The sequence below is a fragment of the Lepisosteus platostomus genome, chromosome 3 (genome assembly GCF_059453375.1).
Source record: "Lepisosteus platostomus isolate fLepPlt1 chromosome 3, fLepPlt1.hap1, whole genome shotgun sequence".
Taxonomy (NCBI): Eukaryota; Metazoa; Chordata; class Actinopteri; order Semionotiformes; family Lepisosteidae; genus Lepisosteus; species Lepisosteus platostomus.
Window position 1 is genome coordinate 76,221,830 of NC_142613.1, and position 72,089 is coordinate 76,293,918.

A 72,089-nucleotide genomic window follows, 5' to 3' on the forward strand; every position below is an offset into this window, starting at 1 on the left:
CAGTCGTACGCAGCAAGGGTTGAGAATCTCCGATTCACCATCGTACTAATGGTTTCCCGGAGATTGCAAGGCAAGGCACTTTTGCCTCTGGACCCATCGAAATTTACAGACGTGGTCCACCCCCAGTAAATTTCAAAAGTCACAAGATTTCGAAACACGAGGGCGGCGTAGCGGTCGGCTCTTGCTTTCCCGTCTATGCCGATGCACTGCAAGTACAACCCCCCCTCCATCTCCTGGGTGATGGGAAGCAGTTGGACATCTGGGAGAATTATTCGTCCCACTGGCATCTGTGAATTCCGCTGTGCTTCCTGGGGGGAGATAGCCGGCGGGGACAGCATCAACAGATTCCTGCGCGGTGGTGAACTGAGATGCCGGGATGGAGTGTCCTGAGGCGGTGTGTGCTCTGCGGGGGGCAGAGCTTCCGCCAGGCATTGCAGCCTGCGCGGCGGGGAGAGGCACTTTTCGGGAGACAGCTGCTCAACTGTTTGACTGCTGGAACTCTAGCCTCCCAATCCTCCCCAGTAATGCATCGTAATGCTCCCGCTGCTGCCGAAATGTCTCCATACAGGTGCTGCTTCTACAGGTTGGCACCCTGGCCAGTGGCCGAGAGCAGAGACCCACGGCCTGTGGCAAAATAACATAATTCATGTAAGAAATAAAGTCACACAGTAGTATTCATCAGTCGCGGAACAGAAGTCAAAATAAACTTTTCTTTTTTTCCGTCTTACCGCTTTCTTTTTTACTGTCCTGGTGGTAGATCGTTTCGCCCGTGCGGTGTTTTCTTGAAGAACAGGCTACGAAGAAATAATTATAATTTAATTTAAAATTCAAAACGGCAATAATACCTTGTAATATGCGCTGTAATTGCGTATTTCAGATGAAGTCTGCTGTATTTGCTTACCCTTCGCTCTTTGGAAGCTGGGGCGGCAGAAGCACCCTGTCTCTTCCCGTAAAACGCCTTGGTCTCCATACTGTACTATGGTCGCTGTAGTGCAGGTTCGCAGTTTTTTTTTTGTGATGGGAGCTCACCCAATCCCTTGGTGTCTTTTATGCGTCACACATACTGTATTTCAGCGCCATATATTTCATGGATATTATGGAATATAATGGATGGATATCTTAGTTATCTTTCTAGTTCACAGGTTTGCATGCATAATTTAATTTTGAAAGCCACTGAGACATCAGGTACTACTGTTGTATTTATGAAAAAGAAACAAAACAAAAAACATACTAACAACTGTGCCATCCTACTCCTTAGTTAATACATTTTATTATTCATAAACAGTTAACATTGTTAGCAAAATATTTTGAATTATATTTAACGCTATTTTTTCTTTAGTTTTGTATTTAACTTATTATATGATAGTCAGACTTAATGTATATTTGAACAATTAAAATATATTCTTACAAGATTTTACATTAGGCACTTAAAATTAATATGGTTAATAATAGTAAACTGTAACATGCTGTAACAAGATCGGTTAAACTGCGAAGAAAATGCTTTTAGAGAAAATGTTTCAGGTGTGAAGAACATAGATCTCCAATGCAATTTCAATCAAACCTGTTCCCACACACCCCGCCCCCACTACCATTAGAATATACACAAACATTTTAGCGTTTCATTCTGAGCAGAAGACCCTCACACCTGAAGAGTGCTGGCTGTGACGAATTAAACCGGTTTTACAGGTTTCAATCACAGACCATGTGACATGGGACTCAGTAAACTACAGTAACACCGTATTTAATAACGCTATAAAATAATGTGACTTGGCACAGAACAAGTTTACAGCACAGTACAAAAATAAATGCTGACCATGACTTTAGAAGCATAAATTGCCTTACACTCAATTTAAACACAAGCTGTCTTTAGCCCTCTAAGCTGGTTCATACAGAAATGTAGAGATCCAGGCTCAGAACACACAGCTTCATTAGCGAATACATATGCAGGACAACTAGAGAAGACGTTTTACAGAGGATGGATTTTTAGAAACATCCCATCATATTCACAACGTGAAATCTAGAAAATAATATTACGTAACCAAAATCCGCAATATGGAAACAGAACCTGTGTAATTGTTGATAGATGATGTACTCGTAACATTTTTTCAAGACGAACTACAACATTTAAAAAATGACTTGTATGTACTTGATATCTCTAATCAATCCACGGGTCCCAGCACAAAACGAAAGTAAAACGCATACCGTTTCGCGCTTCTTATTAGTTGCTCAAAAGTAATTTGACCGTATGAAATGCATAATATAAACCTAGAAACATATACATGAGCAGTACTTAAGCACTGTAGTATCGGTGTTAAGACATACCTCTCAAATACTGTAAATCAAGTTAAAAATATCTCAAGACCGATTCTGGTCGTAATGAAACCATGCAAGGGAGTTTTTATGTCCGTTGCAGTTCTTTTGCAACATGAAGATAATTATATCGTTATTAATTTCTTGAGATACGCGATTCCATATTATATTCCCTTTTAATCAAATTCTAAAAGTATGCTTGTTGACTCCGGTATCACGTTAGTTAAAGACTTCGAAGCTTACAATGTTTAGGGAGAAATGGAATACCGGTGTGTATTTTTTTCTTTAAAGTACCGAGACCAGCCATATACTGTATGTTTATGTTAAGATTTCCCTTCAGTGGTAAAATTAGATATGAATATTCAATACTTAAACGGGCACAGTTAAGACATTAAATATACATATACATATTGTATACAGTACAGTTTGCATACGGTAATATGTTTGTTACGCGATTAAAAAATAAATAAATAAAACTGGAAGGTCCAGCACCACCATTATGTTTATATGGTTGTTTTTGTTGGTTGGTTGTTATTATGGTTATTAATAATACGATCTATAGTTGAAATCTGAGCCTAAATAAAAAGAAAAAGCAAGTGATTAGGTTTATGAGCAATCTAATTACTTATTCGTTTAAAACGCTATATAAAATAAAGTTTATTATTAATTTGCTGGACAGAGCGGTGAACATTATTATGCATGAGACAAAGATAACGATCCTGATCAGTTTAGAAATCTGTGTATGCTGTAAGGTTTTTACTTCTTAAACTTTTAAAATACACGTTTTGAATAGAAAGAAATCCTCTTCCTGGTACAGTATGTATAGCAAACCAGCACGTCTTTTTTCTCCAATCAGAGGGGTGTCAGATGGTGTCAGCCAATCACCATTCTGCGTTGGGTAGCAACGGGTGACTGTTCTCAGGCGGAAGATGTAAACAGCTTAATGTTCGTGTTAAATATTTTTTTTTAAATTCAATTAAACGGGCAAAGTTAAGACATTAAATATACATATACATACTGTATACAGTACAGTTTGCATACGGTAATATGTTTGTTACGCGATTAAAAAATAAATAAATAAAAATGAAAAGTCCAGCACCAGCTGGATTCGAACACACAACCTGCCAGCTGGTAGTCACGCACCTAGACCAGTAGGCTACAAGACAGCTCGCATGAGCAGGCAGGCGAAACAGCCCTACACAGCCCTGTCGCAGTACACGGATATAATCATACCGTTATTAAATTCTTTAGATACGCGATTCCATATTATATTCCCTTTTAATCAAATTCTAAAAGTATGCTTGTTGACTCCGGTATCACGTTAGTTAAAGACTTCGAAGCTTACAATGTTTAGGGAGAAATGGAATACTGGTGTGTATTTTTCCTTGTGAGATTTTAAGCTCTAGTTGAATGATAGGTGTCGCATTTTAAATCATTTTCGTAGCTAGAAATTATGAAACGCCCTGTTAAAAGCAAGGAAGTTTTTATGCCCGTTGAAGTAAAACAAAATGCCTGACAAAGTATGGCTTGGACAGATTCCAAGTGCTTGTACAAATGTGCTAAAGAAATTATACTTTGAGTATACAGCTTGTCCAAAGTCATCCATTATTAATACTATTAGTAATATCTTCAGTAAAGGCTTTGATGCATAAATATTTCTGATAAAGGTAGGTTGTGTACTTTTGTCCAACTGAGCAATCTTGCTTTCATAAAATATACCAACATTTTAATGACTGATGATTAACATGCTGTAATACACAGTTCAAAATTAAAGGCTCAAATGCTGTACATGAGAGGTTAAGCTCCCCCTGGCGGTTTTACAAGGCGACGCCGGATAGTTAGTCACGTGACACACGTGAAATGCGTGATACCGCGACAAGCCCACCGGGTTATGCCGCGAAATACCTCACCCATTTTGAATGGCTGCATCTGTATAGTGATAGATAAAATGTTAAATATAAGGAATGTGACTTTTTATTGTTTTATTTTGTGTTGTCAGTAGCCTGTCATTTACATTCTAAAAGCAAATTATAGTGAATGAATCATGTCCATGTTAACATTTAATGAAATGTAAGTGTAAAAACAACATGCTATTAGAAGGAAACATAATTCCACTTATGAAAGCATACAATATTTATAATAAAATGTTTCCACATCCTGTAAACTTTATTTCATTTTTAAATTTTGAACATTGATCATCTGAAAGTACATTCAGTTAAACCATGCTGAGGTTCATAATGTTCATAATGTAAACAATATTTAATGATTTTCAGGAAACAAATTATTTAGAACCGATGATGGATTACATATCCTGAATGTTAATATTGCTTTAACTGACTTCTGAAACCAGGGGTAAAACAAGGCATAAATAATTGGATTCACTGCAGAGTTTAAATTTGCAAGAAAAATTAGACCATTAATTACTGCAGCTGAAGAAGAGGCGTTAGGGCTTCCTTCAACTATACTGCCAATGTAATATGGCATCCAACATAGAAGGAATACAGCCACTACAGTTCCTAAAGTTTTGGCTGCTTTTCTTTCAGATCTTTTAGAAAGTTTACTGTTGCTTATATCCTTAAACTTCAGTTGCTCAGTAACAGAACCGATGACTTGTGCATGCCTTTTGGCAACAATAAATATTTTCATATATAGAACTATCATAACAGAGCAAGGCAAAATAAAAGTAGCTAACATGTCAACAATCGCCCAGGGTGCACTCATTTCAAAAACACATTCTCCTAGACAGGACTTTACACCTTCAGAGATGATAAAATTAATATTACCAATAATAATCATCAACAAATAAAGTACAGAGAATGACCATATAAATGTTATACAAAAGCACATGACATTAACTGTTATTTTGTTAGAATATCGCAGTGGGTCACACACAGCAACATACCGATCAATACTTATGAAAACAACATTAATAAGAGAAACAAATGTAAGAATGCCGAGAACTAAATAGAAAATCATACAAAATGTCTTCCCAAAATACCAACAGGTTTCTATATATCTAATCATCTCAAACGGCATCACAATCAGCCCAATTAGAAAGTCTGCCACAGCCAGAGAGAGCAGGAGGAGGTTGGTTGGTGTGTGGAGCTGCTTGAAGTGAGAGATAGAGATGATCACCATCAGGTTTCCACACACTGTCAGCATCACCACTGATATACAGAAAATATACAGGATTACATAAACAACTGTGGATTGAGTTTCTTTTGGGCATGATGTATTGTCAGAAGAAAAACAGTACTGCACTATTTGATGTCCTTCCATCTTAGTTAAGTCCATTGTCCCAGAAAGAAAATTATTAATCCAAAAACTGATTTTGAAATTGAGATGAAGAATTCAAAATTCCACTCTGTACCCTTAAAAATGCAATAGTCTTACTTAAAAAGGCCATTTAAAGATTCAAAGATTCAAGTATTGCAAATCTCCTCTTTGCTTCTCCTTGGTTTTATAACTTGTTTCTCTGAGCTCCTCCTGCTACTGTGCTTGTGTGTGTTTATGAATGTATTTGATTTGGTTAAATTGGGGATTTGTGAAGAGCCTAGGGATCTCATTAGACCTCATCACATCTGCTACTCTTCTTTACTATAATCCTGAGTTACAGGTATTGTTGTAAAGTCTTCATTAATAGTCCTGAAAAGTCAGTCCAAAAAAGATTTATAACAATAAGGTTAATAAGCATTGAAATCTTTAACTTTAAGTGTTTATTTTCCCTACAGTTATTCATTGTGGTGATGAATAACATTTCAGTTTGATCATGACAGGTTTTTTTAAACAAAATTACTTAAAATAACCTTCTACATTAATGTTTACAGTAATTTATAATTCAGAAAAATGTGGAATCACAGATGTATCCATTTAGGATGTGTGTTAAAGCATGTTACAGGGGCTGCTTCACTATACCGTGGCATACGGTACTTTGTTGTTGTGATTCACTGGCCAAAGACTGTTCCAGTTAGTGCATAATTACTCATCAATGAAACATCTGAGGTTTACAAAAAGAGAATTAGCTCACTGATAGTTTTATGTAGAGGCTGTGACAATTTTCACAAGTCGAGGTCTTTAAAATGCGTTTGGCTTTCTGTGTTTCCCTTGCGAAGATATGGACATAAGAATATTCGTTCATGGTAAAAAAAATGGCGTAAAAACGACATAGTGAAGGCTGTGAAAACATGCACAATGTACTTTGTACACACAGCAAATGTTTTCGTAACTCTAGGTTTCGTGAAAACGCTACAGACGTGCCAAAATCATTTTCAAACTTCAAGCTAACTTTACCCCGGTACAGTCCAAAATATCCCCTTCTGATATTTTAGCTCCTTAGTTACACGACTCCATATTAATATTACTATCAAGAGGTATTAAATCAGAACAACTTTTATGAAACCCAAGTATTTCAAACGTTTAATTAAAAAGTAAATATCTTACAGCGTACACAAAGATTCTAAACTGATAACGAGAAAGAAAAATCACCTGTTTGTCACGCATAAAAAGGAGTTTTTAACTATTTAAACCAGTTATTTACAGCTTTTACAGTCATGCAATGTTTGAGTTAGGCAGGAACAAGTCATTGTATCTTATTTTTTATTTCGATTTTTAAAAATAAAAAAATAGTTTCCCCGTCGTGTTGATCAACTATTCCCCGATTACTGGCAATTGTAAGAAATAATCCCTCCTCCTATTAATTTAAAGATTTCCGTGAAGAAATCCATAAACACAAAACTGTCACGTATAATAATTCTTTCAGCTGGTTCCCTGTTGAATGACGCTGATGGACAACGTTCAGTTCCAGGCGGTGTACTATATGTCCCTCAGTTTAAACTTTTTTTTTTTACATTCCAAGTTAAATTGTTGGCTGATTACTAGCTGTTGACATTTGGATTAAGACAAAATATAGATTTTCTCAATTCGGGTGTAAACCTGAAAGAGACGCATCATGTTCACAATAAGCTATAATAGTAATAGTAATAATAATAAGCTATTTTTATGCATTCGGCTCTATGAGAAACAAACCAAAGCACCAGCTTTGAACCGCCTGGGTGCAGCTTGCAACATTACAGTGCTCATTACCATTACAAAGGACAATAGAAGCTTTTTTTAAAAAAAGAAATGAATGCCAAAACGTCCACTTGTGATACTTTAGCTGCTTAGTTACATGATTCTATATTAATATAACTATCAAGTGATTCAGGTGGGTAGCTGCGTCAGCATGTGTAATCTGCAAATGAACAAGTAACAGGTTTACTCCCTGCCGAAAAGAGAAGAGAGAAAACATTTTGGCTGTGAAGCCTTCTTCAGGTGTGAGAAAGACCATCACTATCAAGTGATGTTAAATCACTATAACATTTAACTTTTTAAAATAACAGCAAGATGTGTTCTAACTACTGTTTTTATTCTAAGAAAAGGATAAAATGTCATACCTTTTTATGAAGTACAGAATATAAGCTTAATAATGTTAGAACAAGCATGTTAAAACCAAACCCAGCGTAAGTTACTTAAAGACTTTGATGCAAAAAATATTTATGCATAATTAATGTATGATAAAGGTTGTGTACTAATGTCCAACTGAGCAATCTTGCTTTTAAAAAATATACTGACTTTTTAATGTTTAACATGCTGTAATATGCAGTTTAAAATGATTAAAAGTCTAAAGAGTATACAACTTAAATTCTTAATTGGAAAAAGATTGTCCCTCAGCAGTGACTGGGATTTGAAACCAGGTGCTTTCTGGTGACAGCTCAAATGCTTATCATGGAAATATAACTATCAAGGAAGCCACAAGACAGAGCTCTCACCTGAGTAAGGTCTTTATTTCAATATTGCAATATTGGGAGCCCTGTTGCCACTCTGCAAAGTGCATCAGAGACTCAATTTGTTACAAGCAGTACAGGGTTTTTATAAGATGTTGCGCTGTAGAGAAAGCTCAGCACTTTGTCCCTTCTAAGACAAAACAGATTACATCATAAAAACGAAAGAAGAAGCACCACTAGATTTGTTTTTCAAAGCTTATCAGTTACTTTCGGCTAATCTAATGACCCAGACAGCATATATTGTTTTGGTACATTGTCTTCTAAAGTAACCTAAACAGTGTGTGCTTTGACGCACTGTTTTCTAAAAATCTGCCCGTAGCACAGCAGTTACATCCTTGAAATATATTTTCTAAAAGCACCAATATATTTTTTGCAAAGCTCTCTACATTTTAAGAATCAATTTACTTATTAGATTTCCATTTCAGCTGTACATGAGAGGTTAAGCTTTATTATCACCACCTGGCAGTTTTACAAGGTGCTTCCAGATACTATTATCATATTCAATTATGATATTATGGTATATTGCGCCACATCCACCGTGTTTTAACGCAGCTTATCTCGCTCTTTTTGAATGGCTGGATCTGTACCACCGAAGAATAAAACAGGGATACAGTTCAGTTAGAAAAGTGGGAAATATCTACAGTAAACCTCATTCCTTGAAAATACTTTGTACTTTTTTTGTAAAGTAAGTAGCTTCCTTATTATGGATATGCAGTTTAATGGACACCTTCTTAAAGATGATCAAAGAATGAATGATGAACAAAGAAGGATAGTGTTTTTTTCACAACAAAATCTGTGGGAAGAAGTCTTAACAAGTTCCTGAGACAAGCGACAACGCTCTGGGTGGAATGTGCATTGGTTGTGTTGCCTTTTTTATTCTCTTTTTTTGTTGTTTGAACCCAGAAAAGGAGAAAATTAAAGAAACAGCTGTAACTTGTATTTGTTTCATGGAACACTTGTTTTATTATGTTAATAAGTGTTTGAAATTGTTATACAGTAAATATCGTTTGGTTGTGGAGCAAAGTATTGAAATACATAATTTTATTTAAAACTAGAATTTGAAAAAATATCACTTTCCCAAAAAATTGTTTACATTTCTAAAAAAAACAGCAAACTCGTGAAAGTAATTCACAACCCAACTTGCCCTGAAATTCTTATTTGCTGTAAGCTGACTTGGAGAGAAGTTACCAGGGCAGCTTGTTTTACAATGGCAAATACTCAAACTTTGTTTTTATGGTTTACACGAACTTTCATATTTTTTTAATATCCTAGCTAGAAGCTAGATTAGATCAAACAATGATTTCCAAATAAAATTGTCTCTGTTACGCCACGCAGAGGAAGCAGAAGGAGAAGGTCAGGCAGCTGAGGTGCGCAGGGGAAGCAGTCGGATCTGGGCTCAGGGTTTAAATATCGAGGTTCTTAACGATGTTCATAAGCCGGGCCTGATCTCGTTAGAGATGGCCCTGATGAGCTCCTTGCATGTGTGGAATGCGCCATGGTGATTGAGGCTGCTGATGCAGGAGTACTGGAGCTCGTCAGGGCATCACAGTCTCCTTCTGAAATTAAAAAATAAAATAAATAATGAATACTCGACATGAATTAATTCATCTCAAATGATGTGTGTATTCCAACAAAACTCCCAACTGACGAAATTCTAGATACTGTAGGTTTATGCAATCTTTATTACATTTATTTAAAAAAAAATCGTCATCATTTGTATGCAGCATGTAAGCAGAAATAGTACAGTGCAGGGTGTCGGTGGGATGCTGTCTAGGTTGTAGGTTTGCAGTGGCAACAAGATGAGTGTTGATTCTGATGCTAATGTATGTGAAGTCAACAAGGTCTGCACATGAGGAAATTTCTCCAGAAGCTGTGATTTGTAAGAGAGAGGGTTGCAGTGGAGGCTGTGAGACAGCAGCGAAGTTCAGAGAGCAGGAAGGCAATAGAGGGGCTCTCGTTCTGTACAGCAGGTGCAGAATAATTGTGAGCCTCTGGCAAAGCATGAGTCTGGGCAGTCTGTGTTGAGTTGTGTGTTGGATTGGAGTTGTGAATAAAGGCAGTAGTCGTTGGGAATGAGAGAGAGATGTGACAACAGTTGCAAACGTACAACCTGGAATGCAAGGCCGAAGTTTGTAAGTAATGTGAGTCTTGGTATGAGGTTGAGACACTAAAGACGCTGAGTTGCGTGTTGAGAGTGTGAGACGCAGCAGAATGGCATAGAGTGGAGACGTCAGTGGCTAGAGACCATGGCTGAATACCAAGTGCTGACTGGCAGAGACTGATAGCGCCAGTAGTTGTGAGTGAGTTACGCGCACATGCGTACAGCAGGGAGCTAGAGTCTCCATGTAAGAGCAAGGGCAGGACAGTAGGCTCATTGTGAAAGTGAAGCCACTCAGACCGCTCATCAAATCTCATTGCTGCAGCAAAATGACTTTGCTATGCTGCGTTACACTGCCCAAAGAATTTTCAATGAATTGAACTGCACCGAAGACTTTGGTCTTGTGGTGCGTTAGATGTTAGTGAAAACATTAACTTAATTTAATCTACTGTCCTACTTCTTTACTAATAATTAATAATAATTGTTTACACTTATATAGCACTTTTCTGGACACTCCACTCAAAACGCTTAACAGGTAATGGGGACTCCCCTCCACTACCACCAGTGTGCAGCCCCACCTGGATGATGCGACAGCAGCCATAGTGCGCCAGAAAGCTCACCACACACCAGCTATCAGTGGGGAGGAGAGCAGAGTAATAAAGCAATTGCATTGTCCAATGTTCTGTTGTAATACAGGCTAGAATACAGTTACAGTAGCCTAAGCTTTATCAGCCTATTTAAAATAATTTTTTTGAATCCCCAGCGGAACACACTCCATAGGAATCAGCGCTTTTATACAGTATATCGCCTTTAAACACATATATTTGAACACGCGTTTACGATTTAAATCAAAACGCGATTCAAATCAATATAAATGTAGATTTTGTAACGCATAGGTGACTATTCATTGTCATTAAAAAGACTTAAATTCGATCATGTCGTGATATTTAGAAATATAAATTTGTTTGGTGCGAGTGAGGTTTTATTTAATCTCTGACCAAGGGAAACATTTCATTTTTTCAAAGAAATGTTTGTTAAAAAATAGTCATAGTTCCATGGGATTCAATCACAGACCATGTGACAGGGGAGTCAGGAAACTAACACACAGCGCCACCGGATTTAATAACGCAATAAAAACGCTATAAAATAATGTGACTAGGCACAGAAAAAGTTTACAGCACAGTACAATAATAAATGCTGACCATGACTTTAGAAGCATAAATTACCTTACACTCAATTTAAACGCAAGCTGTCTTTCTGTATGAACCTCTAAGCTGGTTCATACAGAAAATGTAGAAATGCATTAACCTGATTATGATTAAAAAACACATAATTAAACACGCGTTTGCGATTTAAATCAGAACACGATTTAAATCAATATAAATGTTTATATTGTAACGCATACTGTCCAGCCTCCATTTCTCTATAAAAATTTACTCTGTTGCACACACACACACAATAGAAGCAGGAACCGCTGCCAGAAGGGAAGAAGGTGACTATTCATTGTTATCAAAAATGACTTAGAATCGATCATGTTGCGATATTTTGAAATATAAAAGTCAATTGATTGTCCATAATATCGCTATTCTATTTTTTCGAAGAAATGTTTGTTAAAAGAAAAGTCCAGCACCAGCTGGATTCGAACACACGACCTGTGCGTTGTTAGTCACGCACCTAGACCAGTAGGCTACAAGACAACTCGCATTCACAGGGAGGCGAAACAGCCTTACACAGCCCTGTCGCAGTACACGAATATAATCATACCGTTATTAAATTCTTTAGATATGCGATTCCATATTATATTCCCTTTTAATCAAATTCTAAAAGTATGCTTGTTGACTCCGGTATCACGTTAGTTAAAGACTTCGAAGCTTAAAATGTTTAGGGAGAAATGGAATACTGGTGTGTATTTTTTTCTTTAAAGTACCAAGACCAGCTATATACTGTATGTTTATGTTCCAAAATTAATATCGTTCATGGCCTTCACACGCGTTACAGTATGCTGCTATTCTTTTTATGCTCAGCTACTAAGATTTCCCTTCAGTGGTAAAATTCAATATCTACAACGGGCACAGTAAAGACGTTTACAGTAAGTCTTTCTACGACAGACCAACGGACCACGAGTGCCCCTGTCGGTCAACCAATCACGAACCGCGTCATGATACGCGATACCGCAGCCAATTACCTTTTACCAAGTACCGCGCACTTTGAATGGCTGCATCTGTATGCAGCAGGAGATATAGGTGAAGCCCAAGAGCAGGACTTGAAGTACTTTCAAAGGTTATTTAACTGATCAGGGAATTTAAAGGTGATCAGTAGTAGGCTTCTAAATAAGGTTGGACTGATTTAAAAGGGCTAGTGGAAAGAAAGGGAAAACAAAATTAAAAGGTACACCTGGCTCCCAAACAAAATAAAGAAAAGAGAGGCTGGTGAGTCAGCACAAAGAAGGGAAAAATTAAAATGGAGAAATTTTTTCAGGAATGAAGAATAAGGAGAAAGTTAAGAGAATAACTAAGTAATGAACTTCACTATACAAGGAATGTGATCACTAGGTTTGCAAGGTTTACCTCTAATGACAGAGCAAATATCCAATTTTCTGAACAGACTTAAATCGTTAGCCAATTAGTGTGATTGGGAACGAGGTCAGGAGCCTGACTGAAAGATTGAAGGTTTAATTAAAAGACGTCCCAACCTAGTTTGAATGACAGGTTGAGTGCTCATGGGAATATTGCTGTTGGCAGGAGCAGCAGGATGCAAGTCGGTCCTAGCCCAACTTTATTAATTTAATTTTATTAATTTATTAATAATAATAAGTTGGTAGTGGAAGTGTATTCCACTCCAATGACTGAAGAAGAGAGACCCCCAGCTGGGACACCAAGTCAGATGTGAGAACAGTGTGGAGGCATAGAGGGTGATGGAACCACTGCTGTGCCTTCTGCAGAGGTTGTGGAGGTCATCAGTGATATACTGATGATGGAAGGTGCCCACCTGAAAACTGCCCGTCATGGAGCCTCCAAGCCCCCACCTCAAACTCAGCATTGTGACAATTACTAGCTCTGAGGGATTGTATTATCATTTGACATTTGCAGTGTTTATTGGAAATACATTTGGGGATTTACATTTTACCTTTAATTTCCTTAATACCATTTACCTTAATAATTATTGTCTTTTAAAATAGGAACAAAGAAATAAAACTTGGAAATTAAATATTTGGGAAAAATAGCAGAGTGTTTTCTTACAGAGAACTGGTTAATGAAACATTGATTTCAGATGCTGTAAGACCCCAGGTGTGGTATGATGATGGCAGAGTGTCTCATTTAGAGACTGCACCTTTAAAGGCCTGCAGCTGCCAGCAGTTCATGATTTGAGAAGCGTTAGCTCTTGATGGTCCTACAAGCAGCATTACAAGTAGGATTCACATGCCAGTATCCAGAGAGTGAGATAGACGTGATTATGACAGAAAGATTGAGTGCGCACCTACAGTACTATGCTGCAGGCCGTGATTTAGTTTTAGACAGCCAGTTATTCAGCAAGGCTTGCTGTTGCATGTGTTTAAGAGGTTGGCAGTAATCAACAAGGCTGGCTGCTGTGTGCAAGTGTTTTAAGTAGCCAGGTAATCACCTAGGCTAGGTGTGTGTGTGGTAACGGAAGCCAGCAGATGTAAAAGATTTTAATTACTCTGTAGGTTTCCCGCAAGGGACCGGAGTTAAAGCCACAATTCCATGGGGAACTAGGAGTTTAGAGTGCCGTGCTGAAGGAACAGTGGAGGAAAGACTGCTGTTGAGATGTGTACCTGCCTGTGGGATTACTACATCTAGTTGTAGATTGCAGATCAGTGGCACTGGGGGCCTTGTAATGAAGAAGGACACTAGCAGCTGTGTGCTGCCTCAGGTCAAAGGGTAGACTGACCAAGCACAGAGCACATCATGGAGTATGGTTTTAAGTGTTAAATGTGTAAAGACATAAAGACATTATGGAGCCAATAATCCAATAAATTTTTTTATGTGTTTATGTGTAATGGTGGGTTGGAGAGCCAACACAACACAACGTTGGAGGACAGTGTGGCAAAAAAACAGGCATGCATGTGGCTGCTAAGGCAGTCTAGTTACATCATGGAGCTATGGCACCAAATAGAATCAAATAACTACACCAGGTGGCCCAAATTAACCTTTCACAGAGCTAAGGACACTGATTAAAGGCACTGCTAAGATGCCAGAATATATCGCAGAGCTGAGGCTCCAAACAAAGGCACTGCTAAAACAGAAGCACACATCCAGTGCCATAACTCTAAAATCTCAGGCAGCTGAAAGCTTCCTATTCTTGTAGTAGACTCAGTCATTGCCTTGTCAGCCCACTGGTAAGGTAAAGAAGGAAGTACAGATAAGATAAGATCACTTTATTAGCCATATATTATTTCTTGCATTAGGAATTTGTCTTTTCACATACCCTAGCTTGCTCTCCATGAGACACACAGATGGGGAGAGAGAAGATTGGGGTTAGAGTGCAGGGTCAGCCATTTATGCAGCACTCCTAGAGAAGTTAGTGTTAAGGGGTTTTGCTCAGCCTCCCAACAGAGTAGGATTCCTCTACTAGCTGCAAGATTTGAGCCAGCAACCTTCCAGCCACAGGCGCAGATCCTTAACAACAGTGCCACCACTCCACCCCTCAGGGGTTTTGGTTTTCTAGTGCATTCCTAGGTTTATGACGGCCAAACCAGAACAACAGAGAAATGGAGTTCCACTGCTACAACCCATGTGAGACACAGCAGTCCATAACCCAATACCCTGAGTCTGTGAGTGAAGGACCAGATGTACAACAGCAAAAAGAGTTAATGTACCTCTGTGCTAACCTCAAACATAATCCCAGAGGTAGTAAAAAATAATGCAGAGGCCTTAAAACAAGTATGGCCTGCCACTGAGGGCTATGTAGCTGACAAGTGTCTGGGCTTGGATAAAAACAAGTGAAGGACTGGGAGATCTTCAATCCAGCTATCACTCATAAGGAGCCTGACAGAAAAAAGCAGAGGCAGTCAGGTTAAGAAGAGACCAGTTGCATCAAATCTAGTATATGGCCCTGGAAGGGGGCCATCTACAACACTACACTTGGAGGAGACTATGTGAAGGGGTTCAAATATCAGAGCAGAAAGTTTGCCCAGTGTTCTGGCGTGGTGACACCACTGATCCACCTGGATCAACACCCCTAAGTGTATGCCCCCCTTCGAGGCATCACAAGGCATCACTTGAAGGCAATTAAAGTAATAACTATTCTTCCGATGCAACTATAAATTTACCTGCTATACTGGTAGCAGAATATGTCATTACTATGTAAATATATGTCTTGATGACATGTTTTTTTACACTCTCAAAAATATATGGCCATTAATTATATTACTCTATTTACGCTCTGAACAAGGGTTCAGATAATTGGGATTGGGATTCCTTACTGATAAATTGACTGTGTGCATAGATTAGATGCATGGCAGAAAACACGGTTATAATCAGTGCATATTACTTTTTTCTTGTGTGCACATTAAATAGTAGATAATAATTATTTTTACATATTGTGGTTAATATGAGAAATAACATGCAGTACATTATGGACTACACTTAAGGTTTATGTATTTTATCAATTTAATGTCCTGAGTAAATGATCAACATAATGCATGCTTAAATGAAAACTTCGTGAAAGGTACTGACATTTTCAAGTCCCTTACTGCTCGAGAAACATCTGGTTCAGAAGATTTAAACAAATGTCCACAACTTTATGGGTCCTAGTAAATGTAATAGGTAATTTCAAACCTTAGGTATTAATAGGATGTTAAGGTGCTTAATTTAATATTTTATCCTATACAGTTACCGAAGTGTTAACAATGATCTCTTTCAAACCTTGTTGGAGATTTTGTCATTGCTATAGTAAAATCTCAAAACTTGTATTCTTATAGGTAGGAATTAAATAATATAGAAGAAAATGCCATCTGGAAAATGCCAAGAAATTGAAAGTATTAACTTGGAAACATTTATAAAAACTGCATGTTTCTATATGAAAACAGAAAGAGAAGAATATTACGAGACTGCAGTATACTGGGAAGCATACCATACATTAAATGTTAGGATAGGTTCAAACAGACTTTTATGACTAGAAACTGAAATATCTACAGGTTGGGGTGACACAGTGATGCAGTGGTTAGCGTTGCTGCCTCATTGCTGTCCTGGGGTCCCTGGGTTTAGTTTCAGATCTGTTGTGTTATTTCTGTTGAGTTTGTATGTTCTCCCAGTGTTTTTGTGGGTTTCCTCTTACAGTCCAAAGACATACTGGTACATTAAATGTCCTGGGAATGCACTGTGACAGGCTTTAGGTCCTGAATTGGACAAAGTAGTTAGGAAAGGGATGGATGACTAAGGGGTACATTTTATTAATCATTCACACAAATACACAGTGATTAAAGTTGTTTAAAGATTTTTTTAATGTTAATCTTCTCACAGTTATTAAGATAGAGATGATATAGACAATGAATTTACAATGCATTGACAGTTTTTATTTTCAAATATTTCAAAGATCTTGAACATGTTTATTTTTCCTTTAGAGCCTTACTAAAATAACGTAATAATGTGAAAACTGACAAAACCTGCAATGAAGTAATGTACATACTATAATTCTTTTTCTCTATCTTGTCAAATAAAATTCTCCCACTCATGACTTTTCTAAATGAAACACCACATGAAAATGAGCTGCTGTGGTTGATACAAATAATTTCGTTTTTATTTCCTATAATGCAGGCATGAAGATTTCATTAGAATAAAGACAAATCCACAGCATGTTTCCACCATGACCTGTACACTCAAACGAAATACATAAAATTTACATAGTCAGACTAATCAAAGAAGAATCTGGGTTACATATTCTTAAAGTAATGATCAATTTAACTGATTTTTTAAACCAGGGATAAAACAAAGCATAAATGATTGGATTCATGGCAGAGTTCAAATATACTATAAACCCTAGAAAGTAAAGTACCCCAGAAGATGTATGCATTTCTTCTTCTATGAGGACACATAGGTAATATGGTACCCAACAAAATAGAAAAACAAATACTACAATTCCTAATGTTTTTGCAGCCTTTCGTTCTGATTTTTTAGAGATTTTGTTTCTCCTTTTATCCATGGATAATATTTGTTGTGTAATAGAACTGATTACTCTTGCTTGTCTTGTGGCAACTATAAAGATGTTTACATACAGACCTATCATAATAGAGCAAGGCAAAATTAATGTAACTATCAGATCAATAATTCTCCAGTTTGCAGACATTACAAAAAAACACTGTCCAAGACAAATACTCAGAGTATCCGGGCCATCAAAATTTCCATTAAAGTACAGCAGAGCCAGTCTGTAGAGAGGAAACAGTAGCCAGCTGCACAGAATAAATAAGCGCATCATTTTAAAATTGATTTTAGTGGAGTAAAGCAATGGGTCACACACAGCAAAATAGCGGTCAATAGCTATAAATGCCAGATTACTCAGAGATACAGAAATTAAAACAGAATCAAGTAACTTCAGGACAGAACATAGTATGTCACCAAAATACCAACAGCTTTCTATGAAAAGATTAAAAACAAAAGGCATCACCATCGTACCTACTAAAAAGTCTGCAACAGCCAGGGAGAGTAAGAGGAGATTTGTTGGTGTGTGAAGCTGCTTGAAGTGAGAGATAGAAATGATTACCACCAGGTTTCCACAGACTGTTACACTAATTGCTGCAACCAGCACTGTGTAGAGAATAGCATAGACTGCTGTAGATCGAATTTCTTTAATACAAGATGCATTGTTCGATGGAAAGCAATACTCTATAGCTTGACAACAATGCAAATCACTTAATTCCATTTCAAAGGAATAGAAAACTGAAATGAAGGTCACAATTAAAATAATAGTATAGCAATCAGATATCTTAAAGAAAACCTACTTCATCACTTTTGCCATAAAGCAGTACGTATATCACACCAAATATCAAAGCGTACTCAGTCACCAGTTGTTTCTCCATTTGAGGTATAAGCTGTGATTTGTCACTCTTCATTATAGGATAGTTGTGCTTTGACGTCACAGATTATGTTTCTGATGAGATCATGTGAACTGCCTAGTGAGCAGCTCCCACCATCAGATTCGTTTGAGCAGGAAAAGCAGCATAAGAAGGTTAATCAGATTACCAACACTCTGTGCTGAAACTGATTAAACTGGAATGAACTATAGGATGACAAGGACAATCTAAATGAATTCTTGTTACAAAAGCAATAAAACTATACTCTATTGAGCATATCAAGATAGCATATTTACCTTCTTAAAAAATAAAATGGATATTCAGGGTGTCTGGTTTTTTATATACTGTACTACTCCTGATCCGAACTTCTCTATCAATTCTTGAAGCATTCTGGATCACATGGTTGAATCTCTTGATTAAATTAACTATAGGACATTAAAGAGACTATAGGACATTAAAGAGACAAGTGCATCAAGTAAAATATTATTAAGCACAAATTTAATCATTTCACTGGCCATTTAACTAATTGTGCAACTTGTGAAAGCAATTGTATGCAACTAATTTAGTTTTGCTATAGTGAAGTAAAAACAAATCAGCATATTTTACATTGTTTATGTTGACATTTAACTTTTTTAATCCATGAAAATGGTCACTTGGAGCATTTAAGTTTTGATCAAAATATTCACTTTAAAGATGTAGATATTTGAAAAGATGTGATACACTAATGATTTAAATTCAGAAATATCAAATATTATCCTGACACTACCTTCGTATACAAGCAAACAGTAAAATTAATAATTACACCCTTTATAGTCAGATAAAACTGAGTGCATTGCATGCATGCTCTTTGTTCAGCAAATCTTGGTAACACTGTAGGACTAATCTTACAATAAGTTAGACATATATAGTATAGTGAAATATTACACATTACATTTTTGATGATATAACTGTACGTACACATGAACAATTCTGTGAATATCGGAGTCCGTTCTTTTGCATCCCACAGTTGTAAAGATGCAGCGAGGTGAAAAAATAGCCACATCTGACTTAAAGCTCACAGACTGAGAGCAGGTCTGACTGAATGTATTCTTACTTGTGCTGTACTATATGAGTATGTGGGACTGATCACCCAAGCTCACTCAGACATGACAACGGTTCTATAGAAAATGCAAAATTATACTTGAAATGTAGACACAAAACACCTTAATTGGGCAATGGGGGAATCTGCAGCCTATTAAACAAGTATCTTACCCAGAATTAACTCCCTGTCTAAAATGGATGTGAAATGAATAGAAACCCTTTCCCTTTTTTGTACAGCAACAAACAGGGATTCAACATACTGTATAGGTATTTTCAACACTGTACAAACACAGGCACCATTTTTTAAAATAGCTAATTGTCTTTTTTGTGATGGGAATGGCTCTCCCTGTCCCTGCCTGGTTTCTCGTGGGCTCGCTATGGATGGTGACCCCACACAGGATACTTTAGACTTTTCAGCTGACTACGCCACCTGGTAATTTTAAAGTGGAATGATGCATTCTCCACCCACAATCCATTACATCATCCTGGAGGCTTGTGTCGACAAACTGTAGGAGCCTCGGGGAATGTCCTGGACCTCCAAAGAGCCCAGAATCTCGGCATCCCCCTGATTTTTTGTGAGCCATGTTTGACAGCCCTTAGGATCTCATTGTTAGTCAGGTATCTTGGCCAACCAGTCTCAGAAGAGGAGATAGTGAGAGACCCCGAAAAGATACAATGGATACAGACGTGGCCAACTCCCACTCACAGAAAGTCCCCTTTTCCTGTTCACAGGAGGGAAAGAGGAAACTGGGATACCCAAAGTTACCTCCATTCACATGGTCAGAAAAATGTGTTTCAGAGACCAAAGCAGAAGCTTACAGCAACTGAGCGATTGAGTTATGTGACCATGCGTCACTGGAGGGACTGAGAGCTGAACAAAGGGAAAAAGAAAGGTTGATTTGTCGTGCATCCCCAGGGGAGAAAAGTTTCCCTGGCCATAACCTTGAATTCTTTGCTCTGAAATGGGCAATGTGGAGAAGTTCTGGGACTACCTGACAGGTTGTCTGTTCAGAGTCTTGACAGACATAAATCCACTGCTATATGTGACCAGCACAGTAAACTCAGTGTATCAGAACAAAAATGGGTGGAGCAGCTGGATCTCAACTTTGAGATCCATTACAGGTCAGGGTGAAGCAATGCCAATTCTGATGGCTTATCCAGGATGCCCCACAGAGAAGAAGCATATACTATGCATGCTGAGGCTGGACTGGAAGGCAGACTGGAAGAGCCATGTGAAGAACAATACAGGATGAAATCCTGAGCTATGTGACCCAGCTCCAGGTTTCACACTGGGAGGCATGCTCCAAAAAGCTGCCTTAAATACCAAGGAAGCAGTACAGTCAGTACTTAGTAGATGTAGAAGTACAATCAGAGGGTCCAGGAGTTCCAGTTACAACTAGGCAACTGGGTTTAAGATAAGATCACTTTATTGACCATATAACATTTCTTGTATTAGGAATTTGTCTTTTTTTTTGCATACCCCAACTTGCTCTCCATGAGACACACAGACAGGGAGAGAAGTTAGGGGTCAGAGTGCAGGGTTAGCCACTTATATGGCGCCCCAGGAGCAGTTGGGGTTAAGGGCCTTGCTCAGGGGTCCAACAGAGTAGGATTCCTCTGCTGGCCGCAGGATTCAGCAGCCTTCCAGCCACAGGCACAGATCCTTAGACACAGAGGGTTTTCAGATTAAGTAAGAATCAGTGACTCAAACTGAATTTCACCAACTGCATGGAAGGGGAACCCTATAGGATGATCGAGCGATAAGAAGATCTACCTGTGTATGTGGTTTGCCCTTAAAAGAGGCGGAGAAAAACACAATGAACACATACACATGGATTTTCTGATGCAGTGCAACTTTGTCCCAGAGGTTCTGGAAGAAGACAGAGCCAGGACAAGATGGGCCTCTGATAAACATGATGATAAAGGATCGGATAATGAGGGATTGGATGGGGGGACCCAGAATGATCTGGTGGTTTCCATGGGAGGGAAGTTCATTCGACAACAGTGGACCTTAAACCAGAACGCCCTAGGAGACAACGACCAAATTTAACCTGACTCCTCTGATGTACAGAATCATGCCAACTGGCCAGATGGCAGGGATATCAGAGCCATCGTAGTAACTGATGACTGTATAACAGTATATATCATTTATAATTCAACAAAATGAGAACATCACTGGAACTGGTGAATACTTTTGCAAGGCACTATATGTAGGAAACTAGTGAAGCACATACCAAAACACGAGGAGTACCAAACACTATAAAAACTATAATTCTAATCTGGAACAGATCTGGTATCTGAAGACCTGGCTGATAAAAAATAATGTAGATAGTGTTCGAGTGCAGTCGTTGTCCCACTCTCCAAACAAGTCCACATTTTCATTCAACAACTCCTGCAGCTGCTGCTGTTATAGCTCATTCAGTCCCAGACAGCTGAGTTGAAAAAGCTCCTGCACTGCCTGTCTTGTGTCTGATGAAGGTCCCAGCCCTGCCCCCTCTTTTAGAGGCTCCACTGGGGGTTTCCCCAAGGGCTGGGGAAGAGCCTTCCTGGATGGGCTGCTCATGTCCCTAGGGAACCCTGCAGAAACCAGCAAGGGTTGGAGGGTGCTGTCTGCGCTGCCGGGATAGTAGGTGGTCATCTGCTTCTGAGGGGTGTGAGCACTGGGCCCCGTGATGGGCCAACCTGATGGCTGGGTATCCTCGGCTGGCGAGGAACATGACATCAGTGGCGACCGGGCCCAGTCGCTCTCCTGGTCGGCGCCGCAGCAGGGCCAGCCTCTCCCGCATCAGGTCCGGCACCTCCTCCATGCCGAAGCGCAGCCGGAGAGCTGCTGCCAGCGCCGCGTATTCGCCTCGGTCCTCCTCCAGGACGTCCAGGAGCACCTGGCAGGCCACTCCTTCCAGCGCTGCCGCCAGGTGGCTGGCCATCTCTGCCCGGCTCCAGCCATTCGTCCGGGCCGCGAGCTGGAACTGCGCCTCGTAGACTGGGTCGCACCCACGCCGGCGGGTGTAGGAATAGCTGGCCGGCTCCGGCAGGGAGGGCATCTTCTCTCTGAGGCATCCGCTGGGCAGGAGCAGCGGGCAGTAGCCCCAATTCTGCTGGCGGGACCACTACTGAGTAGCCCTGGTAAGGGCTGTGGCCAACTGTCACACCCAGGAGTTGCTCAGGCTCCGTATGTGCACTGCCGGTGGGTTCGGTCTCTTTTAGAGTCAGCTGGCGCTTGATAGAATCAGTTAATGTCTACCGTGGTTTGTCCATCCTGCCCGCTTCTGACACCAACGTAGCGTTTACAGGTTCTTCTCAGGACAAAGGACTAGTGGAGGCTAGTGGAGACTAGGGGCGCTTCCTCCTCACGACTGGGCAAGGGCGTTACACTCCTTTTATTATTGTGTAGCATTGGTCGAAAATATTGCCCCCTCTTGTCAGTACAGTGACATGCTGAGTGTATTTTTGCAGTACCTTCCTCAGATTGCAGTGGTTGAAGTCGCCGATTACAATTAAAACGGAGTGGGAGTTTTCGTGCTTGTTGATAATGTCGTGGAGTTCACTGTGTGTTGCTTCCACGCAGGCATGAGGTTGAATGTAAACGACTGTGATAATGGTGGCAGAAAACTCCCTCGGCAAATAAAAGGGTTGACATTTTATGGTCAGGTGTTCTACATTCGGTGAGCAGGATTTAGAGATTACCTCCATGTCGGTGCTCCATTTACTGTTGACCAGGAAGCAAATGCCTTCTCCTTTGTGTTTGCCGGTTGCTTGGTGGTTTCTGTCCATGTGGTGAACGGTGAAACCCTTTGGCTGGATGGCGGTGTCCGGAATGCATGCATTCAGCCAGGTTTCAGTGAAGATGCATACATAGCATTCCCTCAGGTCCCTTTCCGCGATGATCCGATAATGTAGCTCTTCTATCTTATTTTCCAGTAATTTTCCACCACATTTTCCTGGATGTCTTTGTACTGTGAAAATAAGTATTACATAAGTAATGTGGTGGCATCACCATTGGTCAGTAATGCCACAATAAATTGGCATTCATGTTTCATGGTAAAATGGGAATAATCAGTATAATGTAAATAATGAATAACAGTTGATGTAAATAAGATTCATATGCTTTAACTACATACACCCTCATTACCCTGCATAAAAATTATTTTAGACAGTTTGGTTTTAAAAAAAACACTATTTCTCTAAATTTCACTTAGCAACTCTTGCTTAAAAACCAGGAGGGATAGTTAAATACAACTAAAGGGTTAGAATTGAATTCAACAGTTATACCAAGTGGTACATTCTAGCTGATGTATTCTTATGCTGCAGATTAAGAGATAATAATCAACTTCATTGTAGCATCCCTTTTTTGGTCCTGGAATTGAAGTATTTAACCAAACATCGAAAGGAATGACAACAACCAAGCCACTTTCAGTCCAGCTGTTCTAAATTATATTCATTCCTGACATCATTTCTAAAAGTTATACAGATGTAGCCATTCAAAATGCATGGTAAAACCCCATACCCTGGCAAATAATCTGCAGACTACTGCAGTACATGATTGGGCGCCCAAAATGACCGATAGGTTGCACTTGTGGTGCATTAGTTGTTAGTGAAATGATTACTTCTTTTAATCTCTCTACTGTGCATGTTTAAATCCGCTTAATATGATATATTCACATGGAAATTTACAACTAATGGGAAAGTTTGGTAGCATAAAACTAACGGGAGCATAACGTCTCTGAACGTCATAAATGATGTAAATTTAGGAATATAAATATATTATACATACTGTATCTGGCTGGAAGTGGTAGTTTAAATAAAAAAATATTTTTTTTTTTAGAAACATTTTATGCATCAAAGTCTTTCACTCCATCACTCACTGTGGTTATTTTGGAAAAGTTTTGACGTGCACGCTCTTACAATATTAAGTTTATATACTTTATAAAAAACTATAATGATTTAACCTTTTCTATGAATACTTGCACTCGTTATCGCTGTAAAAAATGTATACTTTTGAGAATCCGTTTAACAGGGAATATAATATGGAATCACATATCTAAAGAAATTAATTACGATATTAATTTAAGGATCTAAATGTGATATATTTGTATACTGTAGTTTGAAGTATTACCGTAGTCTACTTTCTTTGTGAACGTTTTCTTTTTTCTTGGATTCGTTCACTCATGATTAGTTTCAAAACATTTTAAACTGTTTCAGTCATGTTTCTGAGTGGTCAGCTGGTGCAGAATAACAAAATGTAACATAATATTGTATGGCACAATGGGCAACTGATTCTTTTAATTTTTAAAGAAAATCTAAAATAAGAAACAATAGCATGTCTCTACCTTTAAAAGCCATAAAAAAGTTAGTTCAAAACACTTTTTATGCATGACAAATAGGTGATTTTTCTTACTCGTGATCAGTTTAGTATGGAAGCCCATTTCCGCCAGGGAGTAAAAAAAAAACGCACTATGGTATTGCGACTTAGTATCTCAGAATTTCCGACTTTATATCTCACAATTCTGACTTTTTATCTCACATTATAAAATAAATGAATTTATAATAATTAATTATAAGTAACAGTTTACAGAGAATATGACCCATTAAAAGCGTGAAAAATGTGGCAAATGAATTATTTTATGTATTCATCTGCCCTGCATTAACATTCTAAGGCCAAATGCAAATTAATTTATCATGTTAATGTAGATATTTAATTAAATGAAAATGAAAGAACTTACGATTAGAAAATGTATTCCACTAAAGACCACATGCACATTTGGAAAACACTTTTTTCACTTTGTATTTATTTTTACCTTCATTAGTATGTCTGTATAATGGCCATAAACAAATACATTTACATAAGACATGCTAACATTTATGCAAAATTCAGTGATTTTCAGGGAACAAATTAGTTAGACTTGATTCTCCATCACATATCCTGAATTGTAATATTTCTTTCACTGACCTTTGAAACCATGGATAAAACAAAGCATAAATAATAGGATTCATTGCAGAGCTTATATTTATAACAAAAACTAAAGAATTTGTTACTGAAGAAAAATCACTACGGTTTTCTTCAACTAGACTTCCAATGTAATATGGCAGGAAACACAGAAGGAATACAGCCACTACAGTTCCTAATGTTTTGGCTGCTTTTATTTCAGATCTTTTGGAAACTTTACTGTTGCTTCCATTTTGATAAGTCAGTTGTTCAGTTTTGATCACATGTGCGTGTCTTTTGGCAATGATAAATATTTTCATATAGAGAGCTATCATAATAGAGCAAGGCAAAATAAAAGTAGCTAACATATCAACTATCACCCAGGATGCACTAATTTCAAAATCACATTCTCCTAGACAGGCATCTACACCTTCAGAGTTTACAAAATTAAAATTACCAATAATAATCATCAACATGTAAAGTACAGAGAATGACCAAATAAAGATTATACATTGGCACATGACATTAACTGTTATTTTGTTAGAATATCTCAGTGGGTCACACACAGCAATATATCGATCAATACTTATGAATACAACATTAATAAGAGAAACAACTGTAAGAATGAAGAGGACAGAGCAGAAAATAATACAATATGTCCTCCCAAAATACCAACAGGTTTCTATATATCTGATCATTGCAAATGGCATCACAATCAGCCCAATTAGAAAGTCTGCCACAGCCAGAGAGAGCAGGAGGAGGTTAGTTGGTGTGTGGAGCTGCTTGAAGTGAGAGATAGAGATGATCACCATCAGGTTTCCACACACTGTCAGCATCAACACTGATATAAAGAAAACATATAAAATTACATAAACAGCTGTGGATCGAGTTTGTTTTTGGCAGGATGTATTGTCAGAAGAAAAACAGTACTGCACTATTTGATGTCCTTCCACTTCATTTAACTCCATTATATGAGAAAAAAAGAAAATGTTCACTCAAAAACTACACTAGAAATTGCAGCAAGGAATTCTGCCTTGCGGTATCCTTAAAAATGCTACTAGTTCTACTCAAAGGTAAAAAGCTATTGTATTGCTAGTATCTTCTTTGCTTCTCCTCGATTTATAAAGTATTTCTAGTAGCCCCCCCTGCTGTTACTGTGCTTGCCTGTGGGTATGAGTGTATTTGTTTTGATTAATTAAGATGTTGTGAAGAGTGAAGAGACCTCATCAGAGATCTCATTAATCTTCTGTCCTACCTTACTTGGGCAGTAACTATAGTTGTGATATTTTTTATCAAAAACAGCTATCCATAAAAGTTTAACATCAGTAAGGGTCAAACCTTTTCCAAAAAAAACACAGTAAGTGACCGAGTTAGAGACTTTGATGCATAAAATGTTTACAAAGAAAGTGGATTTTAATGCCACTGTGCATATTTTTAAATTATAAATTTTAAAATCACATTTTGCTGCCCTTTTTTCTTCCTAGTAGTTGATATGTAGCTCACATTTAAAACTACAGTACAGGAAAAAAGAGTGTTTTTATAAAACAGGCCATTTGATTGTTGATTGCCTTTTGTAAAACTTCACTTACTCCTTTACAGCCTATGCATGTAAAACAGCTCCCTACTCCTTTCAACAAACATTGTTTGTAACAAAGGGTGGGGTAATACTGTACCTCCTGCTGCGTTTGTTATTTTGAATAGGCAGTTTTTCTTGGGGGAATGGGTTGAATTTATAGTCTATTGCACACTTCTTCATTGCTTGTTGTGCAGTTCCATGCTAAAAGTTGTCTCATTATATTGTACTGTGCATTAATCAACTGTAGTATAATATAATTGGTACATACATATACCAATATTATACACTGTAAATACAAGATTTAACTGTATGGTTTTAAAGCCACTACACTACATTCCAATATGTGTGAAATATATTTTTATAAATCAAAATTTAAAGTTAAATTGTTTCCTGATTACTCATTACTGAAATTTGCATTTATACAAAATGTAGATATTCTCAACCCGGATATAAACCTGAAAGAGGCACATCACATTCACAACAAGCTATAATAATAAACTATTTTATATATCTGGCTGTGTAAAAGAAAATCAAAGCAATGTTCTCTTTGGGATTTGAATGAGCATGTCAAAATGTTTCCAAAGGATCCACAAATAATATTTTTTACTGTTTAGATACGTGATTCCATTTTATTATTCCCTATCAAGTGGTATTAAATCAGTACTTTTTTTACAATAACAACAAGTATGTGTTCTTATTACGTGCTCTAAGAAAAGACTAAAATGTTCTAGCTTTTAATGAAGAACAGTATATAAACTTTATATAGTTTGAAGAGGCAGATTAAAACTTTTCCAAAATACCCACCGTAAGTTACCGAGATAAAGATTTTGATGCATAAACTGTTCATAATTAAGGTGGAATCATGTTGTGTACTTTTTTTTATTTAGTTACCACTACCATCTATGAGAAGACATCAAGAAAGTTGTGCTCAAAGAAAATCGGCCAAAATGGATGACTGGGGAGACCTTGAAAATTGCCCAGAAATGTAGAGAAGCTAAAACCAGAGGAGAAAGAGAGGCAGCTGTAGAACTTAGTAGAAATTTCCAATGTGCTGTAAGACGTGACAAAGAGAAGTATTACAACGATGTGTGTAAGGAAATACAATCAGAAAATATTAGAGGAAGAACAAGATCGGCTTTCCTAAAATAATGAGAGCTAAAGAGAAAATTCCAGTCTCGAACTGGAATGTTAAAAGACATTCAAGGATTCATGCTTAATGATGCTGAGAAGATCAAGGAAAGGTGGAAAGAATATATCGAGTCATTATACCGTAAAGATTAAGTAGATCAACAGCCGTTTCAACCTGTACCTTATGATCACCTTTGGTGATGAAAGAAGAAGTAGAAGCAGCATTGAAAGCCTTATCAAAGAACAAAGCACCAGGCATTGATGGCATTTCCATTAAAGTATTACACCAATCAGAGGCAGTTGTTACAATACTTACAAGTTTTTGCCAGGAAAAAACATCATTGCCGACTGACTGGAAAAGATCTGTGTTAATCCCAATCCTGAAGAAAGGTTATCTGACTGACTGTGGAAATGATTGCACAATTGCTTTGATCTCACACGCCAGCAAGATACTACTCAAGATCATTCAATGGAGACTACAACGATACTTGGAACTAAAATTGCCCGAAGTGTAAGCGAGATTCAGGAAAGGGCTGAAAGATGCAGCCATTCAAAAGGAGCGAGGTACGCTGCGGTACAATGCGGTGGGCATGTCGCATCATAATGCATTTTATCATGTCATACCACATTTTACCGCATGCAAATATTAAGTTAATAGTATCCGGAATCACCTTGTAAAACCGCCAGGTGGAGCAAATAAAGCTTAACCTCTCATGTACAGCTTTTGAGCTATCGCCAGAAATACCTGCCTTCAAATCCTGGTCACTGCTGAAGGACAATCTTTATCCAATTAAGAATTTAAGTTGTATACTCTTTAGAGTTTTAATTTTAAACTGTGTATTACAGAATGTTAATCATTAAACATTAAAAAGTTGGTATATTTTATTAAAGCAAGATTGCTCAGTTGGACAAAAGTACACAACCTACCACCTTTATCATAAATATTTTAATCATGCACAAATATTTTATGCATCAAAGTCTTGACTGAAGATATTACTAATAGTATTAATAATGAATGACCTTCGAAAAGCTGTAAACTCAAAGTATTATCCTTGTCCACTTCTTTGTAACTGTCTTTGTCTTTGTTTTTTCATTGGCAAAAAGTAACACCACAGCATTTCGTTGATCCGATCACGCATTCGTTTCCAATCATACAAAGTAAGTTTTGAGAATCTCCGATTCACCATGCCTTTCACATACTCATAAACTATATTAATTTAGTAACAAACATATTATGTAAACTGTTTATGGCTGGTATTGGTATTTTAAAGACAAAATACACACCAGTATTCCACTTTCTCCCTAAACATTTTAAGCATCAAAGTCTTACATGTGGTTATTTTGGAAACATTTTTATGTGCTCCTTCTGACCATATTAAGTTTAAATACTTTGTGAAAAGTAATAGTGTTTTAACCTTTTCTGTGAATTCACTCGTTATCGGCGTAAACAAAAGCATACTTGATTAACTTGATTAACAGGGAATATAATATGGAATCGCGTATCTAAAGAAATTAATAACAATATAATTATATTCATGTACTGTCTGGCAGAATAAACTGAAGAATTAGTTAATGCGACACGGAAGATAGAATTAATAATGCTTTCGGGCTCAAGCCCTACCAGCTGGGGAATCAAACCTGGGCCTCCAGCGTCACTTAAGGAGCCAGTAGAGCTACAGTGAGATCTGCCTTCAACCCTGACGGACCAGGTCCCTCCTATTCATATGAAAGGCAATGACGTCACCGTGCTGGCAAGCCCTCATCAAAGTTTAACTCGTTCAGAGCGCCCTACATTACAAACTCCAAGCGTTTCATTTTGAGCTGAAGACCCTCACACCTGAAGAAGGCGTCACAGCCGAAATGTTGCGTTTTCTCTCTTCTCTTTTCAGCATGGAATAAACCTATTACTTGTTCCTTTGCAGACTACGCAGGCTGATGTGGCTACGCCACCTGAAGTAGTGTTGTACAGTGATAATAGATGTGGGTAATCTCCATTAAACAATGTGCTTATTGCACAAATCCTGCTAAACTAAATTAGACACAAGAAGAGTATTGTAGCACTCTCAGGTTCACGAGGGTATGCACCCTCGCCGCTGCAGCCTCAGGTCAGCACCCCACTGCTGGGGACTTGAACCCGGGCCTCCAGCATCACTCAACAGGGACCCAGCCAGTTGAGCTAAAGGGAAATCACCCATCAGCCCTGTGGCTGCGCTCCCTGCTATTCACAGGGAAGGGCGGTGACATCACTACGCTGGTAAGCCAGCTCGCGTAACCTGTAATGTCGGCCGTATGCATTATAATATTATTGGACAATGTTGTGAGGATCTGGTGGATTTCTCTGTAAACTGAAGAGACACATATACCTCTTTTTACACTTGTAAAAAAACATTTCACTCAGTGGGCGATGCATTGTTATCTCAATCACCTGCTAATTAGTTTTACACCAATGATCCCTAGATCCTTGTGGAAACTGCTGGTATCTTCCACAATCAATTAGAAGCTGTGATTGTTGTTTATTTATTTAAGACCTAAATGTCTCATCAATATTAGACTTGGTTCTGTACGTATTGCTGTATTGACCTCCTGCGAAGTTAATGCATTAAAAGGGGTGTCTCATTTGAAACCAGGTATTTGCAGGTTCTCTAACAAGCATAATCATGTGTTCCATTTTGCAGGGAGTGAAATATTGGGTCGATCATTACGGAGCAGAAAATATTACATGTAATTGAATTGAACACGTAATTCTAACTCAATATTATTGTTCACTAATGAAAATGAAATAATCTGAAGAATAATTATTCTACATAAAAAAATATTGATAACTTCTCTCCCTGAATTTTCAAACCCCCATAGAACATTACATGAAACGTCAAGTCAGTTTGATCTCTACAAAATACAAAAATCTTTACAAAATACTAATAGAAGGCTATAAATAAATTGGACCTTTGTGTTTTCTTGTGTTATTTATAACAAATGTGACTTGGCTCTGTGCAGTGCGATTCTAATTAGATTACGGTATAACATTTTTAAAATTGTTTAAGCAAGACACATTTGCAATATCCTGTGTCAACTTCCTGCATTTGTTTACTTCATTTTGCATTTCCGAATAATGATCATAAACAAAGAAACACATTTACATAAAATCTTCATGTTAAATTCAATGATTTTCAGGAAACAACTTAATTAGAGCAGATGCTGCATCACAGATCCTGAATTTTTAGGCAAATTATATTTCTTTCACTGACTTCTGAAACCAGGATAAAACAAAGCATAAATAATAGGATTTATTGCAGAGTTTACATTTGCAACAAAAATTAAGGAATTAGTTACTGCAGCTGAAGAAGAAACATTAAGCTTTCCTTCCTTTAGACAGCCAATATAATATGGTACGAAACAGAAGGAGTACAGCCACCACAATTCCTAATGTTTTGGCTGCTTTTCTTTCAGATCTTTTGGAAACTTTACTTCTGTTTCTGTGTTTACAGGTTTTGTGTTCAGTAACAGAACAGATCAATTGTGCATGCCTTTTAGCAACAATTAATATTTTTATATATAGCGCTATCATAACAGTGCAAGGCAAAATAAAAGAAACTAGAATGTCAACTATCACCCAGGGTGCACTCATTTCAAAAACACATTCTCCATGACAGGCATTCACCTCTTCAGTATTTCTAAGATTAATATTAAAAATAACTACCATCAACACATAAAGAATAGAAAATGACCAAATTAATATTATACATGAATACATTACATTACTTGTTATTTTATTAGAATATCAAAGTGGGTCACACACGGCAAAATATCGATCAATACTTATGAATACAACATTAAAAAGAGAAACGACCATAAGAATGGAGAGAATTGAGTAGAAAATAGTACAAAATGTCCACCCAAAATACCAGCAGGTTTCTATATATCTGATCATTGCCAAAGGCATCACAATCAGACCTATTAGAAAGTCTGCCACAGCCAGAGAGAGCAGGAGGAGGTTAGTTGGTGTGTGGAGCTGCTTGAAGTGAGAGATAGAGATGATCACCACCAGGTTTCCACACACTGTCAGCATCACCACTGATATAAAGAAAACATATAAAATGACATTAACAACTGCAGATCGAGTTTCTTTTCGGCAAGATGTATTATCAGATGGAAAACAGTATTGCAGTATTTGATGTCCTTCCATTTTATAATAATAATAATAAAAATCTTTATTTTATATAGCGCCTTTAAAGGTGGCTTCTCAAAGTGCTTTACAGGATGACAATAACAATAAATAAGAAGACTACAACAATAAATAAGATTTCACAAGATAAGACACAATTACAATTACACCAATACAACAATAACAATAGAGGAGACCGTGGAGATCTATTGAAATAGAAATTTTGAATGAAATTTTATTTCATTCCATTTTATAAGAAAAAAATGTTGAATCAAAAACACCTTTTGAAATTGCAGAAAGAAAGACATTCGTTGTTCCACTCTCTAACTTTAAAAAATGCTATTACCCCTATTTAAACGTAAAATGCAGTAAATTCAGAGATTGAAACATGACAACTCTCGTCTTTGTTTCTCCTCCATTTATAAGGAGTTTCTAGTAGCCCCTCCTGCTGCTATTGCGCTTCTGTGTTGGTGTGTGTAAATCTTTGTGTTGGTTAATTAGGGAAGCTCTTTTACTCAGATATTATCTTGATATTATCTTGAGGACTGGATAATTTGTGCTATCTCCATTAATGAAACCACCCTCTAAAGGATTTGAAATGTTATAACTTTTTAGAAGTGTGAAAGGAGACATGTTAGTTTACTACCAAGGACCCTATGAGCAATAAAAGCAATTAAATGTATAAAATAGGATGTCAAAGGTATTGAAATGTGTTACTTCAGTAAAAGTAATGTTACTTTGAAAAACATGTACAGTAACTCAGTAAAAGTTTCCTTCTCAAAATCTACTTTATTAAAAGTACAAAAGTATTTCATCTTAATGTTACTTGGGCATTTAAAGTAAAAAGTAGACATTCTACCAAAGGAAATATGTCAATACTCAGAATTTCACAACAGTTAAATTAATGAATAGCACACACACCTATAATTATATTTAAATATCATACCAGAGCTGTAGATTATAGTCACAAAATTCTATAAATAAATGTATAAAAAAATGTGGGATCAAATGTAAAAAATGTGAAATCCTGTTTTGAAATTAATTGTCAATTTACTTTACTCTTATAAACTATAAATGCATCCTCTAGATGCAAACAACTAGAGCAAACCACTGTAAACACAGATAAGGCAAATTGTTTACATCTTTATGGTTTATATTGCATAACATTTATGGAAGCAAGATTTACATCACTAAGACCTGAGACAGAATTCTCCAAGACTGAGCGAAGACGTCACATATGGACTGGACTATAATATTCTATACTTAATGAGGTACGTGATTCTTAAAGATGTACAGGTGGAACTGATTTCCCACCAGTTTGCATTGTCACTGTAATGGGTTGATGGGTGTGGTTAAGTTACACTGGTTACCATAGTTACCATAGGAATGTCTTCCTGCTAAGTCTTATGTTATCATTACTGTGGGTAAAAAGCTGATCAGCACATTTGTCTTCTCCCAAATCGACTAACTCTCTACTTGCTGGGGTTTCTAAATCCACATTGAACATACTCAAGTATGTCTAAAATTCAATAGCCAGAATCCTGACCAGGATCACATACTCCTATCCTGGACTCCTTACACGTGTGCGAATCACATGAAGTTATATCCACAGATATTCTCAACCAATAGTATGCAATCAACCGAGGGTATACTATATAAATCTACTATATATACAGTAAATACAGCATGATGATGATGGTTTTAAAGCCAATAAGAAATTTATTGGCAGTGAATACTTCAAACATCAAGAAGCTTCATATTTTGGCAAAGTAATGATTGTTACACAAGAGAGTGAAACTTGAATGATGTTTAATTAATATAATTTCTCTTGTGTCCTAATCTGGAGGGAAAAAAATTTTTTTATTTATCTGTGGCTGCTGTAGTTGCATGCTTTGCAATTGCTGGATCGTTAACCCCTCCAAAATGCTTTGTCAGTCTGTCCGAGGGGTGGTGGAGCCGTTAGAATACTTAAAAGATCATTAATTTCAACTGAATATTTAATATACTGTGATATTTAAAATAATAAAAAATTTATGGTGTCATTTTATTTACAATTTCATTTACCATTGCACTTCAAAGTTGCATCACAAAGAAAATAAAATTGTTGTAAACTGCTCCAAAGCCTTCTCAGACAAGAACAGAGAGTTCGAGTAGGTAGCTGCTTCAGCATGCGTAGGTTACAAAGGAACAAGTAAAGATTTATTCCATGCTGAAAAGAGAATAAACATAACGTTTCAGCAGTGGAGCCTTCTTCATGTGTGAAGAGAGTGCCAATTAATTGCATCCTAAACCTTTACCCACACACCCTGCCCCCACTGCGATTAGGCTACACAAAAAAAACACTGAACACTCCAAGGGGCAATTTTTAAAAAAGTATAACTTTTGTTTTAGCTGTGATTAAACATAGACTTTTTCGCACACTTCAGTGCTGTCACGATCGTAATCCCTCCTCTTAAGGGCGCTCCGACCCTTTCGTATTTTAGTTTCATTATGTGCACCTACCTCCTGTTTTGTCTCCTTATTTAAGCCAGGCGCTCCTGCTATTCCTGGCTCAGCACTGGGAGACAGACACCTGGAAGCCCGTCTGGTCCTGACCAGCGGAGTCCGGGGCTCGGAGCGCCTGGCCTCGTTACCCAGGTTTCATTCCCTGTCCCTGTTCCGAATCCCACTCTGGATTTTAACTGTGTTTGCCTCGTCTCGGATGGATCCCCGGCTTTGGACTTTGGAATGCGCCCCAGATTCCCCCTTTTGGACTGTCTGGATCTGTTTGCCCTCGCGATCCCTCCAAGCACCGGATCACCGTCGTCACTCCCCCCTGTCTGCCAACCAGTCCTGATCCTCATCGTGTTTTCCCTGATGTCCTTCTCCACTTACTTCCGGATTATACTGTCTGCATAGGGTCTGGAACTACACTTCACGGGAGCCTAGACCGGCTCCTGTTACAAGTGCATACCACTTTCTTATTTTAGATTATGATTGTTAAATATATATACAGTTTCATTTAAAAGCTTTTTACCCCTGCCATCGACAGTATCCAGATTTGTAAATTCATTCATATTTATTATTAATATTACTAGTGTACCTGTGGCTAATATTTTGTTAAAACTGCTTCAGAGAAGAAGTAAAGATTAATATTGAAGTAATTATATTAATATTTAATTGCCAGTATTGCCAGTAGCCATATCACCCTGCAACTCACAACTGGCAACCCACTGAAGCTAAGCAGGTGTGAGCCTGGTCAGTACCTGGATGGGAGACCTCCTGGGAAAAACTAAGGTTGCTGCTGGAAGAGGTGTTAGTGGGGCCAGCAGGGGGCGCTCACCCTGTGGTCCATGTGGGTCCTAATGCCCCAGTATAGTGACGGGGACACTGTACCGTAAACAGGTGCCGTCCTTCGGATGAGACGTAAAACCAAGGTCCTGACTCTCTGTGGTCATTAAAAATCCCAGGGTGTTTCTCGAAAAGAGTAGGGGTGTAACCCCGGCATCCTGGCCAAATTTCCCATTGGCCCTTACCAATCATGGCCTCCTAATAATCCCCCTCTATGAATTGGCTACATTACTCTGCTCTCCTCCCTACTGAGAGCTGATGTTAGTTATGGCGCACTATGGCTGCCGTTGCATCATCCAGGTGGATGCTGCACACTAGTGGTGGTGGAGGGGAGTCCCCATTACCTGTAAAGCGCTTTGAGTGGAGTGTCCAGAAAAGCGCTATATAAGTGTAAGCAATTATTAATTATTATTAATTACAAAAACCTCTTCCTCGTCTCCCTTTGCTGCTAGCTAAGGTGTCAGTGAGACAGACTTGGGTAATAAAACAATTAAAAAAATGACTAAAAGTGCAATTTGATCATTTTTTACATATAAGACTATATTGTCGTTTAAAAGATTACAATTATTGCAAAAAAAACAAAAATCATCGCAACAGATTTAAGTGCAAAATTTTTGGTAAAAGTTCGGTTGTCTTGTAGAGGTTTTCCCTGACTGTCTGCATTAGCTACTATATGGAGATTTTCAACTTGTTTTCATCTCTGTACCTGGAAACTACTACGTAAAGTCGTCCATGAGCAATAACTGGTTCGAGTACGAAACGCCAACTTTGTTGAAAAGTCTGACCCTGAGATTTGTAGATTGTGATGACAAAAGCTAAAATTATAGGAAATTGTCTTCTCTTCCGCCTAAACAGCAAGTTAGTTTCACTGGGAGCTAAATTAATTCTCGGGATGAAAACTCTTTCTCCTGTGTTGCTTCCAGTTAAAATCTCAGCATCAATGACATGTAGATGTAGTGTCTTCACAATCAATCTGGTACCATTGAGCAGTCCTTTTTTCAGGTGTAATGTACAGAGATTTGCTTGCTGGATCCGTTTCCTTTGGCGAACGTATACCTCCTTAGCGGCTATGTTATATGTAACGTGTAATTGGAAAGTAGTTCTGTTCAGTCCAGTCAATGAGAAGAGCAGCCTGCAACACAGGCCTGCAACACAGGCCTTGCCTCCCGTTATTTTTATTTATACCCAATGTGTCCAATGGTCTTTCTTTGGGTTTACGACACTGTCAGACTTTGGGTTTGGGGGTTACCGCTTTACAGTTAATGACATGGGACACATTGGGTATGCTATGTTTTTTTTAAATTGATAGAAAGAACTTGTTAATTTTAAAAAATTGTAAGCAGCTCAGCTGCCTTATTATTTATAGAGGGGATATTTTGGGTTATGTATCTAGGGTTTGGACAGAGTTAGGATTTTGTTTTGTTTTCCCTCATTGTAAATAAGAGAGCATATTTCCACATCATGGCTGTGTTTGTGAATTTCTTTTCCGAGACATGCCAATCAAAAGATCCCTGTTCTGGCTTTCTATCCCCACGTGTTCCACAGGCTATGAAAATATTATTTTAGCAGATGTACAGACAGTCCCCATTATAAGTCTAACTTATAACGGTTCGCACTTACATCATTGATGAATTTTTTTACTTGATGTAAAAAAGCTCTGCACTTATGTTGTTTTTTAAGGCACCCAAAGGTAGCACTGTAAATGGTCCATGGATTATTTTGTTCCAGAAATCCAAAAATATTGTGAAGACCAAAATTTAACATTAAAAAGTCTTGTTGTAGACAATGGTGTTGCACTTGACTTACATTATGAATCGTTATGCCCCAACAATAAAATTGAGTTTTTACCACCACACAGTACGTCACCGCTATTGGATCACGGAGTGATTTCTAACTTTAAATGCATGAATTAATACAGTTAATGACATGACTTGGCGAGTTTTTGCCATTCTGTCAGTTACAAGTTCTGCACAATTAAGAGCAGACGTCGCTGAAATCTGCTAACTTCATCTCGGGATCCACCGGGACATCGACCTCGCCTGGGTGTCCAGCAGGGGCAGCCTCGGCCTCCACATGAGGGTTTGTGGGAGCTGTCACTCTGCGGAGGCGGCTGGCGTGCCATAGTGACCCATCAGAGAGGCGCAAGGTGGCGGGACCCAGCTGCTCTGGGACCGGTGAAAGAAAAGACCAAAAAGACTGGAGCTTGAGCTCCCATCTGGGCCTTTGGATCCGGACCCAATCCTGGAATGCGATCCCAGGCAGCTTCACCCTGTGCGACTTGTCATATCGCCTTTTCATGTGACGCTGGCGTTTGGCCACCCTGCTGTGGGTGCCAGCCGGAGGGGTTGGAGCTGGGTATGCCTGGAGCCTGTACAGGGGCATTTGTAGCTCACGGCCGAGCATGAGGAAGGCTGGTGAGCTGCCAGTCGTGGCATGTTGTGTGGCCCTGTAGTGAAGGAGAGTGTGGAGGAGCGCGGCTGAGAAGCAACAGCCCTCTGACAGGTGGGCTCTGATGCCGTTTTTGAGAGTCTGGTTCAGGCGTTCCACATCCCGTTCGCTTTTGGGTTGTAGAAAGCAGTGCGAAGATGTCAAATGCCTCGGTCACGCAAACTGTGGCCCATTGTCAGTTGTGATGATGGTTGGCAGCCCCCAGTGGGCAAAGAGGGATTCCAGGAAATCTGTGACAGCTTGGGTAGTGACCGACCCTGTGGGGGCTACTTCTGGCCATTTTGAATGGAGGTCATAGGCCACTATGAGGAAGCGCTGATGGGGCAGGACACCGTGCAGCTCCCCACAGATGTCCAGCTGGAGGTGATACTAGGGCTTGGTCGGCCAGTCTTGGGGCTGAAGAGGAGGCAGAGGAGGCCCTCCTGTTTTCCCGCTAAGGAGGCAGGCCTCGCAGATTCTGACCAGTGCCTCTATGTCCCAGTTGATTCCTGGCCACCATACTAGATCCCAGCACCGTTGCTTGACCTTGCAATGCCCAAGTGGCCTGCATGTGCCATTTGGAGAACACGTGCTTGGAGACTGGGAGGAACAGCTGTGCAGGTCCCCCAGGCAACACAGGAGAGAGCTCATCTTTGACACAAAGGAAGGGGCCCAGGTCAGCAGGGACCTTGGAGGGCCAGCCTGAGCGTTTAAAGGAGCGGAGCTGGGAGAGCACTGGGTCCTGTTCTGAGGCCCTCTGTAGGTCCTGGAGAGAGAATGTGGCCTAACGTGGAGTGTAGAGAGTCAGGCAAGAGTGTGTCTGAATCAGGGCCTCCAGACAGGTTAGGAAAGGAGTGGGACAGTAGATCTGCAACTACTGTACATTCTCACGTCCTGGAGTGAACTGCTGTGCAAAATTGTATTGCTGGAGCCTCTCAGACCAGCGGTGAAGCCTGAGTGGTCGATGCCCTGTCCCTGAAGTGGCAAGCATCACGGTGAGGGCCTGGTGGTCCATATGTAGCGTGAATGCACGACCATACAACTACACGTGTCACCTCTCACACGCCCAAACGCAGACCAGGGCCTCCCACTCCCCCACAGAGTACTTCTGTCCCATAGGGCTGAGAGCCCGGGAGGTGATGGCGATAGGTTGCTCCACCCCATTGTGAAGCTGATAGAGTACCGCTCCCACAGCGGTGCTGGAGGCGTCGCAGGTGACAAGGGTGGGGCTGGGGAAGTCCAAGTCACAGATGGTGAGGTGAGCTGAACCTTCAGGAGACGGACGGCTTCAGAACAGGCAGGATTCCAAACCCAAGGGGCATCCTTCTGCAGCAGCTGATGCAGTGGGGCTGTTGTGGCTGAGTAGTGTGGCAGAAACTGGAGATAGTTGGCAGTCATCCCAAGGAAGGAGGCGACCTGAGCTGGTGTGGTAGGCTCTGGGATGTGCTGAATGGCCTCAATGTTGGACTGCAGCAGGGGTGAGGCCAGCAGCTCTAAGACGAAAACTCACAAACTCGATGGAGTCAGTGGCAAACACACATTTGTCTCTGGTGAGGGTGAGGTGGTTGTGGTTGAGCACCTTGAACACCCTGTGGAGGAGCTCATCATGACTGGCAAGGGTTGGGCCATGAACCACAATGTCATTGATGTAGATGACCATCCCAGGGGTTCCAGCAAAGATAGTGGACGTCACTTTTTGGAAACAGCTGGGGGCGGAGCTCAATCCGAAGGGCACCACTGTGTAGCAGAAGACACCAATGTGAGTGACAACAGCTGTCAAGTTCTGGCTGTCAGGGTGGAGAGGAATCTGGAGGTAGCCCTGACGAAGATCCAATTTCGTAAACACAGTGGAAACAGAGAACTGCAAGGTGAGCTACTCCACTGTTGAGAGGGGGTTCTTATCTGGAATGACAGCTTTGTTCACTGCCTTCAGGTCCAAGCAGACTTGCAAGCCCCCGGACTTCTTCTTCGCAACCACCAGATTGGACACCCATGGGGAGGCGTTGACGGGTTCAATGATGCCCCCCTCAAGAAGTCTCTAGCGTGCGGCAGTGACCTCATCGTGGAGGGCCAGCGGGATGTGGCGCAGTGGCTGGATGTCTGGGCGCACGGTGGTGTCAATCAGGGGCTTGTGGTTAAAAGCGGTGATGCAGACGAGGCCATGGGACACTGCAGGCCACTGGGTCTGCCCAATAGAGCTAGCCGGGAGCTAACCGTGAGAGCCGCTGTTGTCAAGTTGTCAAGCAGAGAGAACTTGAGGCGAGTAAAAAGGTCCAGTCCCAGGAGCTTGGCGCCTAGGCGAGACACGTGGAAAGTGAAGAGAGACCTGGAGCCATAGCGCACTGATAAGCTGATTGAGTTCACTATATCAATTTTAGAACTTCCATAACCACACAGGGTGGTGGATAGTGATGAGAGAGGCAGGTGAGAGAAAAACTGCTCCACTGTTGAGAGACTGAGGATAGAGACAGCAGGCCCAGTGTTCAGCAGCAGGGGAATACACACAGAGTTCAGCTCAGCAGTGCACGTTCTGAAAGCTCTGGGTGCTGCGTTCACTGTGTTTGAGCAGAGGATGGAGAAGCTGAAGCTGAGTGCCGCGGGCGGGCAAGCGCCGAACAGCAGACAATCGCAACATGATTATATTTGCCGCATCGTCGACAATGATGCCCTCGGGCAGGGCAGTTCTTAGTCCTGGTGTCGTGAGAGGGTGAACTGCAATTCCCGCACCACCTGGGAGGAGACTCACGCAGCTGCCGCGTGTGCAGCACGTCTGCGTCTTGTGTGAGCAACACATGGCCGGCAGTGAGTGCGGGAGAATGAGCAGGGTAGAACACTAGTGTAGAGGACAAGGCAGCGGCGGCCTCCGTTTGAAACGCTATTTGGATAGGCTTGTTCAGCGTGAGGTCATCTTGTGTTGCAAGCAATCTTTCTTTCGCATTGTTCATGTGCTCCGCTAGCTGATCCCTTATGAACTCGTCCTGCATTGCGCCGAATTGGCAAGGGAAGGCTAGGGCGCGCAAGCCTGCAACAAACTGAAGCACAGATTCACCTGGCTGCTGTTTGTGCTGTCTGAAGAGAATCCTGCGGAAGATGACACTCTGGGGGGCGGCGAAGTGCGCTTTCAGAAGCTCCACGGCTTCAGCGTACAGATGCAGCCATTCAAAACGAGCGGGGTACGCTTGCGGTACAATGCGGTGCGCGTGTCGCATCAAAACGCGTCAATCACGTCATTTCGTGTCTTACTGCGTTCTACCATATGCAAATTAGATGATGTTAATAGTATCTGGAATCACCTTGCAAAACCGGCAGTTGGATGAAATAAAGCTTAACCTCTTCTGTACAGCATTTGAGCTGTCACCAGAAAACACCCGGTTTTGAATCCTGATTACTACTGAGGGACAATCTTTATTCAATTAAGAATTTAAGTTATATACTCTTTAGACTTTTGAATTTAAACTGTATGTTAAAACACGTCATACCGTGTCATACCGCAATTATGATAAAAGTATCCAGAATCACCTTGTAAAACCACCAGGTAGAGCTAATAAAGCTTAACCTCTCATGTACAGCATTTGAGCTGTTGCCAGAAAACACCCAGTTTCGAATCCCAATCACTGCTGTGATTCAATTAAGAATTTAAGTTGTATACTCTTTAGACTTTTAATAATTTTAAACTGTGTATTACAGCATGTTAATCATTATACATTAAAATGTTGGTATATTTTATAAAAGCAAGATTGATCAGTTGGACAAAAGTACAAAACCTACCACCTTTATCGTAAATATTTTATTTATGCAGAAATAGTTTATGCATCAAAGTCTTTATCGAAGATATTACTAATAGAATTAATAATGAATGACCTTGGACAAGCTGCAAACTCAAAGTATAACCCTGGTCCACATTCTTTGTAATCGTCTTTGTTAACGAAAATACTTTATTTTTTAATTGACAAAAAATAACATCACAGCTTTTCATTGATCCGATCACACATTCGTTTCCAATCATACAAAGTAAGTCTTGAGAATCTCCAATTCACCATGCCTTTTACATGCTCATAAAACACTATCAACAGTTAGGTGCTTTATCAATACAGAATATTGAAATAATTTTGAAATATTCAGTTTTAAAATCAATGCAATGCAAAGCTAAATATTATTTCAGAGAACATTTGATTAGTATTTTTAAACTCACATCATTCTGTGAGCTTTTTCAATTCTCTAGGCTCCTCACCAAATCCCAGTGCAACATGTCATATAAACCAATCCAGTAGTCACTCACCCATATGCACATAATATAAGGAGCAAACTCCCTATACACAGTTTCATATGAAGAGAAACATCCAGAAATGCTATGATTGTTGTAGCATGGTTTCATCATATGCATTGCATACAGTACATGTGTTATGGATCAAAAGGGAGGAAAGCATTTATTTCCTTTCAGCACATACGAGTTGTAGGAATCTCTTCCTCCAGTCTGTCGTGGATTTAATTTAAGGCAATGGAACCCAGTGATTCAGAAGTACTTCAGTCTGTTCAATATTGTTTTCCATCTAACAATGCATCTTGTCGTAAAGAACAGAGATCTGCGTCAGCCTATGCTGCTCTGTACACAGGAATGGGAGCGACTGTTGTGCTCACAGTGTGTGGGAACCTTTTGGTGATCATTTCCATCTCTCACTTCAAGCAGCTCCACACACCTACAAACCTGATCCTGCTGTCCCTGGCTGTAGCAGATTTTCTAGTAGGAGTGACTGTGCTACCTTTAACCATGACAGCACTGATAGAAACCTGTTGGTACTTCGGGGACATGCTCTGCTCTCTTTACTTGTTACTTGACTCCGTTCTCATTTCAGTTTCTCTCAGTAATCTGGTCTTAATAGCAATTGATCGTTATTTTGCTATTTGTGACCCATTATTTTACTCTACTAAAATATCAGTGAATTTAATGCATTTATTAATACTATTTAGCTGGTTGTTATCGCCATGTTACATGTTGGCCTTCCTTTACCTAAATGGAAATTCACATGATGCTGAAACATTAAATTCATGTTTTGGACAGTGTTCATTTGTAATCAGTGAATCTAGGAAAATAACAGATGTAATATTCTTTTTAGTTTTACCTTGCTGTTCTATGATAACTCTATACATGAAAATATTTATTGTTGCAAAAAGGCATGTAAGATTAATCAGTTCATTTAAAGACAAAAATAAAGAAACCACATATAAAATATCAAAAATATCAGAAAGGAAAGCTGCAAAAACATTAGGAATTGTAGTGTTTGTTTTTTTCTTTTGTTGGTTACCTTATTATGTCTGGACATTTACTTCAACAAATGTTAACATGTCTCTGATAACATTCTATTTTTCCCCAGTTGTAATAGTTTATCTTAATTCTTGCATCAATCCGATTATTTATGCCTTGTTTTACCCTTGGTTTCAAAAGTCTGTGAAACTCATATTAACATTCAAGATATGTTACAGAGAATCCTCTTTCGTTAATCTATTTCCAGACCATAACTGAATCGTTTATGTTATGAATTAAAAACGTGTTTTTCAAGTTTATAAGTCACATACTGTAAAATCATTCATTCATATAGTGCTTTTTCATTCAGTTTTCAAAATATTTTTAGAACAGTTGTGACAATTCTGCGTTTATTTTATTACACAGGTTTACTTTTCAATGTAAATGTGATATGAATGATAATTTTAAAATTTCCTAAAGAAAGTACTTGCAGTTGTAAGTTATAATTACTTTAAACTAATTTCAAGTTATAAAGTACCATCATATATCTGCTGTAAACAGATATAATAATACTTCTCATTGACTTCAGACCATTCCAGTATGTATGATAATACATTTACTAATCCGCTGTCTACTAAAATAATTATCTAATGCTTACAGACTCTCTCTAGTTGTCATAGATTCCTGAAGCAAAGCATTTATTTCCTTTCAGCACATTTGAGTTGTAGGAATCTCTTCCTCCAGTCTGTCGTGGATTTAATTTAAGGCAATGGAACCCAGTGATTCAGAAGTACTTCAGTCTGTTCAATATTGTTTTCCATCTAACAATGCATCTTGTCGTAAAGAACAGAGATCTGCGTCAGCCTATGCTGCTCTGTACACAGGAATGGGAGCGACTGTTGTGCTCACAGTGTGTGGGAACCTTTTGGTGATCATTTCCATCTCTCACTTCAAGCAGCTCCACACACCTACAAACCTGATCCTGCTGTCCCTGGCTGTGGCTGACTTTCTAGTAGGAATGACTGTGCTGCTTTTAACCATGACCGGACTGATAGAAACCTGTTGGTACTGTTTACTCTACTAAAATATCAGTGAATTTAATGCATTTATTAATACTTTTTAGCTGTTTTTTATCGCCATGTTACATGTTGGCCTTCCTTTACCTAAATGGAAATTCACATGATGCTGAAACATTAAATTCATGTTTTGGCTAGTGTTCATTTGTAATCAGTGAATCTAGGAAAATAACAGATGTAATATTCTTTTTTGTTTTACCTTGCTGTTCTATGACAACTCTGTACATGAAAATATTTATTGTTGCAAAAAGGCATGTAAGATTAATAACCTGTGAAAACATCGTTTAAATGAGTAATTCTGCTTACTGATATTGAAACCTCCCAATCTCTTAAAAATGCTGGCATTTTGGACTACAGTAAACTACAAAAACAAAATAGTATAAAAAAGTTTAAAAGATCAGGGCTTTACGTGGGGGGGTCCAAAGTATAAGCCCACCCTTTGTGCTACAGTAAAAGGCTCAGGGAATTAAACCTCTTCTTTTCCAAGAGGGCCCTAAATAAATAAAATAAAATATAATACTACAGTTTCTAATTGCTACTCTTCGTCTCTAACCTATTCTACCTTATTTAGCAACATTGTTTTTATCATAAAAAACTGACTTTATAATTAATGTTAATTTGCAAAATCAAGTAATTTATCCACATCAACCAAACTTATATTACAAAACTCCATATGTTTCTTGATTTTACTACACAACTAAATTGAAACTAGTACTTTTTGAACAGAATAAAGGGGTTGAAACCTTTTGGTAAATTATGACATTAACCCAATAGATAAACAGATACTTTAGTCCTCAGGCAAGTAATACAGTCTCAGTCATCTGGTGAAATTCGGCGGCGGAAAGCCTGGAGTGTCTTGTGCTACTCCTCTGTCTCCCCCTGCGGCTGTGCGCTTGCTGCCAGTCACTGCTCCGGTCACATCAGACCTGTTATGTTCTTTTTTCTTTCTTTGTACTCCAGATGTTTTTGAAGAACATCTGATGCATAATCGTGATTGAATTATACCCTTTCGTTTTCATAGAACAGCTTATTCCCCCCCCATTGCTAACATGGCATCACCGGAAGCCCAGAAATTACTGCTTTAATATATTACCTGGCTACCATTCCTGATAGTCTTTTGAGAAAAAGAAATCTGGTTGATACTTAGAGAAATAGTACCTTGTCTTTTTCATACTGTGACACTACTCCGGGTGGCCATCTCTTTAAGAGGGTGATCCAGGTAGGTCCATAGTGACTGGCATGCCCGTCAGTCTGTTGGGAAAACATTTGCTGTGGAACAATTATCAGGGTCACTGGTTGAGTCTTCTGAGTGATCCGTTCCTGGCCAAAGGGCTTTCGTCCAGTGCCTGGACTGTCAAACATGACTCACACAGAACCAGGGGGATGCTGAGATTCTGGGCTCTTTGGAGATCCAGGACTTTCCCTGAGGCTACTACAGTATGTCGACACAAAAGACTATCTACTACGAATCTGATGCTGGGAGCTGTTCACTAGGCAGTTCACATGATCTCATCTGAAACATAATAAGTGACATCAAAGCACAACTAACCTATAATAAAGAGTGACAAATTACAGTGTATATCTCAAATGGAGAAACAACTGGCGACTGAGAGCGCTTTGATATTTGGTGTGATCTACGTACTGGTTTATGGCAAAAGTGATGAAGTAGGTTTTCTTTAAGATATCTGATTGCTATACTATTATTTTAATTGTGACCTCATTTCAGTTTTCTATTCCTTTGAAATGGAATTAAGTGATTTGCATTGTTGTCATGCTATAGAGTATTGCTTTCCATCGAACAATGCATCTTGTCTTAAAGAAATTCGATCTACAGCAGTCTATGCTATTCTCTACACAGTGCTGGTTTTAGCAATTAGTGTAACAGTGTGTGGAAACCTGGTGGTAATCATCTCTATCTCTCACTTCAAGCAGCTTCACACACCAACAAATCTCCTCTTATTCTCTCTGGCTGTTGCAGACTTTTTAGTAGGTACGATGGTGTTGCCTTTTGTTTTTATTCTTTTTATAGAAACATGTTGGTATTTTGGTGACATACTATGTTCTATCCTGAAGTTACTTGATTCTGTTTTAATTTCTGTATCTCTGAGTAATCTGGCATTTATAGCTATTGACCGCTATTTTGCTGTGTGTGACCCATTGCTTTACTCCACTAAAATCAATTTTAAAATGATGTGCTTATTTATTCTGTGCAGCTGGCTACTGTTTCCTCTCTACAGACTGGCTCTGCTGTACTTTAATGAAAACGTTGATGGCCCTGATACTCTGAGTATTTGTCTTGGACAGTGTTTTTTTGTAATGTCTGCAAACTGGAGAATTACTGATGTGATAGTTACATTAATTTTGCCTTGCTCTATTATGATAGGTCTGTATGTAAACATCTTTATAGTTGCCACAAGACAAGCAAGAGTAATCAGTTCTATTACACAACAAATATTACCAATGGATAAAAGGAGAAACAAAATCTCTGAAAAATCAGAACAAAAGGCTGCAAAAACATTAGGAATTGTAGTATTTGTTTTTCTATTTTGTTGGATACCATATTACCTATGTGTCCTCATAGAAGAAGAAATTCATACTGTACATCTTCTGTGGTACTTTACTTTCTATGGTTTATAGTATATTTGAACTCTGCCATGAATCCAATCATTTATGCTTTATTTTATCCTTGGTTTCAAAAATCGGTTAAATTGATCATTGCTTTAAGAAAATGTAACCCAGATTCCTCTTTGATTAGTCTATGTAAATTCTATGTATTTCATTTAAGTGTACAGGTCATGGTGGAAACATGCTGTGCATTTGTCTTTATTCTAATGAAATAGTCACGCCTGCATTTGAAGGAAATAAAAACTAAATTATTTGTACTGTATCAACCACAACAGCTCATTTACATGTGGTGTTTCAATGAGAAAAGTCATGAGTGGGAGAATTTCTTTTGACAAAGATAGAGAAAAATAAATATAGTATGTACATTACTTAATTCATTGTAGGTTTTCACATTATTACATTATTTTAGTAAGGCTCTAAAGGAAAAATAAACATGTTCAAAATCTTTGAAATATTTGAAAATAAAAACTGTCAATGCATTGTAAATTCATTGTCTATATCATCTCTATCTTAATTACTGAAACTAAACCCAGGGAGCCCAGGACAGTAATGCTAACCACTGCATCACTGCAAACTGCCTCTGATTTTTTGTGATAGCTGGATTGAAGTTCTCCCAGTCCTTCACTTGTTTTTATCCAGGCCCAGACACTTGTCAGCTACATAGCCCTCAGTGGCAGGCCGTACATGTTTTAAGGCCTCTGCATTATTTTTTACCATCTCTGGGATTATGTTTGAGGTTGGCACAGAGGTACACTAACTCTTTTTGATGTCGTATATCTGGTCCTTCACTCACAGACTCAGGGTATTGGGTTATGGACCGCTGTGTCTCACATGGGTAGTAGCAGTGGAACTCCATTTCTCTCTTGTTCTGGTTTGGCCATCATGAACCTAGGAATGCAGCTAGAAAACCAAAACCCCTGAGGGGAGGAGTGGTGGAGCGGTGGCACTGTTGTTAAGGATCAGCGCCTGTGGCTGGAAGGTTGCTGGTTCAAGTCCTGCAGCTAGCAGAGGAATCCTTCTCTTTCAGGACCCTGAGCAAGACCCCTTAACACTAACTGCTCTAGGGGTGCTGTATAAATGGCTGACCCTGTGCTCTAACCACAATCTTCTCTCTCCACATCTGTGTGTCTGTGTGTCTCATGGAGAGCAAACTGGGGTATGTAAAAAGACAAATTCCTAATGCAAGAACTTTTTGGCTAATAAAGTGATCCTATCTTATCTCTACTTCCTTCCTTAACTTACCAGTGGCCTGACAAGGCAATGGCTGAGTGTACTACAAGAATAGGAAGCTCTCAGCTGCCTGAGATTTTAGAGTTATGGCACTGGATGTGAGCTTCTGTCTTAGCAGTGCCTTTGTTTGGAGCCTCAGCTCTTTAATATATTCTGCCGTCTTAGCAGTGTTGCAACCACTGGTGCTCCAACCCAGCATCACACAAACACATAACAAATACCTTGGAGTATTGGCTCCATGATGTCTCTATGTCTTTACACATTTAACACTAAGAACCATACTCTATAATGTGCTCTGTGCTTGGTTAGTCTGCCCTTTGACCTGAGGCAGCACACAGCTGTTAGTGTCTTTCTTCTTCATCACAAGGCTGCATTCCAATCAACAAGATCTAGTAATCCCACAGGCAGGTACACATCTCAACAGCAGTCTTTCCTGCACTGTTCCTTCGGCACGCCACTGGAACAGGCTGGGCCTTTAAACTCCTAGTTCCCCATGGAATTGTGGCTTTAACTCCGGTCCCTTGTGGGAAACCTAAAGAGTAATTAAAATCTCTTTCATCTGCTGGCTTCCCTTGTCATACACAAACCTAGCCTAGCTGATTACCTGGCTACTTAAAACACTTGCACACAGCAGCCAGCCTTGTTGATTACTACCAACTTCTTAAACACATGCAACAGCAAGCCTTGCTGAATAACTGGCTGTCTAAAACTAAATCACGGCTTGCAGCATACCACTGTAGGTGAGCACTCAATCTTTCTGTCATAATCATGTCTATCTCACTCTCTGGATACTGGCATGTGAATCCTACTTGTAATGCTGCTTGTAGGACCATCAACAGCTAACGCTTCTCAAATCATGAACTGCTGGCAGTTGTAGGCCTTTAAAGGTGCAGTCTCTAAATGAGACACTCTGCCATGATCATACCACACCTGGGGTCTTACAGCATCTGAAATCAATGTTTCATTAACCAGTTCTCTGTAAGAAAACACTCGGCTATTTTTCCCAAAACTTTAATTTGTAAGTTTTATTTCTTTGTTGCTATTTTATAAGACAATAAACACTGTTTGAAGAAATAAAAGGTAAAATGTAAATCCCAAAATGTATTTCCAATAAACACTGCAAATGTCACATGATAATACAATCCCTCAGTGCTAGTGCTAGTGAGCACTTTAATTGTCAGAATGTTGAGTTTTGAGGTGGGGGCTTGGAGGCTCCATGACATTTGTAGTTTTCAAGTGGGCACGTTCCATCATCAGTATATCACTGATGACCTCCACAACCTCTGCAGAAGGCACAGCAGTGGTTCTGGTGTCCCAGAACCATCACCCTCTATGCCTCCCCACTGTTCTCACATCTGACTTGGTGTCCCAGCTGGAGGTCTCTCTTCTTCAGTCATTGGAGTGGAATACACTTCCACTACCAACTACCAAAATATATATAAATTAATAAATTAATATAATTAAATTAGTAACATTGGGCTGGGACCGACTTGCATCCTGCTGCTCCTGCCAACAGCAATATTCCCATGAGCACTCAACCTGTCATTCAAACTAGGTTGGGACGTCTTTTAATTAAACCTTCAATCTTTCAGTCAGGCTCCTGACCTCGTTCCCAATCACACTAATTGGCTACCTACTGTATTTAAGTCTGTTCAGAACATTGGATATTCGCTCCGTCATTAGAGGTTAATCTTGCAAACCTAGTGATCTCATTCCTTGTATAGTGAAGTTCATTACTTAGTTATTCTCTTATCTTTCTCATTATTCTTCATTCCTGAAACACTTTCTCCATTTTAATTTTTCCCTTCTTTGGTGCTGACTCACCAGCCTCTCTTTTCTTTATTTTGTCTGGGGGCCAATCAAGAGGTGTGAAATGAAGTGTGAAATGAAACCTACAATGAAAAGAGAATTTAGAAGAAAAGAAGTCTGTCGTTAACAGAAGAGGGAAGGTGTGATCCTAGCTGCGGGATAATTTTAATTTCTGTAGTCTTTCTGGTGTATGAGTAAGGAAAACCGTCTTTGAGAACACAGACGGAGAGATTAGAGTGGTAGTGGCCATCAGAGGTGAAATGAGAAACATTGGGCTTGGAGAGATCTTTAATCTTCACAGCCCTACCATGTTCTCTGAAGCAGTCTCCGAATCTCCTTCCTGTTTCTCCAATGCAGATGGCTGTGCATTTACTGCATGAGAAATAGTAAATAAGGTTGCTGGAGGTACAAGATGCCATCTGGGTGATCCTGAATTGTCCTGAGGGGCCTTGAATGAGTGTGGTGTTAGATGTATACTTGCAGGTGATACAGCAAGGGAAAGTGCCTGGTGTGGATGGTTGCTGAGGGCGGTCAAGGGAGCTGTGAACAAGAAGATTACCCAGATTAGGTGGTCGGCGATATGAGATGACGGGGTGGTCAGAAAAGAGGGCACCAATGGAGGGATCATCCTTTAGGAATGGAAAAGTTAATAGTCCTGGCGATAGGAAGTGTGTTGGGGTGGTAGGGAAGCACCAAAGGAATGCAGTTGTTATGGCAGGAGTTCCTGGTTGAGTTGATGGTCCGAGGGGTATTTTTCATTCGGGCAAGGGCCTTGTCAATAACACTGCTGGGGGTATCCCCTGTTGATGAGAAAGAAGTACATTTTGAGGGCTTGGTTCTGGAAACCGATGTCGGCGCTGCATAATCATTGTAGCCGAAGGAACTGTGAAAAAGGAAGAGAGTGTTTGGGGTGAAATGAGTTATACAGGAGATAGCTGTGTGAATCCGTAGGTTTGTAATAGACTGAAGAAGAGAGAGTCGGGGGTAGTTAATGGAGAAGTTGATGTCTAGAAACAGAAGAGTAGTGGAAGATATGTTAACTGTATATTTGAGGGAAGGGTGGAAGTTGGTGAAGTGATGCAGAAAGCGCTCAAGCTGGTTGTTAGAGCATGTGGCTGCAACGACACAGTAGTCAATGTATTGCTTGTACAGGTTGGGGACATAGCCAGTGTCGGAAGCAAAGAAGCGTTCTTCTACCCAGCCAACAAAAATATTGGCATAGCTGGGTCCCATTCTGGTGACCATGGCAACTCCACTCACCTGTTGATAAAAGAGGTTATTGAATGAGAATGCATTCAGTGTGAGACCCACTCACACTGCATGCAACTGTCTGACTACATACATCTCAGCCTTTCTCGACAGCCTCATGAGACCGCTGGTTGAAGGTCTTCTCTCGTACATCAAGGACACCAACCACGTGCTCCAACTTTTTAATGATTTACAATTTCAGGACCCCAAATGCCACATTTTTACCATGGATATCACATCTCTTTACACCGTCATTCCCCATAATGACGGTCTTACAGCCCTCAAGCAAACTCTAGACGGTGCTTGATAATAATAATAATAATATTTCTTTATTAGCCCTATGCAATTTCTTGCATTAGGAATTCATCTTTTCGCATACCCCAGCTTCTTCTCCAAGGAGACAGACAGGGAGAGAAGCTTGGGGTCAGAGCACAGGGTCTGCCATTGTACGGCACCCCTGGAGCAGTTGGGGTTAAGGGCCTTGCTCAGGGGCCCAACGGAGTAGGATTTCTCTGCCGGCCACGGGATTTGAACCGGCAACCTTTCAGTCACAGGCGCAGATCCTTAGCCACAGAGCCACCGCTCCACCCTTGATCCACCCACTCACACCCTGGTACGCCTTGCAGAATTAATCACACTGAATGCATTCTCATAAAATCAGTCATAATCTCGGAATGCCAATTGTAGAAATAACCCTTCTTACCTCCTTTGTTTAACTTACAGAATTTCACGAAGAAATCCTTAATCACAATACCATCACTTAATTCATCCAGATACACAAATTCAGGCCAGAGCCAACAACAAGCTATAATAGTGGACTATTCTTATGTATTCACTACATAAGAAACAAGCCAAAAGTAATACTGTGATCGTGCTTTGAACCATTGGGTGCAGCGCTTTGTCCATTACCACTACAAGGACAATAAAAGTTTTTTAAAAAGAAACAAATGTCAAAAGGTTTCTGAAATGTCCACTTGTTACACTCTAGCTGCTTAGTTACATGATTCCATATTAATATAACTATCAAGTGATGTTAAATCACTGCATTTATCTTTTTACAATAACAGCAAGTGGTGTTTTTACTACGTATTCTTAGAAAAGGATAAAATGTTATAACTTTTGATGAAGTACAGAAAATACAAGCTTAAAAATGTTAGAACAAGCATCTTAAAGCCAGAACCCACCAAGTTACCAAGTAATGATTAATGATGAAGGTGGAAGGTTGTGTACTTTTGTCCAACTGAGCAATCTTGCTTTTATAAATGTAGCCTGGCAAAGAACATACGTTACTACAATTAATTTAAATGGGGATTTTTTATTCTGGATCTGCATGAAATCATAAAAATGAGTGGTTATATTATTTTCTGTTACAGAACTTGGATGCAATATAACCTTTAACCCAAAAGCTTCACATAGATACACATGGAGATATACATACACCAGGATGCACAAAGCACTACTAAAATAACATAGACAAAGAAAAAAATATGGTAGTGGCAATTTCCCTAAGGAAAGAAATACTCCACATTAGTTTGATGCCACATTTTTCATTGGTCCCATTACATCACAGAATATCACAGTCTTCTTTTAACATGCTCTGAACAAGTTAAACAGAATAAGATCATTCTCAAAGAACAAAACAAATAATTTCCTCTACAAACAATGGTTAAAGAAATGCAAACATCTAACAAAAATGTATGACCATTCAACATTGTGGACATTATTCCCGCAAACTCACCCACACAGCACTGGAACCCCATGGCAGTTGGGATCACTTCATCCCTAAACATCCACCAATTATGTCTAACTAATATGTCACCCTCCACTCATATATCAGCAATATACGTCTCTTTCAAGGATTACAAAACTTCATTTTCGATAGCTACACAATCAACTGAATTCTGAACATTTACCTCTGCATTCACATCACACGTAGCCACACACCACGCTCAACTTTACGACGTCCACTCAAACAATTACTGGCGTGCCGACGTCACTCATACAGATGCAGCCATTCAAAATGGGTGGGCTATTTCGCGGTATACCCCGGTGAGCGTAACTGTCCCATAGTTTAGAAAGATGATAGATACTTTTATTGATCCCTTGAGGGAAATAAAATAAATAATTTTCGTTTTAGGAAATTATTAAACGCTCGGTTAAAAGCAAAGGAGAATGCCCGCGGCGTAAAAGAAAATGCCTGACGAACTAGGGATTGGACAGTTTCCACGTGCTTGTACAATCGATGGAAATGTTCAAATAAATGTGCAAAAGAAATAAACAAAATAATCATTTATTTCTTTATCATATTGGATAGCTAATGTCCTCTCTTTGTTAGTTACCTGTGGCTGTGTTTCTGCGTTGCGTAGCAACGAGTGACTATATTCTCAGGCGGAGGAACGTAAACAGCTTAATTTTTGTGTTCAATAATTTTTAAAATTAAAATTCATTCTATACAGCAATCAAATATTTGGGTACCGTTTCATAAAACTTTCATGCTTAAAATGTTTAAGGAGAAATGGAAGACTGGTGTGTATTTTTTCTTTAAACTACCAAGACCAGCCATACACAGTACAGTTTACATACAGTAATGTTTATGTTCCTTAATTAATATCGTTTATGACCTTCAGATGCGTTATGCTCCTCTTCTTTTTATGCTCAGCTACTAAAATTTCCCTTTAGTGGTAAAATTTCATATAAATATTGAATACTAAGCAGATTAAAATGTGCACAGTAAAAAGATTAAATGATTAAATCTTTTCACTACCGAACAATGCACCACGAATGCTCTTGTCGGTCATTTTGGCCAGCCAATCACTTACCGCGGTGCCCTGCGGTGGCTTGTGGGTAGTTGCCCATACGGCGGGTTTGTACCGTGCATTTTGAATGGCTGCATCTGTATGTGTATGTCTTAAAGCGACAGCTATCAATTTCAGTGTCAGATTTCAAATACCCCTTCCATAACCACCTGGTTACATAAAATATACCGACTTTTTAATGTTTAATGATTGGCATGCTGTAACACACAGTTTAAAATTATTAAAACTCTAAAGAGTATAAAACTTAAATTCTTAATTGGAAAACGATTGTCCCTCAGCAGTGTTTTCTGGTGACAGCTCAAATGCTGTACATGAGACTTTAAGCTTTATTAGCTCCTTCTGGCATTTTTACAAGGTTTTACAAGGTGCTTCCGGATACTATTATCATAATCTAATTTACATGCGGTATGATGCACTAAAACTACTGCGTTTTAGCGCAATGTACTTCAAGCATTTTGAATGGCTGGATCTGTATTTGTTCAAGTTCTATTTTTAAATCAAATGATGTATTTGCTCCACAACCAAAATATATAAACTATATAACAATTTCACTCATTAAAATAATAAAACACGTGTTTCATGAAGCAAATACAAGTTACAGCAGTTTCTTTAACTTTCTCCTTTTTTGGGTTCAAACAACAAAAAAAGAGAATAAAAAAGGCAACACAACCGATGCACATTCCACCCAGAGCGTTGTCACTTGTCTCAGGAACTTGGTAAGACATCTTCCCACGGATTTTGTTGTGAAAAAACACTATCCTTCTTTGTTGATCATCTTTCAGAGGGTGTCCATTAAACTGCATATCCATAATAAGGAAGCTACTTTACAAAAAAAGTAAAAAGTCTTTTCACAGAGTAAGGGTTATTGTAGATATTTCCCACCTTTCTAACTGAACTGTAACCCTGTTTTATTTTAGTTCCTCTTTGGTGGCAGGTGTCAACTACCTCTGTCCTCTGGCTTCTGCCCTTTGACCTCTGACTTCTGGTTTTCACCCCTCCACAAAAACCAGCCCCCTTTCTAAAGAGGCTAGGTTGCTCCTAATCTGTGCTCATTGAGATCTAATATTGTTCAATTTGGATTAAGTAGAACTCCCAGACTAGATTTGTTGGAGAATGACCAAACTCTCCAATTAGAAACTTATTTTTAGTGCAATTTTTTATTGGCTGTCGGAAGAGGTGCAATGTTAATATGTGACATTTGGTATCTTGTTAGTCTCTCAAAATATTCCATCATGATTTACCAACCTGAAATTCTGAGGCACAGGCCATTAGTAGAAGTCACTGGGAACTATGGCCATAGAATCATGCCATACACATAGTGCTCTAGTTTAGTTCTAATAAATGTTTCCATATCAAATGCAATAAAAGTACAACTCAACTACAATTATTTGCAAAAAGGGCAATATACTGACTCATTGCTTAAATAAATGAACAAGCAATCATTATTTAGACACATACAAATACAGATCATCAAACATTTCTTCCAGCATTATTCTACCACACCTCTGCCAAACCCAATGCCATTACCTGTGTAACTTATTGACTTATTTTTTTTTATGTTAGGGGTGCTGACAATTTCAATTGCATAGTATGACTCTCTTACCTTAAGTCAACTATATTAAAATTATGCTACTAAGATTTTTAATGAGCTTGTATTTTAATCTTTGTTTAGAGTTGTTTTTATATCAGGTCATTTTAACATTGAAGTTTTAGTAATATACAGTAGCCACTATCCTCGATTGAGATCTCTAAGCTCTTCCCAGCATCAGCAACTCCTCCCTACACATAAACAGTCCCACACAGCATAAGCAGGAGGAGCTACTAGACATTCTTTATAAACTGAGCAGCAGCAAAGACCAGTAGGACTATTTTGTGGCAGAAGAGAAGAAAGGGGTCTGAATTCTTTGCTGCCATTTTTTGAATGGACATTTTCATTTATTCTCAGGTAATGGAAGTAAATGAAATGGGAGCACATGAAATAGTGGAGTATTGTTTTTCATCTGACAATGCATCTTGCCTAAAAGAAACTCGATCCACAGCTGTTTATGTCATCTTATATATTTTCTTTATATCTGTGGCAATACTAACAGTGTGTGGAAACCTGATGGTGATCATTTCTATCTCTCACTTCAAGCAGCTCCACACACCAACTAACTTCCTCCTGCTCTCCCTGGCTGTGGCAGACTTTCTGAGCGGGCTGATTGTGATGCCTTTCTTGATGATAATGTATATAGAAACTTGTTGGTATTTTGGAGTGACGTTCTGTTATATTTTTACCTCAGTTTTTGCTATTCTTTCTGTTACTTCTCTTATTAATGTTGTCTTCATAAGTATCGATCGCTATTTTGCTGTGTGCGATCCTTTACAATATTCCAATAAAATAACAGTTAATGTTATAAGCTTATGTATAATACTTAGCTGGTCATTCGCCATACTTTATTCATTGATGATCGTTGCGTGCAATATTAATTTTAAAAGCACTGAAGGCATAAATACCTGCCTTGGAGAATGTTTGATTGAAATGAGTGCTTCCTGGGTGATACTTGATATTTTCATTTCTTTCATTTTACCTTGCTCTATTATGATATTTCTTTATATAAAAATATTTATCGTTGCCAAAAGGCATGCACAAGTGATCACTTCTGTTACTGAACAGCTGACTTATAGAGATGAAAAAAACAATAACATTTCCAAAAGGTCTGAAAGAAAAGCAGCCAGAACATTAGGGATTGTAATGGCTGTATTCCTCCTGTGCTGGATGCCATATTATATAGCCAATATTGTTGTGGGAAACTTAAGTTTTTCTTCTTCACCAGCAGTTATTAATTATCTGATTGTTCTAGCATATTTGAACTGTACCCTGAATCCAATTATCTATGCCTTGTTTTATCCCTGGTTTCAGAAGTCAGTGAGAGAAATATTTACATTTAGGATATGTGATCCAGCATCCACTCTGATTAATCTGTTTCCAGAAAACCATTAAAAACCATAATAAGAACTCTGCCAGGCACCGATGGTGTATCAGTCATCTGCTTTCTGCTCAGTCACAAAAAACAGCTAATCACACAGAGATATTTATAGCACTGTTCATTCAAATACTCTTCATCTCCAGCAGAACAACATTTCAGTCTTCAATGAAATCATCAGGAGGGCCTAAATGAGTAAACTTCTCTTAATCTTTTTTCTCTCCATTAAATACTAACTCTTTTTCATTCTCTGGAGCACCTGGCACACTGAACTGGGCTCCCTTCACTGAGGATACACATTCCCTGTTTCCTCTGAGACCTGCCAGAGCACCTTACATTATGTCAAAGAGTGCCAACACCGAAGAAGGGAAAAGGCTAATGGGCTGTGATTTACTGAGTTTGCAGGTAGTGGCCAGTGGGTATGTTAGTATCGGTGTGTTTTTCCTTCTCCTGTTTTTTTGTTTCATCCCTGATAATCAAAGTCTTCCAATGCAGACAGTGGGGCAGTAGGCAATTAACTGGACTCAGAGACAAACAGAATCGAGCGGTGAACATCAGGGACACATTGCTCAAGATGCCCAGGAATGAAGAAGATACCTAAACTACCAAAGAAACCACACAGAGGACGGAACTGCTGGACAGCATTCTTTTGGGACATTTGTTCTTGTATCTGGGGGTCCATGGGGCTGGTTTGGAATGTGTGCCCCCAGAGAGAGTTTTGTATCATGATCTTTGGATGGATGGGCTGTAATTGCCAGAGAATAAAGGGGCTCTTAATCAACACTTATTGTCTTGTCGGGTCTGTGGTTGTACTGGTGGCTCTGGAAGATAAAGTTAAGGTAATGTGTGGCAAGGGAAGCAGGGTCTTAATACCTATCATAAATGGCTAGGTGGTGTAGTCAGCACAACGCAAAAGTAGTTCCTGAATTTAGGGGTCACCTATCCATGACACTTACCCAGCTTAACCACTGGTACCCAGATTCCACCTATAAACGGCACTAATCTACCACTCTACAGAGACTCTGGAGAATGAAAAATCCAGGATAACGTATTAAAATTGCTTAATTCGTCTGATGTCCATCTAAATTCAATGCATAATGAAATCCTTGCATGTTTTTATTAACTATTTTTCAAACTCTTCAAATTTTAATCGGTGTTAGTATTGCCAGTTAATATTAGTTAATATTACAAACTCCCTCCTTGAACTACAGGAGCTTAGACACAACTTCAAACCTATCCACTGAGTGCAAGATATACTCTCACTTCTGCTCCTGAGGAGTGTTCAGTTATCCATATTACATGATCCCTTTTTCCATTCCACAGGAAGCAAATCAGTCATGGCAAGTGTGTCCAATCAAAGGAAGACTGGCCATGGATTCAAAACACCTATGGTACCTACATTTATATAGCAAAGGGGGGCACATAGCTCACATTATTTCTATAATTCTGTGTAATTTAGTTATTACGTATGATTAATCACGTCATAATTAATTCATTAAAGTGAACAATTAATCACTGAGTGTAGTAGTTGTTCGCTTATTAATAATTATCAATAACAGTTATAGAATTAATTAATAAGTTCAAGTGGGCTATGCATAGGCTGCAAAGGAACAAGTAATAAGTCTGTTCAATCCTGAAATTACAAGAAAGAAAAATAAATTGGGCCATGGATCTGTCTTCAGGTGTGAGAAAGACAGGGCAGTAAGCAAAGGTAATGTAGCAGGAGAACAAAAGCTGGGAGAGAGGTGGAGCAGAGGACAGACAGAGTGACCAATGAGGTAGCCTAAGGAACTGTGAAAAACGGAAAGAGTTGTTAGTGTGTTTGTGAAGAAATTAGCTATACAGGAGATAGTTGTGTGAATCAGTGGGTTTGTAATAGACCAAAGTAGAGAGTTGGAGGTAGTTAATGGAGAAGTTGATGTCTAGAAATCCTGCAGTTACATTCACTTGAGTGATGTCTGGCATAGATCCCATACCAGAAGCTTTCTGCACTGTAGAAAAGATGGAGAAGTGAGAACTATAACTTTATCAGTTAAATTCAATACAAATTTCGGTATGCCAGTGAGGAAGCATTCAAAATGTTTTAAGCATTTTAAAGTGTAAAACTTATTGTTCTGTGGGTAAGATAGATATATATATATTACTTTATTGGTTAAACAAACATCGTGTGAAGCTTGCGACTGTACGTGGGACTGCCATGTTAGCCCTAAGATATTGTTACAACCTGGGGTATGTGGCAAGGTGTAACAACATTTGTATCTTGAGTTATATCAAGGCCTTACTCAGACAGTTTAATTTATTTTTTTTTCTAAAGCCATACCAAATGTATCTGAAAATGCTTCTAAAAATGCAAAGGAATACATTTTATTTAATGCCAATTAGCATTAACTTTCAGAACAAATGGAGATCTAAATACTCGCCTATTTCATGTTGTACTTCTCGGCTCATGAGTGCTAGAAATGATTTTTAGCTACAACATTTTGTGCACTGCCAACGTGTCTTCAGAGAATAGTTTTGGGTTTCTGGCACATACTAACTTGATTGTGTGTGAACATATCCCAGAGCACCTAAAGCTGGGAATCAGTGAAATGGTGATGATGAAAATCTTTTAGGCACAAAAAAAAACTTAATTGCACATTCTTTAATTCATTTTTTATGGAGACACATCTTAAATCTTGTCAGCCAGCTCTTTTTTCTCTATTTGAATTCAAATGATTCAAATTCAAATAGTGATTCAAATAACTTAGGATAACAAGTGGTCTCAAAGTCACCGAGCTTAAAGAATTAAAGTTTTTAATTTTAAAGTGCAATTAAGTTTTTTTGTGCCTGACATGTTAAGAGAAGAAATCATGTTTTTGGATGTTGATGTAATGTGATTGGAAGACAGCATGTGAAGTAAAAAATATGTGTTTTTCACATTCTCTGACGAGCCTTGTTTTGTCAAAGAAGCAGAAATTATCTTGCTTTCAAAGGACAGCAAAGATACTAGCAAAGGTTAATTGCACTATGAACTGCATAAAGAAATGTAAAATAGTCTTCTTTAAGTCTGAGGGCAGGAGTGGATGGCAGCAGGAATAAACTGCAAACGTGAAGTCACTGCATTTCCCTCTGAATAGCTACTAAATAGGCGGTGAAAACATTTGTCTGTCTTTCCGTGGGGGGAAGGGGGACTGTCTTTGATTGGAAGGTACGCCTATTCTACTCTGAGAATGCCTGTGGTCTTTTCAACTGATAAGCTTGTGTTAACAAAAATTACAGTATGCTTAAGTATGCTTAAGAGTTGTTAAACCAGTTTTTATTTATTTTTCGGCACAGCCAACCGGCTGTCGAGTGGTCACTGCGCAGGTGAGCACCTCTAATATCAGGCGTAAGCGTTAAATATATTTAGATCTTTGAATTAATATCGTTATTGATTTCTTTAGCATCACAACATTGTCCAATAATACTCTTCTTGTGTCTAATTTTTAATTAAGCAGGATTTGAGCTACAGACCATAAAAACCACACTTTTTGACCACGCTCGAATGTTCTTCTGTCCATATGTTTGGAAGGGAAACACAGAAAGCCTTCAAACGAAATGCATTTTAAAGACCATGACTTGTGAAAATGTTCACAGCCTCCACGTAAAACTATCAGTGATCTAATTACCTTTTTTTAAACCTCCGTTTTTTCATTGATGCATAATTACGCACTAACTGGAACCCGGGGAGACCGCTGTGTACACACGTTCACAACGCATGAAATACTGCCCCCCCCCCCTCCAAAACCCCTTTTTTTTGCTTACAGTAGTACTTCTCGTGTTAAGAAAGTTAAGTGTTAGCATAAACTATTAGTAATAATAATTGCTTACACTTATATAGCACTTTTCTGGACACTCCACTCAAAGCACTTTACAGGTAATGGGGACTCCCCTCAACCACCACCAATGTGCAGCATCCACCTGGATGATGCGACGAAAGTCATAGTGCGCCAGAACGCTCACGACACATCAACTATTAGCGGGGAGGAGAGCAGAGTAATGAAGCCAATTCATAGACAGGAATTATTAGGAAGCCATGATTGATAAGGGCCAATGGGAAATCTTGGCCAGGACGCCAGGGTTACACCCCTACTCTTTACGAGAAACACCCTGGGATTTTTAATGACCACAGAGTCAGGACCTCGGTTTTACGTCTCATCCGAAGGACGGCGCCTGCTTACAGTATAGTCCTAATGCCCCATCACTGTACTGGGGCATTAGGACCGACCGCAGAGTGAGCACCCCCTGCTAGCCCCACTAACACCTCTTCCAGCAGCAACCTTTTCCCAGGAGGTCTCGCATCCAGCTACTGACCAGGTTCACACCTGCTTAGCTTCAGTGGGCTGCCAGTTGTGTGTTGCAGGGTGATAAGGCTGCTGGCAAGTAAGAGGCTCTGGTGAAATTTCTCTGTGAATTGAAAAGTTAAAGTGTAAAGTGTCTCCTCCTTTTAACGGGAAGAGACGTGGTGCTTTAAACAAGAGAGTGTGGCGTTACGTTTTGTCAATGAAAAAGTGTGTGTGTGTGTTTCTCTGCTGGCGCGCGGACGCGGGGGGATGATGTGCCAGCTGTACTGAAAAATAAAGTGCCATTTTTCATTTTTTTGAAGCGCCGTTTTCAATCATTTTAAACTGTATTGCAGCATGTTACACATCAAACATGAAAAATGTTTATTTATTGGTATATTTTATAAAAGCATGACTGCTCAGTCGGACAGTATAAAGCATGTTTTTTAATGTTTGTAATCGCTATTCTTGCAAGTACAAACACAACATTAACTGGAATGCTACAGAACCCTAAGCAGACAATACACACTAGCCGAATATACAGTAGCTGTGTCAGTATTCTGTGTAAAAAAATCAAGGACATCATGATTTGAACATCATTGGCTGCTGTTTTTAAAAAGCTGTTGAGTAAAGAATAAGAATTTTCATATGTGTACGCTCTAAGTTTTACTTTTTTTTCAGTTCACAAACTTCTCTTTGAACTGAAGAGTTAAAGTGTAAAGTTTCTCCTCCTTTTAACGGGAAGAGCCGTGGTGCTTTAAACAAGAGAGTGTGGCATTACTTTTTGTCAATGAAAAAGTGTGTGTGTGTGTTTTTTTTACTCCCTGGTGGAAACGGATTCCATAAGAAACAAGTAATAGGTTTATTCCATCCTGAAAAAAAAAGAAGAATGAAAACACTTTCCATAAGAATCAGTATACTGTAGCTTCTGGGAAATACATTTTTCCTGCATTAAAGTTTAACCCGTCCAGAGCGCCCTACATTACAAACTCCAAGCATTTCACCCTCACAAGTGAAGAAGGATTCACAGCTGAAACGTAGCAGTATTGTATTGCAGTAAATGTTTATATCATTATATCTATTTTTTATTTATTTTTTAAAAATTAAAAAAAATCATTTGCCCAGCCTAAGAGGTGGGGTCTGCTCTCATTGACAGCTGACACTCCTCCATACACTCAAGTGAAAAATTAATAACACCAATGTAAATGTTATATTTACAATATGTTGATAATGAAAATATTAAGTTCTCTAAACCTTTCTCAGTCAAGTATGATAGTTTACCCAGGGAGCTGTGTAAGCATGCGTAGGCAGCAAAAGATCAGCTAAACTGGGAAGATGCAACACAGAAGATATTATTAATAACCTTTTAAATCTGAAGGGAGATCTAAAGGGATCCTACCGCTGTGTACATACAGTACGAACATGTTGTGATATTTAGAAATATAAAAAATGTCAATATAATGCCAATAATATTAGCTATTTTAGTTTTTCAAAGAAATGTATTTATTAAAAGAAAACTGATGGCAACACCTGCGTTTGAACACACAACCTCAGGACTACAAGTCCATCACTTGAGCGATCACACCACCGAGGCAGTCACATGACAAGTGCATCTCAATGGAAAGTCTTATACTACTGTTTGTGCAACAGTACATGAATGTACTTATACCATTATTAATTTCTTTAGATACACGATTCCATATTACATTCCCTATTAATCAAATTCTAAAATTATGCTTTTAAATGTACAGTGACATGGTCAGAAGTAGCAAGGAGCACGTAAAAACGTTTCCGAAATAACCACAAGACTTTGATGCTTAAAATGTTTAGGGAGAAATGGAATACTGGTGTGTATTTTTTCTACAGTTTACATAATATGTTTGTGTTCCTAAATTAATAGCATTTATGACCTTTAGATGCGTTATGCTCCTATTCTTTTTATGCTCAGCGACTAAAATTTCCCTTTAGTTCCATGTAAATATTCAATAATAATAAGCGGATTAAAGCGTGCACAGTTCCAGAGATTAAATGATTAAATCTTTTTACAACCGACCAACGCACCACGAGTGCCCCTGTCGGTCATTTTGGCCAGCCAATCCCGTACCGCAGTATGACGCGTTATGACGCAGAAAAATGCCTGTGGTACGTGTTTGTACCACGCACTTTGAATGGCTGCATCTGTAGGTCTTTGATTTCAGCGATGATCATGTTTTTGTTGGGCAAACGAATTAAGAAATACATCTGAACAACTAAAAAAATCCTCTTTTAGATATTCCCCATCTGTAACTGACTGAAATAAGTGAACATCTAACTTTGCTTTCATGTGAAAAAAATAGTGCCTACTGAAAATAATGCCGAAAATGAAAATTTCCCTTTAGTTGTAAAATTCCATATTGAGTGGATTTAAACATCCACAGTAAAGAGATTAAATGAAGCAATTGTTTCACTAACAACTAATACACCACAAGTGCTACCCATTGGTCATTTTGGCCAATCATGTTCTGCAGTATTCTGCAGATAATTTCCCGCAGTATGGGTTTTACCTCACATTTTGAATCGCTACATCTATATGTACTACCATAATCAAGGACCTACATGTTGTTCCCTTTTATTATAGGGTTACTCCCTGCAAATTAGACATAAGAAGTGCATGGATAATGTTGTGTGGCACTGGAGGAATTTTTCTGTAAGCTGAAGAGTTGTAAAGGAGACACGTTGTGTATCGCCTCTTTTTATACTTGTAAAAATGTTCTTATTTAAATGTAATACGGAATATATTGTTAATAATATTAATAATGAATGACCATGAATGAGCTGTAAGATGAAGAGGTGCAAGCTGTAAGCTTACACTGTAAACTGTAAGCTGTAAGATGAAGTGGAGAAGACACACTGAGTCTTGTCTTTTCAGCTTGGAATTAACATTAAAAGCAATCTTTTTTGGCTATGTTTTGTACATAGCTGGATGTATAAAAATAATTTATTATTATAACTTGATGTAAACCAGATTTGCCTCTTTCAGGTTTACATCTGCATTAAGAAAATCTATATTTTGTCTTAATACAAATTTCAGTAATGAGAAAGCACCAATTACCTTTACATTTTGATTATGAAAAATATTTCACACATACTGTACCTTACTGTAGTGGCTTTAAAGCACTATGGTATCATACTGTATATGCAGTATATTTATACAGTAAAGGAACAAGTAATAGGTTTATTCCATGCTGAAAATAAGAAGAGAGAAAAAACACAACGTTTCGGCCATGGAGCCTTCTTCAGGTGTGAGCGTGAGTGTTCAGCTACCCACCTGAACTATTTATACAGTATACGATCACACTGCCGTTCATTGCCGTGTGCACTACTGTTTCTGTATATCTGTGGATCTGACTTTAGGGATTCCTAATTACTTGTTACTTAAATTAGCATTAAGACAAAATATGGATTATGTTAATGGACATGCAAACCTGAAAACACCACATCACATTCAAAACAGGCTATAACAGTAGAGTAAATTTCATATACTGTATATGGCTGAGTAATTTTGCTTTTTTACACAATGTATTTTAACTTAATATAGACACATGCTTTAATGTTTTAATCATGTTTTGAAATACTTAAATACAGGGTTTCTACATTTGCAGCAGGTTACTTGTAGTGAATGTAAGTATACTTATACACTTCTCACTACCATTTAAGATAAATGTGTAAGATAATAAAGTATTTGAAAACTGAAAAAGTATCTTAAATCTGGTGTCTTTAATCATGATCTAGAAGAGCACCAGTCCTTCAGAATTAATGGGAAGAATTTAAATTTGAACCATTTAAAAGCCAGTGTTCAGTTAAGTAATTAAAAGATAATTTTGAACAGAACTCAAATATCCTCCAGAACTCAAGACCAATGTCAAGATCATTCCTTACCTCTAACTCAAACAATTACTGTACTTGATGTTTTACTAGAGAACATTTTAAAATAGTGCTATTAATTTACATACACATGATATAAGAATTTCATTTTATGACATACACTCTGAAAAGTGAATGTGTGAAACTTTGACATCAAGTGTAATATGTTTTATGTTTTGATAATTTCAGAAATTTCTACATCTGCTCAGACTGACATACATGTTTAATGTATAATATCACATAAAATGGTCCTCTCAAAAAAGATTTATAAAAGAGGATTCCCTATAACATAATTTGAATGTTAATATAAGTCTTAAAGACTTTTGAAACCAAGGATAAAACAAGGCATAAATGATTGGATTGATGCAGGAGTTAAGATAAACTATCACAACAGGAAAAAAATTAAATGTCGTCATAGACATATTTCCTTCAATGAGTGTCCAGATATAATATGGTAGCCAGCAAAGAAGAAAAGCAAAAATAACAATTCCTAATGTTTTTGCAGCTTTCCTCTCTGATGCTTTTGACATGTTATATTTGTTTTCTCTATGTTCCTTTGTAAATAAATTGATTAATCTTGCATGCTTTTTTGCAACTATGAATATTTTTATGTATAGTGTTGTGATAGTACAGCAAGGAAAAACTAAAGAAATGATGATGTCAATTATTCCCCAGGATTCACTGAATACAATTAAACACTCTCCAAGACAGGAATTTAATGTACCAGTACTAAAAGAAATTCTATTAATGTAATTAAAAGCCAACATGTATGAAAATGCTAAAAACCAACTGAGGACAATAAATCCTTGAATAAAATCCACTGTTATTTTAGAAAAATAAAGTAGTGGATCACATACAGCAAAATAGCGGTCCATTGCTATTACAACTAGATTACTGAGAGAAATGGAGACAAGAACACAGTCAATTAACATGTAAACAGAACAGAACAAGTCTCCAAAGTACCAACAGGTTTCTATTAAGGTTGTCGCAGTTACAGGCAGCACAGTCACCCCTACTAGAAAGTCAGCCACAGCCAGGGACAGCAGGATCAGGTTTGATGGTGTGTGGAGCTGCTTGAAGTGAGAGATGGAAATGATCACCAACAGATTCCCACACACTGTAAGTCCAACAGCCACAGCCATCGCTGTGTACAGAGCAGCATAGGCTGCTGTAGATCGAATTTCTACAAGATGCGTTGTTAGATGGAAAACAATAATATGCAGACTGAGGTTCTTCTGAATCAGTAAGTTCCATTGCCATAAATTAAATCCACACCAAATTAGAGGAGGAAGAATTTCTAGAATGATGTACCAAAAAATAAAAGATTTTTTAAAACTTTACCCATAAGTAGATGTGTACCCACTAATAAAACAGTGTAATAAAATTATAAGTATCATATTTCTGTATGTTGGTCTTGAAGTAAAAAAGTAAATGAGATGTTTGTTTATGCTCCTTATTTTATATCTGTGGCCCCTCCTGCTGTCTTAATGATTTTTCATTGGTTTGCAGGATATGCTCTAGGGTTCTGTGAGGAGCCTATAGATACCCTACACATCAGAAACAGCAATCACATATTCTCTGAAAATTATTTTTAAACTTGTATTGCAGTTCATGTGATTAAGTCTGCATATTGGTACGACTTATTAAATTTTATATATGAAACGTTCACAGTTCATAATCAGGTCATAATCATCTCACATAATCACAAGCTCACAGCCCTTCTATTGTCTCAGAAGGCAGAAAGTCATATTGTTACATCTGCCACTCTGGTGAAAGGGAACCGATGTTGAGAATGCAGGTGTGGCTGGTTACCACGATGGCCCACCTACCTACACTGACATATTAGTTTAGTAATGAGGCTTCACCTGAGAACATAACAAATTATAGCGACTGTATTCCTTTATAAAACTGTGGTTATTAGGTCAGACCCATCGCCAGACAGTGACCAACAAGGGCGGCATCCAGTTTTCACACGGGAGGAACTAATATTTGTATGTTTACATTTTTTAAATGGATGAAATATAGGATCTACCCAATATTTCTAAATAGCACAATATATAGGCTACTATAAGTGAAGTCTTCCTACATTCTGGCCAACATACAAACTTCGTCTGCTTCAAAAATCCTTTTAACACCACCGCAGACGGTATTCTCAACAAACACTAAGCGCATTTCTATGTTATTCCCAAAACAACAGACTCAACCACTGCCCACTCGAAAACACAAGCACCATTACAAAGAATGCAGTTAAATAACGCAAATCGCACAAAATCTTCTAAAATGCAAATAGGTGTTTTACACCTCCATGGCAGGAGTGACCATCAGGACCATGGCTGGAAGCCTAGCTGATAAAACTAGTCAAGACAACATGGTCATTTTGACCAGTGATGAATACAAGTAACAGTAGAGGCTCATGTTCAGTGAGAAAAAAACATCTTAGTTACCATCAGTAAAGCTGAAAGCAATGCATGTGGTCTGAGCTGAACATTTAAGGATAGTGGTCGGAAAACAGTTTTGAGTGTGGAGAAAGAGTTTTCGTGTGTTGCTGTCGAAGCTCAGCAGCACTAAAGTCAGTTTAAGTGTTATTAATAGGCTACTGCAGGTATTGCTTAAATGGTTTGTGGTGTTCTGACAGCAGTCTCTAAAAAACCCATTTCTGAGGCTTGTTCCTCTTAAATAAGGGACATGAGGAATCGGCACACTTCAAAAATCGAATCCAGTCAAAGACGAACCGGTGCACCGTAGGGCACTCCGGGTGAATGAACGAACACACTCATATGCACAATAAAGCACACAGCACATAGCCTACAAAAGCCAATAGCCTATGAAAGTGAAATGCAACATGAAGAAAAAATAAAATATTTTTTTAAAAAATGGGGTCCCTGTGAATTCCTTCAAAGATTGCACCCTCCTCCACTTTTGCATTTCTCAAACTACAAGGGGATTCTCAAATGGTGGAGAAGGGGAGGAGGGAGATGTGAAGACATTGTGTCACGAATCCCAAAGGTTTGTAGTTTATTATGTTTTTAATAAAGACACACCTGAAGAAGGTTTCACAGCCGAAACGTTGTGTTTTCCTTCTTCTCTTTTCAGCATGGAATAAACCTATTACTTGTTCCTTTGCAGACTACGCATGCTGACGCAGCTACACACCTGAATCATTGTCTTTTTAATGCAACTTTCTTATTTTAGATTATAATTAGAAAAAACAGTATAGCTTGTGGCTTTAATGGCTAGTATTTAAAAGCAAATATGGATTAAAAAACCTCAAATGCGATTTCTGTTTAAGGGCATCTTAAATTCCCGTACTCTCTCTGTGAAAAACCTGAAGATTGTTATTCTGACTGATAGAACTGTTTTTACTTCAACCACTGAGAGTGTTCATGCCATAATGTTGTAATAGTGGCAGGTTAAAAAAGGTACTTCCTGAACACCGGCACAGTGCTTCTTATGCTGGGTCAGGGAGTGAGCGGTGTGTCAGTGTGTATTTATCTGGAAAGGCGATCGTTTTCTGGTATAAGAGAGGATCGAATATGAAAGAGAAAAAATTCTCCGGTTTCAAGCTTTGAACACCGTCCACGAACTCTTAGTTCAGAGTAATTGTTTGTGTTGCAGATGAGGGGAACACATTTGGTCCTAAACTGAATGCCATCTGCGGGGGCTTGGGGATCTTAAAGCGCAGCCTTGATTAGCCTCAGGTGTGGTATCTGCACATTCCCATGCACCGCGGAGTAGGGAGTGCAGTGGGAGGTGTGCTCCACTGTCACAATGTACATTCATGATATTCTTTTATTATTAAAAATGTTTGAATATTTATTCTGCTTTGATAATAAAAATATCAAATAGTGTATATATATTACAGCTATAGGGGACAAAAAAGTTTTTCTTTATATAATGTGTGTAATGCTTGCAGATTCTACATTTCTAGCTTCAAAGCAAATAGGGGTGTTTGCTCAGATGTAGGGGGTTCAGATCCTATAGTCAAAGTAATCATAACGTTAACAAGTATGCCGAAAAAAGTTTCTGCCGTGGAGCCTTCTTTAGTTGTGAGAAAGACAGGGTAGTAAGTAAAGCGGGAAATGGAGAGTGAACAAAAGCTGGGAGACAGGAGGAGCAAGAGGCGGGTGCAGGGGACAGAAAGAGAGGCCAATCAAGAGGTTTGAAGTCAGGTGTAGGGAGGTGTGAAATGAAACCTTCAATGAATAGAGAGAATTTAGAAGAGTCTCCTTTTCAGAGGGCCTTTTAAGATCAGGGGGCCTGTCTTAAATGTAAAACAGTTGGTTGCAGCTTTGTGAGTGTTGTGGTTTGAAAGCTATTTAGTCATGAACAGCTACCCCTTATCCCATTTTATTGCCTGTCCAATGGTGCTATCTTCCAGAAATAATAAAACCTTACGAAGGAGATTCACATTCAAAAGCATAACTCTGAAAGAGATTCTGCTTAGTGTGTAAATCACTTAGTTTCAGCACCGTAAATATTGTACTTAAAAAGCTACTGATTCATGAACAGCACCCCCCATCCCCATGTACTGTCTGTCTAATGGTGCCGTATTGAAAAAATCCCCCCAAAATAAAGAAAAGATTCATAACCCTGTAGTGGTTTGATGGGTTTACTGAGACAATTATTAATTGTAGCAGTAATCACGAGGTTGTTCGTTGGGGCTTTTAGAAAATCAATCGTCAGAACAACTAACAACGCACACACACGGCTTCAATACACGAGATACATTTATTAATATAAACTGTGCACCAAACATATACCAGTCTGCCTGGATACGAGCGGCAGACCTTACTGTGAGGGTTATCAATATACAAGGTATATAATCTCGAAGAGATGCAAACACAAAGAGACACACAACAGAGAATATATGTCAATATATATCGTTCTGTTACCAAATCGCTAATCAGTGTTATTACCCACTGTTACTCTAAACTCGGAAGTAAATACATTACTCATGAATTAAATTGATAACAACTTGTGTTGAGGTACAATTGAATTCTCGAGACGCAATGTAGAACATAGGGTTTACTTATCCACTGTGTATGGATTTGGAATTTCCCGGCACGAACACCAAACCAGCTGACAGGCTCTGTTGCAGCCTCTGTTCCAGCGGCTGTCCAATGGGCGTTGTGTCGGCGTCCTCTGGCTACCGGCCAACCAGTCGAGGTGCAGCTCGGAGTAGGACGGGCGGAGGAATCTGACTGCGGCGCGCAGGGCAGTCGTTGCTCCGAGAGGATCTATCAGCAGTCCGGCTGGCTAGTAGAAAGTCTCTATGCACAGAGTGTGACTGCGAGTCCTCACAAGTCACTCTTTTGCCTGGGAAGAAGCTGGTTCGTTCCCGGTCCAGTGCTGCTTCTGAATAAGCTATTCAGGTTGTCGACGAGGGTCCAACTGTAGGCTGCCGTTGATCAAGCGGAGCATTCACGTTGGTAGAATTCTGAGTACGTACGGGATCCTCGGCCTCGCGCTTAGAACAAAGTCCAAGTCCCTTTGCAGACAACAGCAGTTGTCACGTGATTGTCTCTGAGGATGCGTGAAAATGGCCAAGGAGAGTCCCGGTCTGAGCTTGCGCTCCCTTTTTGATCAAGACCCAGATGTGTGCTGATTGGTTGAGAGTTTGGCGGGCATTGGAGACCCACGTGGTATTACCACGCCCTGCCAGTCCCTGATTGGTTGGTCAAGGTGAGATATAAGTCACTTACTCTTGACACTTAGGAATGCAGTCCAGATGTCCATTCGGCACTCCCTAGACTGATAGGCGCCAATGGATGACCATTGATCATGATAGCCAGGCTTAGCTAATTGCATCCCCCTTTGGGAGCTGTCCTAGGAAACCTTATCAAAAGAAACCTTAAATCAGCCTGCATGAATAGTTTCTCTGTGGCTGCACCACAGAGATGAACAGAGAAATGGGGCCTCATTTGGGAAGGCTCAGAACACTTAATTCTTTCTTATTAATAAGCCTCGCCGCTACAACCCAAAGCAAGGTTGTAAAAGGTGAGGGGGCCTGCCAGGTGTGCAAAACACTTGGTTACAGCATTGTAAATGTTGTGCTTGAAAAGCTATTGACTTGTGAACCACACCGCCCTATTCCAGTGCATTACCTGAAGTGCTATCTTAAAAAATAAAATAAAATAAAGTTTCATATCCCAAAACAAAAATAAAGTTTCATATCCCAAAGCTGGGAAAGGTCAAAGGACCTGCCTAGTGTGTAAAACACGTAGTTGCAGCATTGTGGGTGCTGTGGTTTAAATGCTATTGGCTCGTGAACAGCATCCCCCTATCCCAGTGCATAGTGCCACATTAAATAAAAGCATGAGAAAAAGAGATTCACAATGCAAAGCTCTGTCAATCTTCTGTGTAATAAAATCGGTTTGAACATCATGGGTGCTGTTTTTTAAAAACCTGTTGAGAAAAGAATATACATTTTCCTGCTGTCAGCAGGATTGTGTATATAGTTGACCCTTACCTGAATTAAAACAGGACATAAAGAAAGGGTTTCAGAAATCAAGCAAAGCTTTATCTCCTGCTTACAGGCTAGATAACTGGAGACTACTTTGAGTTTGTTTTGGTGCTGTTCTGCGTTGCTATGGTCATATACAGGTTGTTCGCACGAACCTGTATTGAGCAGTATTTCTCACATTGTGAACGTATGTACACAGCGGTCCCGCAGTGTTCCAGTTAGTGCCTAATTATGCATCGATGAAAAACCTGAGGTTTACAAAAAGAGAATTAGCTCACTGATAGTTTTATGTAGAGGTTGTGAAAAGTTTCACAAGTCGCAGTCTTTAAAATGCGTTTTGGTTTGAAAGCTTTATGTGTTTTCCCTTGTAAAGATATGGACATAAGAATATTTGTGTGTGGTCAAAAAATGGTGTAAAAACAACAAAGTGAAGGCTGTGACAACATTCGCAATGAACAATATACTGTATACACAAAGCAAGTGTTTTCGTAACTCGTTTTGTGAAAATGCTACTCGTGTGCT

General features: G+C 38.8%; 6 protein-coding genes and 2 pseudogenes across 6 annotated transcripts; 3 read left to right on the forward strand and 5 right to left on the reverse strand.

Moving 5' to 3' along the window:
* Positions 1-4,569: 4,569 nt before the first annotated feature.
* Positions 4,570-5,604, reverse strand: LOC148675526 (trace amine-associated receptor 13c-like). The gene has a single exon (XM_088623491.1). It carries the CDS (start codon positions 5,602-5,604, stop codon positions 4,570-4,572), a length of 1,035 nt encoding a protein of 344 aa, XP_088479617.1.
* An 11,217-nt stretch (positions 5,605-16,821) lies between these two features.
* Positions 16,822-18,108, reverse strand: LOC148675527 (trace amine-associated receptor 13c-like). Its single transcript, XM_088627207.1, has one exon. It carries the CDS (start codon positions 18,106-18,108, stop codon positions 17,089-17,091), a length of 1,020 nt encoding a protein of 339 aa, XP_088483333.1. The 3' UTR covers positions 16,822-17,088.
* A 7,102-nt stretch (positions 18,109-25,210) lies between these two features.
* On the reverse strand, positions 25,211-26,233 carry LOC148675528 (trace amine-associated receptor 13c-like). The gene has a single exon (XM_088623492.1). It carries the CDS (start codon positions 26,231-26,233, stop codon positions 25,211-25,213), a length of 1,023 nt encoding a protein of 340 aa, XP_088479618.1.
* A 4,893-nt stretch (positions 26,234-31,126) lies between these two features.
* On the reverse strand, positions 31,127-32,152 carry LOC148675529 (trace amine-associated receptor 13c-like; annotated as a pseudogene).
* Positions 32,153-42,451: 10,299 nt separating this feature from the next.
* LOC148675530 (trace amine-associated receptor 8a-like) lies at positions 42,452-45,187 on the forward strand. The gene is made up of 2 exons (XM_088623493.1): positions 42,452-43,064; positions 45,167-45,187. Exons 1-2 carry the CDS (start codon positions 42,504-42,506, stop codon positions 45,185-45,187), a joined length of 582 nt encoding a protein of 193 aa, XP_088479619.1. The 5' UTR covers positions 42,452-42,503.
* A 762-nt stretch (positions 45,188-45,949) lies between these two features.
* On the forward strand, positions 45,950-47,143 carry LOC148675531 (trace amine-associated receptor 13c-like; annotated as a pseudogene).
* An 8,512-nt stretch (positions 47,144-55,655) lies between these two features.
* Positions 55,656-57,725, forward strand: LOC148675532 (trace amine-associated receptor 13c-like). The gene has a single exon (XM_088627208.1). It carries the CDS (start codon positions 55,856-55,858, stop codon positions 56,915-56,917), a length of 1,062 nt encoding a protein of 353 aa, XP_088483334.1. The 5' UTR covers positions 55,656-55,855; the 3' UTR covers positions 56,918-57,725.
* Positions 57,726-65,358: 7,633 nt separating this feature from the next.
* LOC148675533 (trace amine-associated receptor 13c-like) lies at positions 65,359-66,246 on the reverse strand. The gene has a single exon (XM_088623495.1). It carries the CDS (start codon positions 66,244-66,246, stop codon positions 65,359-65,361), a length of 888 nt encoding a protein of 295 aa, XP_088479621.1.
* Between the last annotated feature and the right edge of the window lie 5,843 nt (positions 66,247-72,089).

What these genes read in the sequence shown, in the direction of transcription:
- LOC148675526 (XM_088623491.1), bottom strand. Translation starts at nt 5,604, where the DNA reads ATGGACTTAACTAAGATGGAAGGACATCAAATAGTGCAGTACTGTTTT.
- LOC148675527 (XM_088627207.1), bottom strand. Translation starts at nt 18,108, where the DNA reads ATGGAATTAAGTGATTTGCATTGTTGTCAAGCTATAGAGTATTGCTTT.
- LOC148675528 (XM_088623492.1), bottom strand. Translation starts at nt 26,233, where the DNA reads ATGGAGTTAAATGAAGTGGAAGGACATCAAATAGTGCAGTACTGTTTT.
- LOC148675530 (XM_088623493.1), top strand. Translation starts at nt 42,504, where the DNA reads ATGGGAGCGACTGTTGTGCTCACAGTGTGTGGGAACCTTTTGGTGATC. An exon ending in TTATTGTTGCAAAAAGGCAT is followed by an intron (nt 43,065 to 45,166) that starts GTAAGATTAATC and finishes TTTGTACTCCAG; the next exon opens with ATGTTTTTGAAGAACATCTG.
- LOC148675532 (XM_088627208.1), top strand. Translation starts at nt 55,856, where the DNA reads ATGGACATTTTCATTTATTCTCAGGTAATGGAAGTAAATGAAATGGGA.
- LOC148675533 (XM_088623495.1), bottom strand. Translation starts at nt 66,246, where the DNA reads ATGGCTGTGGCTGTTGGACTTACAGTGTGTGGGAATCTGTTGGTGATC.